This window comes from Trifolium pratense, linkage group LG2 (assembly GCF_020283565.1).
Source record: "Trifolium pratense cultivar HEN17-A07 linkage group LG2, ARS_RC_1.1, whole genome shotgun sequence".
Lineage (NCBI taxonomy): Eukaryota > Viridiplantae > Streptophyta > Magnoliopsida > Fabales > Fabaceae > Trifolium > Trifolium pratense.
In genome coordinates, this window is record NC_060060.1 from 55,879,897 (window position 1) to 55,951,357 (window position 71,461).

Genomic DNA, 71,461 nt, shown 5'->3' on the forward strand with positions numbered 1-71,461 from the left:
CTCTTATATTATCTAAACGTTTTTGAGTTGTCTATTGTAATTATAATTTTGAAATTTAATCTTTATTGAATTTTTTTACATGTAAGCACAAGCTTGTTATTTATATTTTGGAAACGTAGATCATGGAAAGAAAGAAGCAATATTGAATCAACTTAACTAGATGTCTTGGGTTCGAATTCATCTCTGAAAATACAGTTGTGTTAAATCTCTCTCACTCTCGAGAGAGCTCATACAATTAGTTTTTGTAGTAATGCGCAAAGGATACTCAATCCATATAAAAAGAAGCAGTATTAAAAGGGAGCTTCTATAGTACATTGATGAATTGAAATATATCGGTACATTTAACTTCTAATTCAATAAATAGAGTTGGTGATTTCTTTCGAGAAATGAAGAGTATCCAATACTGAAGAGAACGCGGTGAGAGAGATGTGTCATACTCATACCCTAGCTAGATCACAATGAATGAGTGATGTGTAGGTGAGAATGCCAGCCAGCCAGCAACAAACCTGAAAAAGGCTATACTACTACCAATACCAATTACCAACTACTAATGGTCCATGCTATGCTCTGTAGGGAATAGTAGTAATGAAATGCATGTTATCGTCAAAAACAATGTTTAGTTCATTCATGGCTCCTTCTTTGCTTTTGTGTCATATAGTATCAAATTGAATTGAATGAATGCAGGTTTGGTTCGGTCACCTTGGTAGTTGTAAATAAATCTCAAGTTTATTACTCCTCCGGTCCTTTTTATAAGGAAGATATTGGAAGAAAAAAAATTGGTCATTTTTATAAAAAACTTTGACCAATTTTCAAATGGTTTAAATGCTCAATTTCACTTATGCCATTATTTATTATGAGTGAGAATTTAAAAATAAGTAAGTTAGTTGAATAAAAAGTAATTAAATAAGGGAATACATGGAATAAATTTAAATTACACATACATGGAATAAACGTGTTTCCTTGGTATGTGTAATTTTTTCAAAATATTTCTTATAAAAAAGACCGGAGTGAGTATTTCTCTTCTTTCCCCTGTTTTGCCTTTAATGTTAACAAGTTTTTAATTTTAGGCTTCGAAATAACACATGTCGCACTGAACCAAAATAGTATAAATAACAACCGGATAGTTTTATTTAATTGCTTGCTGGTTATGAATCATTGATTTATTCATTCACCGATAGGTGAAACTCCCACACATTCACCACCGGTATCCGGCCCACCGGCCTACTGAATTGTATAATCTGATTCAGAGGTCAATTCATACATCAAGTTTCAGCGTCAATCACCACCGGATTAACTAACGATCGGTAGAAATATTGTAGGTTTGAACCAAATATCTGTTGTTTTTTTTATTTATTTTTTATTTTTTTATATCATATAATCTATTTAAATTTTAAAATTTAAATTGCTAATTTGAGAAAATTTTGTTTTACAGAATTCCTGTGGTTGTGGTTCTAATTAACAGGAATGATATAGCTAATCAAATTAAACGAAATTGGGTTAATTTCCAATTAAGTCTGCTGTGTGATCCCGGGGATTGTCTTCAACGCTAATGATTTTTAGAGGTGGCTTTTTCTTGTCAATTTGCATGGCTTGTGTAGGGGACTAGTTTTTTTTTCCTTTTCTTTTCATGCTTCTAGCTAGTTGTTGTTCCTTTGTTAGTGGGGTGTTTTCTTTCTTTTGGATCTTTGTAGCAGTCCTTGTTGGATGTGCTAGTGGATTCTTTTGTTTTTGTACTGCTTTGGCTCCTCATGTACTTCTTGTTATTGAGGAAGCTTTAATAAATTTTGCCGATTCAAAAAAAAAAAAAAAGTCTCCTCTGTTCTGTAAAAGATGATTAGGAGAAGAAGTGACACTGCCACATTCTAAAGCCAGAACGTACTATCCTATTCCTAGTCATGCAAAGTACTACTGAAATACAAAGAGAATCGTACTGTTCACAATCATCATATTGCAACTGCAGTACAGCTGATCTTGTAATAACTTCAGTCTTCAAAGTGGTAGATAGATTTTATAATTCATTCATGACTTTATATGAAGGTAGGTTGGACTTTGATGTTGTGATAGTTGATATATACTAGCTTGATAATTAACAATATCGTTGGCTAAATTATATGTTTCGTGTCATACATAATCTAGAAATACGAAGAGATCAACGAAGTCGTTCTATTTGCATTGTGTCCAAATAAGAGTCATAACTTCATTTTCATTGGTTGTTTACACTATTAATTAGAATTCAGTGAAACTAGTATCTACTATCTAGTATTTCACGTGTTCAACCAACATTCAAGTTCAGGCTAATAGATGTATTAACAAAGACGAGAGCTATTGATCCCCAGATTAGACAGTATAAATGGCCGGATACCGGTGGTGGAAAAAAAAATGAGAGCTCAAACTACTACGGCCTCTTTGGTGCAACTGTTGTCTCTGCTTCTCAATGGTAATGCATTGCACGGGGAGTAATTCCCTCTCTTTTTTTCTTTGTTCTTATAGTTTCTCTTTTGTTATTAAAAAAACTTTGGCCAGTGTTACCTCACCCATCATTTTTCTATATACACCCTCTTCTAATTTGTATTTATCCAAGCACCCTATTTCATTTCCCACTTTTGTTGTTTTTCTTTCCCTTTCCGACACCACTCCCCTTCCTCTGTCCCTAGCGTTTATTGCCTCCCCTCCTCCCCCAACCACCAACCATACACCATTACACTTACTCACGCCACTCTTGAAATGTTTTTTATTTTTGTTTTTCTTCTCTGATAACTACTTTTCATAGGGTATTTTTGGCGATTTCAATCAAATAAAGAAAAGGGAAAGGGTGTGTAAAGCAAAAGGAAAGTGTAGTTAGCATTGCCCTCAATTCACACTTGCACAAAGTAGAGGAAGGAAGGATTCATGTTTCGTCGCCCTTTTTAAGTTCAGTGGTGTATGGTCATTTTCCAATTCAAAGACAGACTAATACGCCGTTTCGTCACTTTGAAGACCAAATGATTGCATTTGTGGTATAACTCACCAGTTCAAATAAAATATCAACCTAAACATTTCTATTCGGAAAAAACCTAATTACAGGTATATAATTATCAAATTATCCTCATTCCTGCAAAGAAATTTTGTATGCAACTTTTCATGTCGAATAAACTAAATATATCCTGTCAAAAAAATTTCTAAATATATAAGCCTGTCTTCACAGTTTGAGCGGGCTGACTGAAATATAAGTAGGTGTGTCTAAACTGTTAGGAGCATTTTAAATTTGTAAATTAATACTTACAAACGTACTGTACCATGATATTGAAACCAAAAAAATACTGTACGATGATAACTTACATTACAGCATTCAACATCGCTAGGACAAAGAATCTGCCACCAAATGACACCATATATATGCAGAGTAATAAACTTCAACTGCACAAAGTGAAACCGTGCACGTCGTTGATGGATCCATTGACTCGTAAAGACCTCAAGAGATCGATTTAGGAAAGCTCTTCCGCATTGAACTTGGTCCAAGCTTCCTGTTTTAAGATCAGAAAGAATAAAACTATGTAAAAGAAGCACCCAATTGATCACATTTGAAAAAAATAATTGATCGAGCAGTAGAAGGGGAGATTTACATGTTCAGATTAATTTTGGTGATTAGTGTAAATCTAGCTAGCAGTAGTGCAAAAGAATTATGTATATTACATAGCAATGGCAGAATTGTGACATTTAGAGTCCGTTTAATTTGAAAAATGTAAGTAAATACAAGACAAATTTTTAAGGTATTGAACAAACCTTTTGTCTTGTACAATGTTTGGTGGAAAAAAAAAGGTTATTTTTGTATTTTAGACAACTTGTACTTGACAAAAAGTTGTCATGTGGTTTAGTGAGGGACAAGAATTTCAATTTTTTTTCCAGTCCCGTGCCCCCAATGTGTCCGGTCCCTTATTTTTTAGCAAATCAAACGCAAGAATAGAAAAAGGCTATGGATTTCTAGCTATAAGCATAGCAATTTTTCGAAATTACTACCGTATTTGACAAGGTACCTTAAGGATGTCAAAAACCTTCTCTGCGGTATATTTCTGTTCAAGATTAGCACCTTTCTGCTGGACTTTATCTGGGTGAAGACATAATGTCGCTTTTCTATACACTTTTTTCACAGAAGCTGAAGTGATCATATCTGTCAGAGATACTGGTTGCCACCCATAATCTGGCGAAAGAACCTGCATATAAATTTGAAGATAAGAACCATTGAACAAAACAAATGTTTCAGGATACGGAAAATAAAATTATTATTTATCACAGAGGAAATAAAGGACCGGTGAGAAGGTACGCCATTTTCCTCTTAAATGAGATCTTAATAACAACTGAGGAGTGTTTTGTTAAGGAAAAAGCATCCAGTTAACCATAAATAAATTGCACAACAGCACAATGAATGCTACGTTTATTTTCAGGTAGTTATTTATAATTCTCGCTCCCTTAACAAAAGAAATGTATGGTAGGAATTGACACGCATGAATAAAAATTTATGTAGCTTTCAGTCAATAACTCAATCAACATATTCCATTTATTCTACCATGTTGGTTCACACAATTGCATACAACTTCAATTTTAAACACAAATACGAGTAACAACTCTCAACACATGAATTGAAAATAAAGTTTCTTCTAAATAATTCCATTTAGATATGGTAGAGTATTATTTCTCCATTTTTCCATTTCTTTAATATTTTATACTGGATTCAGTTTAATCCTTCTGCCCAAGCATTGAAAGTGAGAGCTATTCTGAACCCTAGGTTTTCAATCCCTATCTGGCACGTAGAAAGCCAAACAACCTGATTTTCCATTTCCTTTTCAATAATACCTTATTACACTAATCACCAAAAAAGAAAAAAAACCTTATTACACTAAGATAGTAAGAATCCAAATCAGAATACAGGGTTATATCAGTCAATTCAAGAGCCTAAAGTGAAATTAATCATTAATAATTAACAACAATAATGGTAAGAAACCATACATTTTGCAATGATGACAGCAATGCCCGCATATTGCCTTCTTTCCCTGCAGCCCACCTCTTTATCTGAATGTCAACACTGTCGGCTATTCGCTGCCAAATTAAAAAGAAATGCCACACTAAGAAAATCTGACAAATATACAAAATTTAATAAAGAACAGGGGAGAATTATAGCAGGATTATCCTTGGAAATACAAAAGCTTACACGTCTCTCTTCTTGCTCCATCTTAGATTGAAGGTCACGCTGGTTCATATCAGCCACTGCTTTCAACTGAAATCAAGACATACAAAAGAGCAAAACCGTCCCATGAGAAATAATGTCAATATAAATCTGTAATGCCAGTGTTCAGAACAAACTATTAAGATATCATATCTAGCAAAAATGTCAATATAAAGATGAATTAGCAAAAATGTCCTATGCCAAGTCTTAGTATAGATCATCAAGCTTAAATTTGTCAATTAAATATGACAAAAAAAATCGAGATAAAAATATGACATTCAATTTGCAATGATGAGCCCCCCCATCCCTCATTAAAAGATATTAGGAAAAACGAGCAAGATAATAATACACACCGCTCTCTCTTGTGTTCTCTGATGACGTCCCAATCTTGCTCTTCTCCTTTCTTCAGTTTCACCTTCCACTTCCTCGAATTCAGATGACGGGGAAGCTTTTGCAATAAAAAGAAGATAAAATGATAAGTTGGCAATAAAATCACTTCACTGTAATAGAAATCAATAAATTTAAACAACTTACCACCAAACATCAATGACAAATCATCAAAAGATGTTGCGGGTGAAGATTTCTTCGCGTTGGCTTGGGATCCCGACGGCACACTTTGTGACCCTTCATGTTTTCCATTATTGTTTACTTGGCGATCAAACATATGATCCTATGCAATGCATCAGCAAAAAATACTGAATAATCTTTCAGTGTAGCAACATCATTTGATATTATTATATGGAGAATGTTAACAAGTGCCCTTAGGGAATTGTTTAAAGAATCAAAAGAGGCAAGTTTATATGGGAAATGGTGTATTTATTAGATTGACAAATGTTCAATTTGTACTTTCAAGTTAAACTTTCCTTTTAGTGATTTTTTAACCAATGCTCATAGGGCACTCGTCAACAAGACAATTTAATAATTTCTACCATAGTTGCAGTCCTTGACTTTGGTACACTGTTTGATCGAAAGCCCGCGCTGAAAAAGGATTCAAGATCATCCGCACCATTTAATTGATTCACTCTTGTAGCTGGAGCTCCTTTATCTTTGTTTGTCTTAGCCGCTGAGTTTTGCTTAATCTCACCAGTGTTGGTATTTGCCTTTCTAGTAGCATTACTCTGCACCTGCCCCATGGCAAAGTTCTCAAGCTCATCTATTGATGACATACGCGAGTTGCTAACTGCATCAAAAAATGATATCAGAAAACTGCAGAGTCAATAAAAAAAAGATTATTATTCATGTCTTCTAGCTCAAGTAATTGAAAGAATCTTTACTTGCACTCCCTGACTTCGGTGGAGGTCTCAATAATGGGGAGGGACTGGAGCTGCCACTTGGACTTTTAGAACTATTCTTACTCATTTGCTCTAATGAGTCCAGGAATGATTCTGAAGATGCTGTGCTTGAAGATGTTTCAAATACTAGAAATGGATCATTGTGAGATGCCGCGGTTGGTTTCTGGGCATTCTTCGTCTCAATGCTTGCTTTCCTTAAAGAAAGGAAAAAAGATATTAAGATACAGCGAGACAATATAGAAGGATAAAAAGGTCAGAAAATGTACGCCATTATTTTTAACTCAAGAGATAAACAACTTAAAGCACTTGTAGATAGAAAATGTGTCTTACATTGCACTTCAAAATAAAAGTAGAAAGAATAGCCAAAGATACTCCCAAATAATATTGACATCAACAAGCATGCATTGATAGCTTCAAATATACCAAACTAGTAACAATGACTTGGTCCAAATTCCAGGATCTTCCAATGCAATGCATATGTCAAGAAATGTAGGTCATGCATCCAAATTTCTCTACAAAGCATGGCTGGTAATATGGAAAAAAACTAACCCTGAATTCATAATTAACCTAACGAAGTATGACCATCCCAGAAATACGATCCACACAAGATCAATTTCAATTTATCTTTCTATAACATCATCTTGAAAGCCAGAGTGCCTCTCATGAATCTCAAATATTTCCTTCCAAAACATGAGAATACAGACAAGGCCAGAATATTTGTGGCATCTATGATGCATGTTCAATATATCAATAATAAGCTTTACTTAAGAGGTTAATGCTCAACGCTCATATCCTACTTACACAATGGTTTTGTTTTTCTCTAACACCATCCAAAGCTTGTTAGGACAATGTAAAATACTAAATAGTACAGCAGATAAGTTAACCACTAAAAATCATCATAATCACTTGCTTTACCGACAGGCAGATATACTTCGCGCCATTTTTAAAAACAATCGGGTAAAACCATTATGACGAAATTAGTCGAGTAAAATGGACAATTTACTTCCACATTAATTCCTGATTGTATGCACGTGTACTAGTTAGTTAGTCCTTAAATCCATAAAACAGATATAGGCCCTGTTTGTTTCAGATTTTTCAGCAAAAAAATCACTTTTTTTTATTTTACTTGTGAATTACCATAAATTTTAGGATTTGGATCAATTATCTGCAGCATCAATTCTCAACAAAGAAAAGAAAAACAGAAAGTGAAGACAAAAATCCATACATACCCATTATTGGAAATGGTGTTACCAGCAAACCCAGCCATCAAGTCATCAAAATCAGGCGATTTTTGCTGCATCGAACTTTTACCATTTGTTGCATGCAAACCCCCAATCTTACCAAGTAAATCATCAACACCGACAGTTTTTTCATTGACACCACCGAATATATCATCTACATAAACCTGCGACGAGGGTGAAACCGATTGACTGAAGCCACCGAAAATGGGATCGTTCTGAATTGAATTGGATTTAGGAATTCCAGCAGCGAAGATCTGGTCAATGCCATCGGAAAAATCCCCTGAAGTCGTGGGCGTTTTGTTATTGGCGGTAGCGAAAACGCCGTAATCGAATTGGAAAGGTGAATGTTGGGGAGATCTGGATCCTCCGTTTTGGGGAGAAACGGAAGTAGTTTTTGGCGATGATCGTTTAGTGGAAGCCATTGGAGCGGATTTACCTTGAGGTTTCAATCCGAATCGTTCGGTTAATACACCAAACTCGTCCATGGTTGTTAGTTGAATTGAGGAAACAAAATCAAAAAATTGGAAATGGATGAATGAATAGAATAATATAATTTGAGAAAAGGAAAGAGATGAAATAAATGTGTGGGGTTTAGTGTTGGCGGGAATCGTGTGGAAAAGAAAGAAAGTTAGTTAATTAAGGGAAGGGAAGGGAAATGATATGTAAGGTTAAGGATTCTTTCCTATTTGTGTAAGGGAAGATAGAAAAGGGATAGTGGTTTCTTCTTCTTCTTTGTTCACTATTTTCTCTTTCTTTCTTCGCTATTTACTTACTCCGCTGGCTGGCTGGCTCGGGGCTGCTGATTGTTTTCTTTCCTGCCTGCCTACCTGTCAGTGCCTTTCTGAGAAGGAATCCAGTAGTGACCAGCATGCACAATCCCACGCGGTTCATCATTTCACACATTTTATTTTATTTTTATTTTTAGGGTGTCGTTAACCTGTGCATGTATGGCACATGTTAAGATATCTTAATATAGAAATTTAACATTTAATTATACAAAAATTTAATGCTTAAAAAGTTAAAATTTAATGTTATTTAATACTTTCTATTTTTGTTTCCTTAACATGTGCCCTCAGTGCACATGTTAACATTCTCCTTATTTTTATTATAGACGAAATCACAAAGCCTATAAATTGGAGTGATCGGAGTTTGAACTCCAGTCTTGATATTCGATACTATCAATTTCGACATTTTTATGAATTAGGATTTATTATTAAACAACACTTGTGAAACATAAAATATTAATAATATTAATTATGACATTAGTTAATCACCACTGAACCAACTAACGCCGATCACCACTAAACCAACTAACGATTCGTTTATTTCTTTGAATATTTTTTTCACCACCAGTTTAATCTGATTCGAGGATCAGTTCTAGCATCAAGTGATTTCAGTATCCTTCCGATCGCAGTTGCAGAAGATCGACTAATGGTCATTCCTATCAAGTTTAACACTAATCACTACTGAACCATTTAACGATGAACTATTTCTTTGAATTTTAATCATACGATCATTAACTCAAAACAAATTCTATAAATATTAAATAGTAATAATTAGGATGTCTTTAATGTTTACCACAAATCATGGCAGTCCATCTTCCCTTTTTAGCCTGATTATTTGAAAGGGAAAGAAAAAAAAGAAGTAAAACTCGTCCTATTTCAAAACACCTATTTTGGGATCGCTGTTGTCTAACTTTATGGCGCCAAAGGCACCATGCCTTTCAAATTTCTCATCCGCCAGATGAATCATATGTTTGATAAGACGCCACGTGTTATTTATTCTAAAATACTCAAACTACACAATCGTTTTCATCTCTTCTTCAAACCACCGTCATCCAATTCTGCCGTTCAGTTGCTTCGACCAACTGCCGTCCTGTCCGCCGCGCCGTCGTGCAGTTTGCTCGGATCGTCGTCGTCTTCTCTCAGTGTATGTAATCACTCATCTCTTCTCAACAACCTCCAAATAATAGCTTTCCGATATCTCAATACCAATCACAACCCCTCTCATTTCGCAATGATTAACATTTCCAACCATAGACAAAATTTACTACTCAAATGCGTGTCTTTCTCCAAAACATTATGCACAAACGAACCTATTCATGACATTGAAGAATTAACTGAAACAGTGTCTAAGGTTATGATGTCTAATCCTGCAATCACACTTGACACTGCTCTTAATCAAACAGGGATTAGGGTTTCACCTGAATTAGTCGAAACCGTCCTCAAAAGGTTCGAAAATGCCGGTATGTCCGCATATCGGTTCTTCGAATGGGCTGATAAGCAGCGGAATTATTCACACACTGTAAAAGCATATCACTTGATGATTGAGTCTTTGGCAAAGATTAGACAGTATCAGATTGTGTGGGATCTTGTTAATTCAATGAGGAAAAAGGGTATGGTAAATGTTGAAACTTTTTGTATTATCATGAGAAAATATGCTAGGGCTCATAAGGTAGATGAAGCTGTTTATACTTTTAATGTTATGGATAAATATGATACACCGCAGAATCTAGCTGCTTTTAATGGTTTGTTGAGTGCTTTGTGTAAGTCTAGGAATATTAGGAAGGCTCAGGAGATTTTTGATAGTATGAAGGGTCGGTTTGAGCCGGATTCAAAAACTTATAGTATATTGCTTGACGGGTGGGGAAGGGAACCGAATCTTCCCAAAGCAAGAGAGGTTTTTGGTGAGATGATTTGTGCAGGGTGTGATCCTGATATTGTTACTTATGGTATAATGGTTGATATTCTTTGTAAGGCTGGAAGGGTTGATGAAGCTGTTGAGGTTGTCAAGGAAATGGACGATAACAATTGCAGGCCCACGACGTTTATTTATAGCGTACTTGTTCATGCTTATGGAGTGGAGAATCGGATTGAGGATGCTATTGATACATTCATGGAAATGGAAAGGAATGGAATTGATGCAGATGTTGTGGTGTATAATGCCTTGATTGGTGCTTTTTGTAAGGCAAACAAATTGAAAAATGTTTATCGGGTTTTGAAAGAGATGGAAAGCAATGGTATTGCTCCCAATTCAAGGACCTGCAATGTTATCATGAGCAGTTTGATTAGTCAGGGAGAGACTGATAAAGCTTTTAGTGTCTTCCGCCGGATGATCAAGCTGTGTCAACCGGATGCTGACACCTATACAATGCTGATAAAGATGTTCTGTGAGAAAAATGAAGTGGAGATGGCTCTAAAAATATGGAAGTATATGAAGTCAAAACGGTTTGTCCCAAGCTTGCACACCTTTTCTGCTCTTATCAATGGATTGTGTGCAAAGGGTAATGTTATGAAAGCTTGTATTTTACTCGAAGAGATGATAGAGAAGGGAATTCGACCATCACGTATTACATTTGGGAAGTTAAGACAATTACTTATAAAGGAAGGGAGAGAGGATGTGCTCAAATTTCTGCATGAGAAAATAAATATTCTTGTTAAGGAACCTTTGTACGATTAAAAGCCGGGGAAGGCAACTAGCAATTAGAAACATCTAAAGAATGATATATGTAGTGTTGACTGATTTTGCAGTCAATCGACAGTTGCAGTTTTAACCATCAGTGTAAGTAATCTTACTCTGTTTCACATGTTTTTGAACTTCTATTTTTAATTTGAATGACTTATTTTTCAAATTCAAGACTTGATGTATTTTCTTTATGGGTTCCGCTAACATGTGCCCTAAGGGCACATTTTAAGGTGCATTTAATTAACTAATATCTTATTTACTTTACTTTAAAAATAGCAATAATCAACTTTATTAATTAAAAGATATGGTACACTATATTTATTACTAATTTTTAAAAATTGCATAGGCAAAATATGATACTTGCCAAATACTTGATTTATGATCACGCGATTGGTCAAATTTTTTTTTCAAACTTTTTTTAAGATGGAAAAAAAATTAAATTATAGTAAGTATTATAAAATTCTAAAACATATTAGCAATTCAAAAGCTAAAATAGTACTAACAATCGTTACCATTACAACATAATACTATAATACTCAGTCTTGTTCACCGAAAAAAAAACAAAAATCACAAGTTGGCATAAATCAAGTATTACCAGGAGTACTGTAAGTCTGATTGTTAACAAACCAAAAAAAAAAAATGGATGCATATAATTATGGTCGTATTACCAATCGCGTGATCATAAATCAAATTTGGCAGCATATCATATTTTGTCTTTCCAATTTTCTTAAATAGATAATAAATATAGTGGACTATATCTTTTAATTAATAAAATTAATTATTACTATTTTTGAAGTAAATTAAATAAGATATTAGTTAATTAAATGCACCTTAATATATGCCCTTGGGGCACATGTTAGCATTTGCCTTTCTTTATTTATTTCACGAGTAACTAAGTTCTATTGGAAGAGTGCGGGTAAGAAAAATTTGTCATCTTTAGTGCAGTTTGACATGCAATTTTATTCCATATTTTGTCATTGATCATATATTCCATGCATTTTAGGTATCTTTCATTCCCTTTTTAGGTATCTTTTGTGAGATTCCAATTGATAGCTTGTATCCAGACTTTCTATGTTCATATGCATTTTTCCTTTTTTGTCTACAATTCCAAACATAGTGGAATTTAGAGTTGCAAAGACAAGAATGTTATGGTGGATGAATGATATCAATTAGATAGAAATTTAGGGTAGCTACCATTGTATAAAAGATGGTAAAGTTTTGCTTTAGATGGTTTGGGTATGTGTAGAGAAGACCTACAGAATCACCTTAAACATGGATAAGATTAAGGATAGTGCAATGTTGGGAGAGGGGGGATCTATTTTGGGATCAACAAAAACTATAGATCTAACCGTTAAGATAAATGTATTTAAATGGTTTATTAATAGACAACAAGACCTGTTAAGATTGTTCACATACACCGTGAAGGTAATAGAGTAACTGATTGTCTAGCATCTGATGGTTGCTCTTTGGTTGGTGGTTTGAGTTATTTCGATCACCCTCCTCCTCCTCCTCCTCCTCAGGTTTTGCATTTGGTTGATACTAATGTTATGGGGAGTTTCTACTCCTCATTTAGTCTCTGTAATATCTTTTAGTCTTTTGGGCTTTTTGCTCCTCTATATTAGACCTGTTATCAGATTTAATGTCATCATTTGATTTATGTAGTTGACCTCACGTTGTGAAATATATTGACCGTTGTTCTATGATGCTGGAGGAGAAGTTTTGAAAATTTGAATGAAGAGTTCAACAATTGATATATTTACTTCTGTTAGCTTGATGGTACTGCTTAAAATATGGAAAAAGTAATGATTAGGTCTTCATACATCTTCCTAGTATATTAATCTAGGTAAAAACAAAGTACACATTATAATTCTTGACATCTTCATGACTATTCATTCTTTTTTGTTGATTTCTTTAGAGAAACTTTAAACTTCCCCAGAAATCTCAATGCTATGGGCGATGTTTTTGTATTTGAGTTTAGATCTGCTAAAAATCTGGAAATGGAATTCTGGTTTGTATATACATTATTATATGTTACATGCATGCTGTTTTTCCTAAATATTATGAATATTTTTATCTACTGGAATTTTATTTGGAAAAATTAACTATGGAGGTCAATGTTATGTAGTGTTTTTGTTAATAATTTTAGTTGTTAGAATCATGTCATTGTCTATCTGTGTGTTATTGTTTTGGTCTCTTTGTTTTTCCTAGATTCAGTATTGTGTACATCCCAAATCACTGATAGTTATTTCTTTCCATAAAATTTATTTATTATTTAAGAATATTGTCAGAAACCTATACGCTAATACTGAAACTATAAACCTTCAATCTCAGATACAAAAATTATCAACCCTAAACTCTCAATACTAAACATTAAGTCCATTTTATTGTATCATTTTGTTTCCAAAATGAATTATTTCTGTTTTAATTTTTTTAACCATTTTGGTTATAATAATTTACTAGAAACCCAATTGTTATCTCCCCTGAATCCGAAGGCGACGATGACAGCAATGGATCTGAGTATCACTGTGAACTTTGTTCTTCTGTCATTACTGATGTGATGATATCTCTGGTGATGCGGAAATGGTGGACTACCAATGGGAGCTGGAAGTTACTCGAGCTTTGGCTTCAAGGAAAAAAAAAAACCAAGTCATGGTATCTATGTTAAACATATATATTTAATTTTCTATGATCGTCTCATTACATAGTACATATTTACTGATAGTTGATATATGAATTTGTGTAGCATTTTCCGCGCCTTATTTCAAAGTTTGCTTTAGTTAATGGACAAACTCATATTGAACTTGAAATATTATGTAGTATACTTACAGTTACATGATTGGTTTTTTATGTAGCAATGAAGCATTGTGAAGACAGCACAGATATGGTTTTTATTTATCAAGAGTTTTTGCAAAAGAAGGAGGTGCTAAATGTCAATTGAAATTTACATTATACCACCAAAATTAAGTATCTATTAAGAGTTTTTGCAAAAGGAAGGAGGTACTAAATGTCCGTCATTGCTAAGAAAATATGTGAAGGTTCAATTGTCTAACATAGAGGACTCTATGTCCATGGTGTTGATCAAGAGGAGGATGATTTTGTGGTAGAGCCACCAACATACACAGCCAAAATAACTGTGAGACTGATTTGTTATCAGTTCTATTGGAAGAGCGCAGGTAGGAAAAATTTCTCATCTTTAGTGCAGTTGGAATGGAAATGTCTGATTATCTTGGAGTTGGAGTACAGAAAAATCTACAGGCACTAGTTGTGTCTATTTAGGAACTGCATCTTTGGAAGGATATTGGATTTTTAAAAGCATGCGCCGGCGAAGACATATGCAGAGGCCGTGCAATGAGAGAGCCAGTGGTATAGAGGCTGTTGGGGGTAGCAACTAGCAACAAGATGCATGTGCAACTTTTCCAAAAAACAAGGAAAAAATCGTTGAATTTTTGCAATCCACAACTACAAGGAATTCATGATAACACTCCAATTAAATGCATGCTCAGATTCCTTTTGTAATTTATAATCACATCAACTAGCAGCTGTTTGATTTTCATCTTTTTGTTGTTCGTCTCGGTAGGAGCCAAGCTCCATACATAACATTGTCATATTTCTTTTACTTGGATACATTACATATTGAAAGGAAGAGGAATTATAAACTACACATTGTAAGAAGGGGAAACAACCCTTTGTTTTATAATGAATTCAATACAATTTATGTCCATTATTTTCTTAGTTGTGTTGTGTTCCTATCAAATTGGCATCGACGTGACACAATTCCACAACTATTGCTGTAGACTTAAACAAGCATGAAGATAGCATAATTAAGAAAAGTTATAGAAGAGAAATTGCATAATTGATGTTTAATATGCGACTCATGTTCAAGTCTGAAATTCTACGGTTAGTAGATTATATGTAAATTCAATCGTAAGTTTTTAATAAGGTAGTGATGTCTTCTTGATCTAAATTTATAAGTAAATTGCACAAACCCAGAAAAATCATTTTAAATGGAAGTTGGATCATTAGTAGGTCAGATCCCCTTGTAACCCATTTTAACATTCACTATTTGGTGCAGTATACAATTTCGCCTGTAAAATGATTGATTGGATTTCAGTTTAATGCACATGTTCAAATCACGCCATTGTTAAAATTGTTAAATAGAAGTGTCAGATAAATCATAAATCACTCTTCTTGTAATAGGCCTGTGAAACTATTGCAACTATGGAAAATTCTCTATCGATGCTTTGACAGCAAGCATACAAAATGATTAAGCTCTCCCACTTTGCTTTTTAGTTCTGGAGTCCCTTGTTGAAACTGCTGATCCAGAGAGCTTGTTGACCTCATAAGAGCAATACAGCTGAGAACAAGAAATTACATTCATGCAACAAACAGTAGAACATCAACAATGGTTTCGTAAAAAATGTCAATTGATACATTTTATGGTTTTTAAATAATAAACTATCCACAGTTATCCCATGTTTCGATCTTTCAAAATAGTAAACCCATTTTTCGGGTGAAGAATACAAACAATATCTTAATAAGAATTGGCTATCCATATAAAGATAACGAATGCTTTCTCCTCGTTCATATTCTTTTCTTGCTCTTAAAAACTTGCACCAGCTTGGCATGATTATATATGAATAGTAAAAGTGATCTGCTTTGCTTTCTTTTCGCAAAGACTAGGGATAAATTAGGAAAAACCCAAAAAATTATGAACAGATTTCTAGAAAGAAAAGAAATGCCAATATTTTTACTTTCACTATTTGGTGAAGGGAACAATTTCGCCTGTAAAATGACTGATTGGATTTCAGTTTAATGCACATGTTCGAATCATGCCATTGTTGAAAATTTAAATAGAATCATAAATCACTCTTTTTGTAAGTTACAATACTAGGCCTGTAAAACTATTGCGACTAGGAAAAATTCTCTATCAATGCTTTGACAGTAAGCATACAAAATGATTAAGCTCTCCCACTTTGCTTTTTAGTTCTGGAGTCGCTTGTGGAGACTGCTGATCCAGAGAGCTTGTTGACCTCATAGAGCAATACAGCTGAGAACAGGAAACTGCATTCATGCAACAAACATTAGAATAACATCAATAATGGTTTCGTAAAAAATATCAATTGATACATTTTATGGTTTTAAAATAGGAGAAAACTTAGCCACAGTTCTCTAGGTGCTTATCAAACTGTTCACCAATAAAATAATGTCAAGTGGACTACTAACCCACGTCAGCCTTGTTATGAATATGAACTAACCTCCTGTTATCTCTCACTACTTCCGTTAACCCTCACAGTCACAAACATTGAAAGTATGTCACTCTCATCATCGCTTGAAACAAACGCCAACATCAATGTTAACTTATCAATATAGTAGATCTTTAGTGGTATCTTCTACAATTAGATTTTACATCAATTATTTCAAATTAATAAAAACAACTCTAATTTATTCTCTCAACACTTCAGAATGTGTCTCAGGTGCTGATTCCTCTATATGTGACACTTACAAAACTTTAGAATATTTGATTCTCAAATTGAGAGAACCAGAAGATTAATGATGTGGAACTTCCCCATTCCAAGTGATTGTTCTTGTTTTTTTCTTAAAAAGTGACTATTGTTCTAAGAAGTAAGAACTGTAATTAGTTCATAAAAGGTGTAGAAAGGACTATTTGGGTGTTTGTTGGAGGTGGCAAAGACACAGTTGTTCTTTGTGGCTATTCCGGCAAGGTGGTTGGTTCATGAACTATCAACTATGGCAGAAGTGTCGATCAGAAACATTGGGGGTAGTTGTGCCAGGAAGATAAATAATTGTGTGGGTTAATCGTGTGATAGAGAAGTAACGGAAGATAAATACTTGACTATTTTGATTTTTACTTTACAAGACCCTTTTGATTCCATTGAAAAATTATGCTCTCCGAAACGGAAACATCCATCTAATTTTTTGCAATTAGCAAGTTCAGAATTAGGCTGCTAAAACCAATTTGGATTATGCTACTTACGAAAGCTTTAGGTCATCTATTACTTTATTTACCTAAAAGCAGATTATCACATGATGCTGCCAGCTCTTTAACAATGTAATGTACTATTGGTTATATGACTTATATCACAACAGCAAATCTAGAAATCTAAGTTATTATTTACCTAAAAGTGCATGATATCTTGGTGTTACCAGTTCTTCTTTAACAATGTAATGTACTTATATCACAACGGAAAATCTAGAATTCAATGTTATCATATAGCTTATGATGGTAAAGGGATAAAAATCTACATTCATATTGATATATGAGGGGAGGTGAAACAAGAATGCCAGAATCAATAAGAACTTATACCAAAGGGTAATCAACCTACTTAATTATTGTCACTTTGCACTACTTAGACAAGAGGGGTTATTGGCATTTGAGATGCGCTTCTTCTCCTTCCCATTTTCTCCTTTTTTAGAAAGAAATACTACAGATACTACACTTCCCGTTGAATCTCTTCCTATTGTTCATTATTAAGGGAGAGAGTGGGGTATTGCAGAGAGCATACCATGTAGTGATGCATACTCGGTGGACAGTGCTTGCAGCAATCAAAGCAACGACTTCTGCTATTATGACTGCAAAGTAAAGACACCATCTTCAATTTTTGAAAATATAAAACACAATACTGGAAGTTAAGGCATGCATGAATGAATTGTACATGTGACACCAGAAAGAATTGAATGCCTAATCCCATGTTTCGTGCAATTCTCAAGTATAAAAATGTAGATGTTCTTAAAAGTTACACTTCCACTTAGTATTCATTCTGTTTTACTTGAATTTTGAATTCGATTAATACAGTTTGTCATCAACTTCCATCAGCAACATGTACTTACCAGCACCCCAGCCAGATTTTGCACCGGTTGTCTCCTGAAAATTTCCAATGAACTGCAACCAAAATGTAAATGTGAATAACTTAAAATACGAAATCCTGGAAGAATATACGTAAAAGAAGATAATTTAAAGCAGACTATACAGGTAAAAATAGCATTCACATATATCTTGTTAACATAAAAGTGTACAACAGTCCACTTAGTACTATGATGAATAAAAATCCTCTGTAACTGTTAAAGTAGGACTACATCGACCAGTGACCAGGGAACCACTGTATACAGGAACATCAACCTATGAACTATGAAGTGATAAAAGTAGGAATTATCTTGGTTGTCTTAAAATCTTGACTTCAATTTAGAAAATAGAACTTCTCATAGGAACTAGAAAGAATAATGCAGTACACATTTTGATACCTTTTAGAGGCAAACCTTTACACATATACAAATAGATTATAATATTTTAAAGGTAAATCTTTACACAAATACAAATAGGTTATAATATAGGCGATGACTATGGTGGACCACTTACTTAGGTCTTGCACCGTGCAAGACTGTTTATAACCAATACATCAAAATATTCCATCAAATGTTATGATATACTATCCGCACCAAATCTCTTTTGATCTCTTCCCCATTCTTTGTTCTTCGTCAACAGGTGCAGATATGGAAACGACAACCCTTCTTCATCTCCACTGATTGGCCATTGGGCAACGGATCTCGATGAATAACTATTTAGATTGATGTGGTGAAGGGAGGAGACTGCTTTCCACCCTTGGGCAAAGCCCAGTTACCGACAGGAGTTGTGGTGGTTGGGTAGTTGGCGGGAGGTGCAGCAACGGCAGTGAGAGGACGTGTGTTCAGTAGATGGCGTGATGATTGGACGAGGTGCGTCGGACAGTCATCGATCAGAGGCGGCGGCGGTTGTGCGGGAGTCTTCTCCATCTTCTCTTTAATTTCATTTTCTAATTTTTATTTTTTTTGAACAATCATTTTCTAATTTTTTATTTTATATTTTTGATCGATGGTGTTTTATTTTTCTGAGAAAAATGGGGAAGGTGGGTGAGAGATGTTTTACAAAGGAAGGAAGAGGCATGGTTATGGTCTTATGAAGATGTGATGTTTGAAGGTGGTGCAGACAAAACTCAGGGGACTATGGATGTGAGAGAGAAAAGGAAAACGATTCACTATGAAAGATACAACATAAGCTATAATAAGACTTCAAAATCTAATGCTAAATAAAGTTTGTGCACAATACGCCACCTAATGTGGTATTTCATGTTAGACAAAGCCTATATATACCGAGAAAACCAAACACTAATGATAGTATTGAAATCGAGTTAAGTGATACATATTTTTCATTTCTGATGTCACAAACATATTTTTTCTTTCGTCGATCTTACTACTCCAAAGATAAGTAAAACTACAAAGATAAGAAAGTGGGCATGCAAGATATGGATTCAGAACTCACAGTTAGGAGCACAAGAAATAGGAGAGAGCTGATGAACCCTCCAAGTATTGTGTATAATTCCGAGGATGCAAGTTTGCCACGGTACATTTCTTGAAGCGAGAGGATGACAATGAATAGAAGAAAGGAATACGTCATGGAACTCCCAGACCCTGCCATAGTCTTCTCATAGCAAGTATAGCAACAGAAAACAAAGAAACAATTATTAAAACAGCCAAAACCCAAAATTATAGCTCAAAAATGAGTTTTTTTTTTTTTTTTTTTTATCAAACTCAAAAATGAGTTGTAAGCAGAAATAGAGCAAGTACATGAACTATAAAGTCTCTTATACCAAAATTACACAGGCTATAATCTAGTGTGAAAATCATATACTATAATCTACACAAACATTTTTCATTCAAAAAATCTACTAAAATTTTCTAGTCAAATTGAAAACTGGCTAATCAATGTATTCAAAAATTCCTCGCAAACATCACAGAGCATAAACACCGGATTTCGCTCTGGAGCTAAAAAAATACAAAATTCAACAACTACATCTCAATGGATCTATCAATGTTACCAAGGCACATCGATCTGAAGCTCTCAAATGTAAAATACCCAAAGAGAAAACCTAATTACAAGTTACGAGATCAGAATTTCATCAAATTGAAAAACCAATTCATTATTCAAAGTAGCAAACAGAATCAGCAACGAAATGAAGATCCAGTAATTTCACGATTCCATTGGAATGGAATCTCGCATTTTCTCAACAAAAGAAAAAGAAGAATTACGTACCTCACTCAGATCAGAAGATACAGATTCAGTTCAGATCTCTCTGCCACACGCGATCGTGGTGTTTTAATAAACGCGCCCCTTACATTCTACGACGAAAACCCAAGGGTAATCTCGGTATTAAAAAAATAATTAAAGGACAAAATCGTCTTATCATATAAATGTTCTTGTACCATTTCGGTATTAAGAAACGACGCCGTGTAAAGTGTAAACCATTTCGGTATCACCGGCGGTGTTTGAATGGAGGAGTTACCGGAGTGTCCGGTGTGTCTCCAAAGCTACGACGACGGAACCGCGATTCCACGAGTTCTATCATGCGGCCACACCGTTTGTGAAGTTTGTCTTGTTGAGCTTCATCAGCGATTTCCGAACACAATTCGTTGCCCAGCGTGTACACAGCTTGTTAAATACTCTCCCAAACAAGGTCCTTCTTCTCTTCCAAAAAATATTGATCTTCTTCGACTCTGCCTTCAACAACAAGACTCTTCAGATGAAAACCAGTTGCGGAAATTGAATCAACAGTCCTCGATCAACGATGAATATTCAGCTCGATTTTGGTCTGATGAGTTTTATGTTGCTTGGAAGGATTGGATTCTTCCGCACGACGCCGTTTCGGTTGGCGAGGATGGTTTTGGTTTGTTCAGTTCGAGTTCTAAGGGTAGGGTTTGCTTTGGAGTTAACCATACGGTGAGTCTTGTTCCGGTTGTTACTTTGCATACTGTTAGTGATTTGAAGTTTAAGTTTAGTTATGTTGCTTGGGTTATTAAGTGTTTGGAGGGATTGACTGAGGCTGCGAGGGACGCTTTATGTTTGATTCTAGAAGCTTCCGTGAGGCAGAGTAGGATTTGCAGGGTTTATGGGCTGTGGAGTGAGGTTAGTGATGGTTCTCTGTATTTGGTGTGTGAGAGGCATTGTGGTAGGCTTTTGGACAAGTTTGGTGGATTGTGGAATGGGGATGGTTTTGAATTGGATAAAGGCGGGGTTTGTAGTTTTGCAATGATGGCTAAGGGTGTCGTTGAAGCGGTGATTGCTTTGAATTTGGAAGGTTTGGTTGCTGGATGTTTGGGACTTTCGTGTTTTTCTTTTGATGAGCTTGGTGGCATTTGTATTGATTTGAATGAGGTGTTGTTGATGGGAAGGAAGATTTGGGATGAGGTTTCTGGTGGTGCGGGTGATGAACATGAAGCAATGTGTTTAGTTTGTTTGGACAATGAGATTTTTGTTAGCGTGGAGGTTTCGTCCAAGTTATTGAACAAGGGGGTTATTAGTCCAGAGAGTGGGGATTCACGATATCCAGTTGGGTATGGCTCAGATGTGTGGCCATTGGCTTGTGTGTTGCTGCGGCTTCTTGTTGGAAATGCTTTCCCTCGGATTACCTTGGAAGTGAGTGAAGAGAATGGCCTTGACGTTTCGGCTAGTTACACTTCTTGGGTGGAGAAAGTTAGTTCTGTTGTGGAAGAAAAATTTGGGTCTGAGTATCTGTCACTTAAGCAGACTCTCTGCAAATGTTTAGACATCAATCCGGGAAGTCGTCCAAATGTGGTGGATGTAAGGAAATGCATTCAGGATGTGCTAGTCAAACATCAATTTGGTATTTTGGGAAATACAGAGATTACAGTAAATAGGAACAACATAGACCACCCTATGATTCTTGCCATGTTGTTCCAGTTGGTTGAGGAAAGTTCTAAGGAGCTGAGAGAACATGAGGTGAAAGAAAATGGTAGTCAACCTGATTTTCTTCAAGGTGCGGAAAACAAACCCGATGAAGACCTTGTTGCTAGCTTATCTAATGGAATGACTGAGCTTAAAGATCTGCAAGGCCATCTTGGTTGTATCACTGGATTAGCTGTAGGAGGTATGAAATCTGAGTTTATATTCAAACGCTGTAATATCTATCAATCATATTTCATGATATAATTTGTTGCATGTCTGGATGACAAGATACATAACACTATTTTCGAGGTATAAAATAAATTATATTTGCATTTTGTTATCAAAGGGGTGAAGTGGTAAGGTTTTCAATCGAGTGATAAATAGGTTATCCGATGATTGATATTTGTCACGGATCTGGACAGAAGATGAACTTGAGGCTTTTGAGTTTGGTTTGGTCACAGTTCGTAATACCTTCCATGCTTTTCCTTAAAATGTTATTACTAATGTGCAATTTGGTGTGGTACTGTTTAAGAAACCTATATGCTAGGCACTTAATTAGCATATGCGTTGAGGTTGCTTCACCTGTTTCACTTGTGATGTTGTGATTTGTTAGTATATGTGACGATCATGCAATGGAGAATTATATTTCACTCTAACAATCATTTCTTTAGTTTTGCAGGGGGGTATCTGTTTAGCTCCTCTTTTGATAAAACTGTTCGTGTATGGTCCTTGCAGGTAACACTTCTAAATCACAATTACTTGATAACATTCTATTGGGTGCTTTCCAAATAGCATAATCTCATTAATAATCTTTGCATGAGGATGTCATCATTAATTTTAAAGTAAATGTAATGAAATTAGAAATTTATTTTGATACTTTCCGGTAAATAAATACTCCGGTGTTTTTTCCTGCATGACACCGGGTAGCAGATAGCCAGATACCTTTTGACATATGCTTAGCACTGATACACACAGAAATGTTAATAATAACCCACTCTCTAATACTCTCTTTTTAGGACGCTTTGCTATTGATTGAAATTCACGTGGATTCTACAAAATTTAATTGGTTCCACATAATTTGGTGGGACCCATTCCCAAAATAGTTGGATCCACTTTTCAATCAATAGAAGAACATGTGTTTAAAAGAGAGTGTGTTGCTAGCACTTCCCAGTTCTCATATACAAATAAATGAAAGGAAGTAAGAGAAAAATAGATGGATGGGATAATTTCTCATTTGCATTCGTGATACACATGCTTCCCTTTTTCTTTAAAAAAATTTAGATTTCCTTTTAAAAATAAATGCAAACAAGTGTGTTTGCTCTAGAGTTTGTTGAATTGTAGAGATGACTTCCTAAATTATAATTCTATGGCAAATTGCGATCAATATATTTCCTTCAAATGCATGTGTAATTTAGCTATGTAGGATTATTACACTTTTTTCTTTACATGAAACTGGAAAATAGCATCTTGAATGCTGGATTGTTATGCAACCTCAAAGCATGATCCATAATAATTGTTTTTTGAAGGTACAGTCTTTTGCTACAGAGTAGTATAGTTGTTATAATGATACAAGCTCTTCCTCTGTTATTCTGTTGACCGAGTTTCATCCATGCAAATTGTATGTAGGACTTTTCTCATTTGCACACATTTAGAGGTCATGAGAATAAAGTCATGGCTCTAGTTTATGTTGATGACGAAGAACCATTATGTATAAGTGGTGATGGTGGTGGGGGAATATTTGTCTGGGGGATTACTGTACCTCTTAGGCAAGATCCCTTGAGGAAATGGTACGAGCAGAAGGATTGGCGTTTTAGTGGTATCCATTCCTTGACTGCTTTCGGAAATCTTCTCTACACTGGAAGTGGAGATCGAACAATAAAAGCTTGGTCATTAAAGGTGAGTGTCGTTGTCATTGTATACACATGTTGCAGCCTTAGACAAAAGCTTCAATGCAAAGTGCATTCTTTGGGTTGCTGTACTTACTACATTTTTCCAGGATGGAACTTTGATGTGCGCAATGAATGGCCACCAATCTGTAGTTTCCACACTTTCAGTATGTGATGGTATTCTTTACAGTGGTAGTTGGGATGGAACCATCCGATTGTGGAGTCTTAATGATCACAGCCCGTTGGCGATACTAGGGGAAAATTTGCCTGGAGAGATGAAGTCTATCCTGGCTATTACTGCTAATAGGGATTTTCTGGTTGCAGCATATGAGAATGGATGCATAAAGGTTTTTTTGCTTTTCTATAACTGTGTTCCTTCCCTTTAAAAGATCAAAGAATTGTAGCCCATTTAAAATGAAATATACACTCAATCTTCATATAATCATCTCCTGGCATTGTTAGGTAACATCTCTTTTATTTTTTGCTTGTTTAGGTCTGGAGAAATGACGTGTTCATGAATTCCAAAACATTGCATAGTGGTGCCATTTTTGCTATGAGTATGCATGGAAAATGGCTTTATACAGGAGGTTGGGACAAAAATGTTAATATACAGGTAGAAATGAACTTAGTGAAGTCAGCTTTCTAGGTTAATTATCTAATCTTGTGCTATGTATTTGGGAGTAATACGGACAGCTTTCTATGTTAATTATTTAATCATGTGCTATGTGAAAATTCAATTGAGATTGTTGAAGTTATAGGGTTTTACATTAATTGAGAAGAGATGGTTATAGGGTTTTACACAAACATAGAGAAAACTTGAGGGAGAAGATATAAGATATGAATGTGTACAGCTGACAAGAAGAATAGAGTTTAAGATTTTGGGGAACTAGTTAGCAGAATAGTGAGACACAACCTATCAGGCAGGATGGTACCGCCCCATGTTGGAGTTATCAGGTTTTGCATAAATAGGAAAGGAAAAGAATAAATATTTTAAATTATGAATATGGTTTGATATGATTGATGATTTGATACAAAAAGACTATTACACTAACCCTAATCTACACAAATATTTATTAAATAGTTAAACATATCATGATAATAACCAACAAATATGAAACTAATCTTAAGAGATAGTATGAGATACAAGATACTAATTCTATGAGATAATCTAATATACCTCAAGATAATTTATAATATTAAATATTGTTGTATCTTCGAACTACAGATATTATTTGTTCAATTATCATAGAAAATCATTAAATAGAGTATTGAATTGTAGGAATTATCGGGAGATGAGTTTGAACTGAATGTCAACGCATTTGGATCCATTCCTTCCAGTTCTGTTGTGACAGCTATATTATGCAGCCAAGAAAAACTTTATGTTGGATATGGTGACAAGTCTATCAAGGTATCCTTCTTCTTTCAATGATATTAGCTATTAACTGTGGGTTCAACTAATATTTTTGTATTTCAACAATAGAGAGCATGCTTTGTGTTGCACAAATGAAATATTGACATAATTGAAATCACATGTTTTGGTTGCACAAACTTTCCCATTACACTTGATTCAAAAAAAAAAAACTTTCCCATTACACTTATTTACATGTCTCGGTCAATGGAAACTTGAAAGAGAAGATAACTCAACCTAGAGAAGAAAATGCATTTTTAAAACTAGACAAATTGGAGGCATCCTATATGTGGATGATCAATCAGGAAATATTACATGGTTTATGTAGTGTAACATCTGACCTATTTAACAATGAAAATGTAAAATGATAAATTTCTGCTCACTCCCTAAATGCTTTACTGAAAAAAAGAAATATTTGAAACTTTGAAATTGTATGTTCAGCTTTATAGGGATACCACATAAATTATTCTACCGATGGTGTAAAGTAAACACTATTGTTGAAACATGTTGCTAGATTTAAATATATACACCCTGACGGAGAGTTGATTTAAAGTTTATTATGCAACCTTTTATCTCTTTTGTGAATGCCTATGATATCCTCAAAGACTAAACAGCTATTACTAATTTGATTCCTGCAGGTTTATCGTGCTAAATAGTTTGATTGCTCAATTCAGTTGAATGCTCGGCTTCCAGAGTGCTTGTTAATTAACAATTTTCAGCCATATGTAGATAAGACAATCCAATTTTACTTGCAGGGTGTTATGTACATATTTATCAACTAATATTTTCTTTTTGGAGCATTGGTTCTTGGGGTTTGTATATAAGTTGACAAGAAATGATTATATTGTAATGTATTTAGTTAATATAATCAAATTATATCCCGCCTTGTGGTGCTGCTGGGTTATCATCCATCATGACAGATACTTTTGGTTTGTTAACCGTTTCTTTCAGGCTTGAACAATAAATGTTACTCAAACCACTCGGGAGTTCATTGATAGAAATTAGGTATTTGAAACTCAGAAAATTGGGAAAACAAATTATTGGAAAGGGAGAATTAGAGCAACTGCAGGAGAAAAGTGAAATTATTGAGAGAATATTTGAACAGCGGGTATCTTTGTGATTTCCTTTAACAAATAATTAACAACGTTATGTTGCAAAGGGAATTAAAGGTGGATTGATCACGCTTGAGGAGATCCAGTGAAAAGTTCAATGGAGACAACCCTCACCCGTTGCAAAGGGAAGCTTGCGTAGCTTTGAAAATTAATTAAGTGAGGTTAGTGTAAGTTTTAAAATTAGAAAGGAGGTGAGTGTTATTTGAGGAGAACTTGGGGAGGTGAGTGTAATTTTCTTATTTTTTTTAAATATGAAATAGGAAATAATTTGGTATAGTCCGTGTACCATAATATCACATAGACCTCTTTGATCCAACAGTGAAAAATTAGTTGTGCATTATGCACAGTTTACTTCACTCTTGCACATTAGAAAAAGCCTCATAAGGCCAAAAAAAAAAAAACTAATTTTTAGGTAAAAAAAGAATCCCTAATTTTTTTGGTAAAAAAAGAATCCCATATAAGTATGAATTTGTTGGATGCAACTTGATCCCATATAAGTATGAATTTGTTGGATGCGGGCATTGATAATTTCAATTTGTTAGGTTATGGTTTATTAGGCGTGCAGGAAGATGTTGTAATTATTTGTATTCTAATTTGTGTGTGAATCCCTTAAAATGTCTCTTTAGTATATAAGGGATATTGTTGTATCTTAAGGATTTGAGTACTACTTGTTCTTATTAATACAATGTTTGCTTATGAAAAAAAATAAAATATGTGTGCAAGTGTTGTTCACAATCCAACAAATTCAAATTTGAAAAATTGGCTTAAGATAATTTTAATTTCTATCTTATTTTTCAAATCTCGACATAATTTTTTATCAACAATTACCAAAAAAAATGGTTTGTCGAGATAATTTATAAAAAAATAACTTATAAAAATATAGTTTTCGTTAACGTGAACTTATAAATTAACATAAAACGTTATTTTTTTGCATAAACTGTTTTGCATAAGTAGGGATGGCAAAAAAACCCAAACCCGAGAGACCCAACCGAACCCAAACCCAAGTCAACGGGCGAAACCCGATTTGACTGGGTTTGGGTGACACCCGATAATATGGGTGTGGGTTTGGTATCAGTCAAACCCACACCCGAAACCCATACACCCACCCGAAATATTTTATAATTACCTAATTACCCCCATAGTCTCCCTCAATTTCCTTGGAATACCTTAATTTTAGTTGTAATTTAATTTCTTAAAAGTCTATGTTGTAATTTCTTGAAAGTCTATGTTTGAATTTCCTTGGAAGACCTTAATTTTAGTTGTAGTTTAATTCAAAGTCTATGTTGGAATTTAATTTCTTAAATTTGCAAATTATTTTCAAATGTGCTGCGGGTTTGGGTGGAAAAAACCCGAACCCAATGGGTGTGGGCGTGGGTGTTGTTTTTCCACCCGAAAAACCTTTGGGTTTGGGTTTGGGTGATGATTTCGGGTGTGAGTTTGGTAAGTGTCAAACCCACACCCATGGGCGCCCGTTGCCATCCCTATGCATAAGTTAAAAAATAAGTCAATCCAAACAAGTCATTAGGGCTCGTTTGACCCAGCTTTTTTTAGAGCTTATGCAAACAACTTATACAATATAAATTAGGTTTTATGCTATTTTATAAGTTTACACTAGTGAAAATTGTAATTTTATTAGCTATTTTATCATAAACTACCTCGACAAACTTATAATAATATATAAAAATTGTATAAGCCGTTTGGATAATCTCTAGAGAAACTCCGTCAAACTAGCCCTTTATATCGTAATCAACTTTTTTTTTTTTAATCAAACGTAATCAACTTTCTTAGTCATTGTATTATAATAATCAACTTTTTTTTAATCTCTGTAAATTATTGATTTGTTTTTTAAGATGTAAAATTTTGATGTTAATAATTTTTGCGGTGTTTATCATTTTCTTGTTTTGCGGTTTTGGAGACAACAAACCGTTTTTTTCTTCTTCGGTTGAAGGACTCTGAGACTAGCATCAACTCTTCTCCTTCGTCACGCAACATCATCTTAACCCCACTTTTATTCATTCTTCACAACTTCAAAGCACAACATAACCACACCTCTTCTCATGGCCACACTCTCACTCTCACACCCATTCCCACCTTTCTTCACCGTTCAGAGAACCACTTCTACAACCCACCACCCTAATGCCTTCTTCATTCGACCTCCTCCTTCCTTCACACGCCTCCCACATCGTCGTTTCGCACCCGCATTCGTTGCTACAGCCTCCATTAAGGTCCGTTCTCTCCGTGCCCATCAACTGTTCGATAAAATGCCAATAACTTACTGTGTGTTTGACTTCGCAGGAAAATCTTGGTCGCATTCATAAGACTTTCACTGACTTCACTAGCTTGAACCACTGGGTAGTTAATGACTATTTCCGATTAGTGAACTCTGTCAATGCCTTTGAGCGTCGGATTCAGGCACTATCCGATGACCAGTTGGCTGCCAAAACTGAGGAGTTTCGTCTCCGGCTCAAGCGTGGGGAGACGCTTGCGGATATCCAAGCTGGTTCACTATTCTTTTACTCTGTTTTTCATTGCTTTGTTTGATAATTAATCTTTTTACTGCTGGTTTTGATGGAATTTTGGTGAAAATGCTTGTTTCAGAGGCGTTCGCTGTTGTTCGTGAGGCTGCGAGAAGAAAACTTGGAATGCGCCATTTTGATGTTCAGGTCTCACTCTCTTGCATCTTTGTATTTGTTGTATTAAAAAATAATAAAAATAAAGTACGGAGTTCATTGTGTCCGTTGTATTAAAAAATAATAAACACAAAGTACGGAGTTCAAAATGTGAAAATCAACTATCCAGATTTTGACAATCTTATAGTTTGTTATAGTTTCGAATACATTTTTATTACAATATCAATTGTTAAAGTGCACTTCTAGTCACAGAATGGCCAAATCCATTAATGTCTAATTCTATGCATATTTAGTTCATAGAAGACGAAGTAGGTATTTGTTCTTGATGAAAATTTCATGTTATTAGATTATTGGTGGAGCTGTGCTGCATGATGGGTCCATTGCCGAGATGAAAACTGGAGAGGGGAAAACCTTAGTCTCCACCCTGGCAGCATATCTTAATGCTCTGACCGCTGAGGGTGTCCATGGTATGTCTTAATGCTATCACTTTAAAGCTTTGATTGTTTGTTGGGCAATTTCTTCAGGTACTGCAGGCACTTAGCTTTACAAAATGACATGCTCTGACCTTGATTTCTTTGCAGTTGTAACTGTGAATGATTATTTAGCTAAACGTGATGCTGAATGGATGGGGCGTGTTCATCGTTTCTTAGGTCTTTCTGTTGGTCTTATTCAGGTAAATTTTCTCTGCCAGTAATAAAATTTGTTTTTATCTATGATTTTTTGGTGGTGGGATAGATATGAGCATGTGTTTCGACGACATAATGTACAAATGGACTGGGTCTGGTTTTCAATAATTTTTGTAACAGTAAATGCATAATATAAAGATTTTTATATATTAATTAATAAAATCTCACAGTAGCACCTACTGTTAAACTTATTATTTAATGTTTGCATGCGCAGAAGGGGATGAAATCCGAAGAACGGAGATTCAACTATAGATGTGATATAACATATACCAATAATTCGGTAATTACAATTTTCAGTTACTATTGTTATCTTCTTAGTTTTGCATTTATTTATTGACGGTGCATGTTTTCTTGTGTTCCTTTTCTTTCCCGTCTTACATTAGGAGCTTGGCTTTGATTACTTGAGAGATAATCTTGCTGGAAATAGCGAACAGCTTGTTATGAGATGGTAATGTGTAATACTTAACTAAAACTTAGATGTTGTGCTTTTTTCTTTTTGGTATGGAATATGATTGGATTACTGGCGACTCTTCTGCATGAGTACAGGCCAAAGCCATTTCATTTTGCTATTGTTGATGAGGTGGATTCAGTCTTGATTGACGAGGGAAGAAATCCGTTGTTGATCAGTGGTGAGGTAAGCTAAAGAGTCATTTTTATTGTGGTCGACTCTTATTCAATTTTTTTCTCTTTCTTTTTGCAGTCTAGTCTGTCATCATTTTGAACTTTGAAGTTCAAAGTCTACTTAGCCTGTGTTTTTTAACTGCATGAACTCAATGGTATACTGTTTATTGCTTCTCCTTATGAATCACAGGCCAGTCAAGAGGCTGCACGGTACCCTGTTGCTGCAAAAGTGGCCGAATTGCTTACACAGGGCATTGTGAGTAAATTTTCTTTCATTACATCATATCATTTGCTCCTTTTCTCTCTCTTCAGCCATTCTGTGAACTTCATTTTATTGGATAATTGAAGAAAATAGTTTTATGTACATATTTTATTTTGTTAACAGCATTACACCGTGGAACTCAAAAATAATTCGGTGGAGTTGACCGAGGAAGGAATTACTCTTGCTGAAATGGCTCTAGAAACAAATGATCTTTGGGATGAAAATGATCCCTGGGCTAGGTGAATTTTCTTCTGCTTTGAATATTTATCGAATGAAAAACTTTACCTTTCACTTTGGTTTCTGTTTACTTGTTTTTTTAATCCAATGGTTGCTCGAGAAAAAGTAGGTGGGAATTAACATAAACATATATTTATAGATTTTTTCCATTGTGTTTTTTTTTGTTGAACAAATGGTATAACAATAACATCGCAGTGCAGGGTTACATTTTTTTTATTCCGTTAAAATAAGAAGATGAAACAAATATAACTCGACTTTGTAAAGGGCACTCCTTGAAAAGGCCACACGAGATTCATTTTTCTCTATTGGACACTTCATCTGGAATCATGACTTCGATGTAGACTTACAAGTTACATTAGTTATCACAATCATTATTATGCTTATACTTACAGAATACTAGCTACTTTATGGGGAATTCGGGCTAACACGTGATTGGAATGTTTATGTTCAATCAGTTATACATGAGTACTAAGATTTGAGTTACTGCAGATTTGTGATGAATGCTTTAAAAGCTAAAGAATTCTATCGCCGAGATGTGCAATACATTGTCAGAGATGGAAAGGCTTTAATTATAAATGAGGTAATATATTCAAGGTTTCGTTATGTTTTTAATATTAAGCATTTCTTATTTATCTCAGCATACCATTGACGTGAGCATGCAATATGACACTTATCCAAATTAAAAAAACTGCAGGACACAAAACCCTTGTGCGTGCACACACACACGCGCACACACATAAAATAAAAAAGGGTATACAGAAGGGTTAGATTCAATGTGAGTCTATTATAGGCTGCCTTACCTAAATATATAACAGAGAAAATTTAAGGTAAAGAATTCATAATTGATAAAATCATATTATATAAGTTTCAAGGATTACTATGTTGGGTCAATGAGGGGAGCCTATGAGTCTGGGGGATCATCACATTAGACTTTGAGCAATCTGTTGGAAAATATTTAGTTTCCTAGTTTGTTATTTCTAGGAGATTCTAAGCTTATCTATTATTTCCTTTTATGTTTGTACTCTTCCTATTTAAACCAGCCTTGAGCTGAGGAATAATACACAACAGTATTTACTTATTATTTTCTACATGGTATCGAGAGCTCCAGATTTTGGGGGTCTCGCTTCCGCAAAACCCTAGCCGCCGTCGTGTTTACAATCTGACCACGACGACTGATTTTGTGTGCGGCACTGTTCACACGTGGTACTGTTCACACGCCACTGTTCATTTAAAATACTGTTCATCGGAGGTACTGTTCACGAGTACTGTTCACCGGCGTTACTTTTCTTTGCTGCTTCCGGTACTCCTTGGCTAAGATTATTAATTATGACGTTTTTTAATTCTCGACGACGATCATCCACTTTCAAATACCGTCGTGAATGCAAATATTGTCATCGTTTGGGACATACTATTTTTCAATGTTGGAAATTACATGGTCTTCCGCGACCTTCAAATCAGAAGAACAAAGGTGGAGGTGAGGGTCATACATTCCAAGCCAGTAATTCTGATCAAGAGCATCAGTCTTCTTCAATTCAGCTTTCATTCACGATGGAACAACTAGACAGACTGAACAAAATTCTTGAATCTAACACTCTTTCTGGCTCTGTTGCCCCCAAAGGTACTTCTGCCCTTTTTAGTGTCAGTCCCAGTCGTGCTTGGATAGTAGATTCGGGTGCAAGTGATCACATGACTGGTGATTCTACTCTGTTTTCTTCTTATAGTCCATGTGCAGGTAACCATAAAATAAAAATTGCGGATGGATCCTTTTCAGCCATTGCGGGTAAAGGTTCGGTTGTGTTGTCTCCAAGTCTAACCCTTAAAGATGTTCTTCATGTCCCAAATCTATCTTGTAGTCTCATGTCTGTCAGTAAATTAGCCCAAGATAGAAATTGTCAAACTAATTTTTTCCGTACTCATTGTGTTTTTCAGGATTTGAACTCGGGGAAGATGATTGGTAGTGCTAAGGAGAGTGGAGGACTCTACTACTTCGACATTGAACCTGAATCACAACTACCTTCCAAACCAATAAGTTCATGCTTTGAATCTTTTTTAGTTTTGAATAATAATAATGATGATGTTATGTTATGGCATTCACGATTAGGTCATCCTAGTTTTCCTTATTTAAAACACTTATTTCCTGAGTTATTTCGTAATAAGGATTTATCTTTGTTTAAATGTGAAGCATGTGAATTTGCAAAACATCATCGTTCTCATTTTCCATTACAGCCCTACAAACCATCAAAACCTTTTTCTGTTATTCACAGTGATGTTTGGGGCCCTAACCGAACGAGTACACTTTCTCATAAAAAATGGTTTATCACATTTATAGATGATCACTCAAGAGTTAGTTGGGTGTACTTGTTAAAAGGGAAATCTGACGTTTGTCAGGCCGTAAAAGATTTTGTTAAAATGGTGCAAAATCAATTTCAAACAAATATTCAAGTATTTAGAAGTGATAACGGCAAAGAATATTTTAACACAATGTTGAGTGATTTTTTTCGTGAAAATGGAATTGTGCATCAAAGTTCATGTCCTAACACTCCCCAACAAAATGGAGTTGCAGAAAGAAAAAATAGGCACTTGTTGGAGGTGGCTAGAGCTTTACTTTTCGCAAGTAAAGTACCAAATTATTTGTGGGGTGAAGCAGTTTTAACTGCTGCATACTTAATTAACAGAGTGCCCTCCAAAGTTCTTAATTTTAAAACTCCAATTCATATTTTCAAAGAATGTTTTCCTAATGATCGTGTTTCAAACGATTTGACCTTAAAAATCTTTGGTTGCACTGCATTTGTTCATGAACATAAGAATATTAGCAAACTCGAACCGCGTGCTATAAAATGTGTTTTTGTTGGGTATTCTCCAACCCAGAAGGGATATAAATGTTTTGATCCAAAAAACCAGAAAATGTTTGTCACCATGGATGTTATATTCTTTGAAAACAAACCTTTTTTTGACACGCATCTTCAGGGTGGAAATTTAAATGAAGATTCGTCTCAAATTGAGGACATGAGTTTTTTTAACTCGTTTCAAACTGAGGACATGAGTTTTTTTAATAATTTATCTTTGCCGGTATCACAAAGTTCTAAGACTTATACTTCTGCACCAACGAAAAATGACCATGATTTTTTATCTAATCCTACTCCTGTTATGAGTAGTGAGCTTGGTGAATCCGAGCCTACATTTTCTCATGAAGAAAACAATGAGAATCTTGAAAACAATGATAATGATGATCTAATTGAAATGCCACAAAATAATGAGTCATATAAAGATAATAGGTTTGAAGCAGGAAACAAGACTTGGAAAGGAAAGGTTTTTGTGAGAAAGAATCACAAAGAAAGTGATGAGTCCACATCTCAACACTGTCATGAATCTGAACTGGGGGATGATCAACTTCCTAAAAAAAGAAAAGGTAAGTCTATCTCTGTTTCTGAGAGTCGTATTTTGTATCCTGATATCGATGATCCTGTGGCTGTTAGAAAACCTGTTAGATCTTGCACTAAATACCCATTGTCCAATTTTATATCATATTCAAATTTGTCTTCATCTTTTTCTGCCTTTACCTCAAAATTGTCTAGTGTAGAGATTCCAAAAAATGTACAGGTTGCTCTAGAAGTTCCAAAGTGGAGGGAAGCTGTACTTGAGGAGATGAAAGCTCTTGAAAAGAACAAAACCTGGAGTGTTATGACACTACCGGATGGCAAGAAGACGGTTGGATGCAAATGGGTGTTTACTGTGAAGTATAATTCAGATGGGTCAATCGAAAGGTACAAGGCTCGATTGGTGGCTAAGGGTTTTACTCAAACCTATGGTATAGACTACTCAGAGACTTTTGCTCCTGTTGCAAAATTGAACACTGTCAGAATTCTCTTGTCTCTTGCTGCTAACTTAGATTGGCCCCTACATCAGTTGGATGTTAAGAATGCTTTTCTCAATGGTGATTTAGAAGAAGAAGTATATATGGACATTCCTCCTGGCTTTGAAGACAAGTTTGGATCAAATGTATGCAAGCTAAATAAGTCTTTGTATGGATTAAAGCAGTCTCCTAGAGCTTGGTTTGAAAAGTTCACTTATTCCATGAAGAAACAAGGATACATTCAAGGACAAGCTGACCACACCTTGTTCACAAAGTTCTCCCAAGATGGAAAAATTGCTGTCCTAATTGTTTATGTTGATGATATCGTCCTTACTGGAGATGATATAGTTGAAATGGCAAGAGTAAAGGAGAAATTAGCATTAGACTTTGAAATCAAGGACTTGGGATCCATGAGATATTTTCTTGGTATGGAGGTTGCTCGATCAAAAGATGGTATTGTAGTTTCCCAGCAAAAATACATTCTAGATTTATTGAAAGAAACAGGAATGAGTGGATGTCGACCAGCAGATACTCCCATGGATCCTAATGCAAAACTTTGGGAAGAAGGTAGTGTTCCTGTTGATACTGGAAGGTACCAGAGATTGGTTGGGAAACTGATTTATTTGTCACACACTAGACCTGACATTGCTTTCTCGGTTAGTGTAGTAAGTCAGTTTATGCATTCTCCTTTTGAGGAACATCTTGAGGCAGTCTATAGGATACTGCGATATTTGAAAGCAAATCCCGGAAAGGGATTATTTTTTAAGAAGACTAATGAAAGAAATGTGTCTATCTTTACCGATGCTGATTGGGCAGGTTCAGTCACTGACAGAAGATCAACCTCCGGATATTGTACCTATATTTGGGGTAATCTTGTGACATGGAGGAGCAAGAAACAAGGAGTTGTAGCAAGAAGTAGTGCAGAAGCTGAGTTTAGAGCTATGGCTCAAGGTATTTGTGAAGGATTATGGATCCACAGAGTCCTAGAAGAGCTTAAGATGAAAATTGAGCTTCCATTGAAATTATACTCTGACAGTAAAGCCGCTATTAGCATAGCTCATAACCCAGTTCAACATGACAGAACCAAGCATATTGAGATCGATCAACATTTCATAAAAGAGAAGTTAGATGCCGGAATCATATGTCTACCTTTTGTAACTTCGAGTCAGCAAACTGCAGATATCTTGACCAAAAGCTTAGCAAGACCCACCTTTGAGCATTTGATCGGCAAGTTGGGCATGATAGATATCTATGCACCAACTTGAGGGGGGGTGTTGGAAAATATTTAGTTTCCTAGTTTGTTATTTCTAGGAGATTCTAAGCTTATCTATTATTTCCTTTTATGTTTGTACTCTTCCTATTTAAACCAGCCTTGAGCTGAGGAATAATACACAACAGTATTTACTTATTATTTTCTACACAATCACATAGTTGATTGAACACCACATTTTCACCCTAAACCTCAAGGCATTAGGTATATGGGTCTTGTCACTTATATGTTGCTCAACATCCACTTTCCATCCAATGTGAGACTTCTAAGTTCTAACACTTGACACACCAACAATCTCCCCCTCAATGTGAGTCCGTCCATTCATTTGGGTATGCTCCTCTCAAGCGAAAGATTTTTCATCAACATACACTTGCACCGTTATCGGCACAACATCAACAGGACACGCCACCTGTCCACTACATTGCCAGGAAGACTTTTGATACAAGGAGCCGATTACATCTAGTAAACCATCGACTCTGCAATTTCCTCCTAAAACCAGAGAGCACTGTTAACAAACATATCCTACCTAGTAGAATTAACCATGTACAAGTGCACTACAGCCATAAAAAATAGTATCTAATTATTATTGATAATTTTCTCGGCACCCTTTTTATATCGCCTTCATCGATGAAGATGACACACCTACTCTGGTTTAGATGAGGGAAAAATGAAATGACAAAATTGTGGTAAATATAATTGATACGTTACGAGAGTACTCTGGTTTATTTTGCTGTTTACTTTTTTTTTTATCTCATACTATCTGCCCTTTTCGGATCCAGGCAGAGTAATAATTAGAGGAAAGAGGCAGGAAATAAATTTTAGATGAGTAATCTACTACCCTTGGCATCACTCTCAGAGTTTGATTGCATCATACTATGAAGGAAAGAGCAATCTGGCTGGCATATTATCGTTGATATTGTAGAGCTTATAAGTCATTCTTCTTTGATAGCTAGATACAGAACTTATGTTGGACTATTCAAAGCATGGGAACTAATATGCACGAGTGGTTTTATATCTCTAAAATTACCGTTTTCCAGTAATTCCTGCAGCATTCTATGGCTTTCATTTTCATTTAATAAATACACAAATACCTTTTGCTGATACTTCTTTAAGAATATGATTATATGTATGATAAACAAAATTTGTCAGCTGACAGGAAGAGTTGAAGAGAAAAGGAGATGGTCTGAGGGGATTCACCAGGCTGTGGAGGCAAAGGAAGGTTTGAAGATTCAGGTATATATATGGAGGTTCTCTGATTCTTTTATTTTGTTGTTGACATTAATTTGATCTCAATTATTTGATTCTAAGTTTCAATGTTTTAAATATGCACAGGCAGATTCTGTTGTCGTGGCACAAATTACGTACCAATCATTATTCAAGCTTTATCCAAAATTGTCAGGAATGACTGGAACTGCAAAAACAGAAGTGAAGATTAAATAGATTAGACAAATTTGATTTGTCATTACTAGTACAAGTTGTGCATTTATGAGTTCTTGATAATCATTTATCTCATCATTGTAGGAGAAAGAGTTCTTAAAAATGTTCCAGACGCCAGTAATTGAAGTGCCCACAAATCTTCCTAATATTCGCAAAGACTTGCCTGTTCAAGCATTTGCTGTAGGACATCTAATATCTATTATTGATTCTTAATTCTCATTAGTTGTTACAACCTTGATAGTAAATTGGTATTTTTTCCATGTATATGATTTTCGACTTCAAGACTGCTCGTGGGAAATGGGAGCAAGTTCGCCGAGAAGTTGAAGATATGTTTAGACAAGGGCGTCCGGTCTTGGTTGGGACAACTAGGTAAAATTGTGGCTGTTTTATGAATGTTTTCTATTACTTCATTTATGTTTAGCATTCTTTTTTCAGAACAAGTGATGGTTACAATTACTTCTTTCCGCGTCCGAAGGACCTATACATATTGCTCACCATTTCTTCACTGAAATGTTGTGGACAGATATGCATAGGTATTGAAGAGTTTTATTGTGTTTTGGACTTGCTTCTTATGTATTGTATTTTACACCTTTTTAATGGGATGCATTTTAGTTTGTACTTTTAATTTTTTTAATAGTTATTTATCGTAAGCAAGTAATTAAGTACAATAATCTGTCAGTGTTGGCTATTTCATGTTATACATTAGCTCTAGGTTTTTAGTTTCCATATTTTCTAGGAGATACCATGAAGAAAAAAACCTTGCTCTAATCCCTTGCTGGAAATTTGTTTTTTAATTGAGGCTGATAGCAATTCCATCAATTAGAAGAAAGCATGGTTGTTGTTGTTGTGTGTCTGTATCACATTATCTGTGAATGAATATTTAGTAGGTTAAAATTTATATTTCTATGGTCTATGAATTTCAAGTTACCAATAATCAATTGAAAGAAAGTTGAATTTTGAAATTATTAATGAGGGCACTGTCTTGCAAGAAATTATTATTTCGAGGACTATAAACCATTACTAGGTCTACGATCTACTGCTGACACCTTAAGCTTTTTTAGGGATTTTCGGTGTTGAAACGGGACCCATTTTAAGTAAAAAATTGAACTTTGTCCATGTTTCAAGTTTCTACATAAATGGGCTTTTACTTTGAGGAAGCAAGCCCAAAAAGCCTTCATCACATTTTTAGTGTCCTATAGGTGAACTTTTGGGATAGTTGGTTTGTGACAATTATCTTATGTTTTGTTACCATATTATTGAAAGAATGAAATTTAGTTTTTGGCATTAATGCTTTGCACCTGCAGTGTTGAAATCACTGTGTTTGGGATAAAATATGCTCTTTGAAAACCACCTTTTTTACATCAAACCACCTTTCTGTTTTCATTGTCATAATTGTTGGTTGTATGATAATGGAGAATAATTATTTTCACTCTTTCCCTATGCAGTGTAGAGAATTCTGAACTTTTAGCTGGTCTGCTTAGGGAGTGGAATATTCCCCATAATGTTCTGAATGCTCGACCCAAGGTTTGTGAAAATTTAACGCACTGTACCCCGTCTTTCTTACACATAACTTAGATAGCCCCTCAATCTCTCCTCCAAGTTTTGCCTTTCTCACCAATTCTCCTTACTGCCCCTCATTTAACTCCCTCAGTATGCTGCGAGAGAAGCTGAAATTGTTGCACAGGCAGGACGGAAACATGCCATTACAATATCTACAAATATGGCAGGCAGGGGCACAGATATAATCCTTGGAGGAAATCCAAAAGTAGGTAATCAAATATGGATCCTAGAGTGTTTTTTTATGACGTATTGAATGTCTGGAAAAATAATCATTTACACCTCTTCTATAATTTATATGGTGTTTTTAATTACACATGTCCCTTCAGCATGAGTTGGTCGTAGATAAAAATTTATTCATTTTTTATGGGTATAGATGCTTGCCAGAGAAATTATAGAGGATAGCGTGGTTCCTTTTTTGACACAGGAGGATCCAAATAGTGAACTTGCCGGTGAGGCCATTTCAGAAAAGGTAATTTTTTGGAACTGGTAAATATTTTGAAACTTCTTTCTTTTAATTTTATTTGTTAAAAAATACAGTTTCTGGATGAATCTTTTGATATAGATGCTTCCAAAGATAAAGGTGGGATCATCATCATTAGCCTTACTGGCTAAGACAGCCTTAATGGGTATGTGATTTTAGTTGAGAATTATTTTTCATTTCAGATCAAATTTGCTTGTTTTATTTTGTTACTGTTACATGCTTTTAACCTGAAGGTGTTATATTCTTTGCAACATGAATTTTTTTAGCAAAATATGTATCGAAAAGTGAGGGTAAAAGTTGGACATATCAGAAGACTATATCTTTTATCTTGGGGTCTGTTGAATTGAGTCTTTCGTATAGTTTGAAAGAGCTGGAGGAGCTTGCCAATGAAGAATCTGAGTTCTACCCACTTGGTCCAACGGTAGCACTTGCTTATCTGGCAGTTTTAAAGGATTGTGAAGAACACTGTTTGTGTGAAGGGTCTGAGGTAAAAAGGCTGGGGGGTCTTCATGTGATTGGTACATCTCTACACGAGTCCCGAAGAATAGACAATCAGGTGGGTATTAAGCATTGCAACAGTTAAAGTGATAGTAGTATGTTAGATCTTGCGATTATCTCTTTTACGGTTTTACCATTCCCCTTGGATGATCAATAGCTAGAGAAAGATGTTAACCAACATTCATTTAGTTAGGTAGAATAATATTAAATTGTTATGAAAATAAGGACAGAAAGATGTTAACAATCATTCCAATTATTTAGGGAACAATTTTAATTTGTTAAAAGATAAAGGGAGAAAGGGGGAACTATTCCAGTTCTTCATGTCATAAAGTCAAAGATATTTAACTTTATAGCTAACAGCTTAAATTGTGAAGCAAAAACACTTGAATGGTTTTATATCTAACAATTATTATCGATATCCGAGACCAATGTTTTGCTCATATTTCATTTTTAATATTCTTTTTGTCTAGCTTCGCGGCAGAGCTGGAAGGCAGGGTGATCCAGGGTCAACAAGGTTTATGGTCAGGTAGAAATAGTATATTGCTGCTGCTCTAACTACATGTTTTTTATATACATAAACCAAAAAGGGTGATTCTCCGTCTTATAGAAAAACTGTTTTTTTTATTATTGGGTGCTATCTTTCATCTTTGTATTAGGATGGTGTTTACTCAATATCAAAAATAGAAGACAGAATTAAATAATTGTCTTGGTATTTGTGGATCCATGCTAGGTTTCAGTTTTCATGCTTTTACACTGGCATGCTAACGAACCTTCAACTCATGGATAAGAGAAGAAAAATAGAGAGTGGGCTGGAGAGTGTTAGGTCAAGGGAAATAATATACTGTGGAAGGAGAAACAGGAACGGGAGTAAAGGGGTAACGGCAGTGGGAATGTAAGTAATAGAATGTACACAGTACAAGTGGCAGCAACGTATGGCAGAAGAGATTTGTGCAGTGATGAACAAGGAAAGAGGATGTGAGGGGTGGGAAATAGTGGTGATGATAACATACCTCTTTGGAGAATGATCTGATTGTTTAGGCCACGGAGGGCCAAGGTTTTGTATCAGTTTTGATTGTTTTCTCTTTCACTGCATTTTTTTCCTCTCGGTATTCGTATTGAGTAGTGTTCCAATAACTGTATCCTATAAATGTGCATCAAGGGTCAACTTTGAGTCCATATCTTTTACTTTTGGTTTTAGACGTGCTGGCCAAAAATATCCAAGAATTGGTCTCCCAACAGATGTTTTTGCAGAGGATATAGCCTATAGCCTACATTTGCCTGCGTGTTGAAAAGTAAGTAAACATATGTCTAAACAAAAGCATTGCTTCTCACACAATGTGGGTTTGGGACGTACGCCCAACCATGGGAACACCTATCCAAACATACTTGGTCTTAGTTGATAAGAGAGAAACACATCTTAAGTTTAAAGGAAAATTTTATCGCATAAGATTTTTAATCTACAGAGCTAAATGTTGGGTGATGAAAAAGCCAAGAAGAATGTAAACTTATTTTCGCGAAGATGAAAATATTACGATGGGTTAGTGGTTAAATAAGACAAGATAGGATAAGAAACACAGTCATTAGAGATTTGGTATAGGCCCTTACTAGACAAAGTGATAGAATCTCATCTTGAGTGGTTTGGGCATGTGTGAAAAAGACTTGTTGGAACACTGGTATGGAGAGCAAACGAAACTAAACGAATGATAGCCCCATAGTTAGAGGGGATTAAGGAAAACTATAAGGTAAATGATGACCACTTAATGCATGACAGAACGTTGTAATGTCGATCGATCCATGTAGCCGATCTGCCCAATGGGAAAAACTTGGTTTTCGGCTGTTGTTGTTGTTACTTTTGTGATTAATCTAATTTTTCGTTGAAGTATAAATTTGGATTGCTGTCCTGCATTTTTCCTTAAAAACTAAAGAATGAGTTTAACAGCTGAACGTTTTTAATACTGTTTGCTTCTTTGATATTTGTTTACTTCCGTGTTTTCTTAGGTTAGCAAGATGACTGAGTGTGTAGTATACTAATACGGACTGTTAATCATTTCTCACACTATCCTATGATGTTATAGCTTGCAGGATGAGATGTTTCAAAAGTTCAATTTTGACACTCAATGGGCTGTTAGAATTATATCAAAGATTACAAACGGAGAGGATCTGCCAATTGAAGGTGGTGCCATTGTGAAACAGGTTATATTCTACTTATTTATATATGATTGGTTTGGTCTTGTCATCTGCTTTTCTTCTCTTTCTCTTCCGTAACTAAATTTCTTCTTTTATAACAAATACAGTAAACTGTTTTGGTTTGTATCTTCTATTTATATTTATCTTTTCTATGTGATTCTTTCTTTTTTCTTCTTAATTTTATTCATTTATAAATATTTCTGATGATTTTTTGATGAAACCTTCCCACTACTAACTGGAATGATCACATATTTGTAGCTCTTGGCATTGCAAATCAATGCAGAAAAGTTCTTCTTTGGCATAAGAAAGAACCTCGTTGAGTTTGATGAAGTATTGGAGGTATGGTTCCTTTATGAGATGATGATATTTCCAAAGTAAATTCCAGCATTGCTATGCAATTGGTTTGATATTGTCTACCAAAACCGCACCTTTTTGTAATGATATTATAGATTGATCCAACTGTGTAAAACTTGCTACATTGCTGAACAATGTTTATAGGTTTTTATTCTTTAATGAACTTTGTTCCGTTATTAAGAATATCTTGCAACAACGTGCATTCAAATCTCTATAACCAAAAAAAGTCGCAACCGATGTGGGACTTCTTAAACAAGACCGGTCAGTTTAAGTGAGTTATCTAGTCGCTTTCCGTGTCTGAAAGACTGATTTTCTCTAACAGAGCTTGAGCCGAACTCCAAAGACGAATCATGAAAACAGTATTACCCCATAATAAAAATAGAGGAGCATGGTGCTATCTGCTTCATTAACTTGTTGGATCCTCAAGCTATAACGAGAATTCCTGCCTCCCTAATGAACTTCGTGCATGGGGCGGTGCCATAACCTTGACTTCTGACTATGTCATGATACATGACCAGAGTACATGGTAAACGATTGGAGCCTGATCGGTATCTTATTGTCTCTACTCTCTTCTACCTTCAGCCATCTACTTCCACTATATGTGTTGATATTGAGTTTTCTAGTCTTCATTGCTTTCTGGATAGTCTGAGTCCCAATAAGTTGAAGAAAATGGTGAATTATCTCTCACATTTGGAATCTTTAGATGCGAGTCGTGTTGGCTTGGAAAGCATGTTAGCGTCCGTTAAGAAGTCCCATGTCGGATGTGAGTTGCCCTGTACATGGGTTTTATTTGAACAAGTCTTGTACATGGGTTTATAAGTAAGAGGCAATCATCACCTTAAAAGCTGGTTTTGTAGGGTTGAGTTGGGCCAAACTCCCAATTCTAAGATGGTATCAGAGCCTCTCCAAGATTCGTTGGGACACCCACCATTTATATCCACGCACCAAGCCCAATAGTGTTGGGCGGGAGGGAGTGTGTTAAGAAGTTCCACATCAGATATGAGTTGATCTAATAGCTGATATTTATATTAGTAGCATAAGCTATGTATGTGATTCTTTTTTATCATTGTTTGTGAAAACTGAATATATTATTATATTTCAAGTTATGAATAATTTACAATCACTAATGTGTTTATATAGGCTATTCTAACCTAATGGGCTCATGGGCCAAATACAAATTACTAATAGAAGATTACTCGTAATAATAGAATATTTACTATTTATTTACAACACTCCCCCTCAAGCTGGTGAATGAATATTTATCATTCCCAACTTGGAAACAATTCTTTCAAAGTTATTGCCGTTAAGCCCCTTAGTTAGAAGATCTGCAAGGTTGCCTTGGGAAGAGACATATGGAGTGCAAATTAGACCACTATCTAATTTTTCTTTGATGAAGTGTCGGTCAACTTCAATATGTTTGGTCCTATCATGTTGCACTGGATTATGAGCTATGCTAATAGCAGATTTATTATCACAATAGAGTTTCATTGGTTCATCACTCTTTATCCTCAAGTCTTCCAAGATGCTTTTCAGCCATAGTAATTCACATATACCTTGTGCCATTGCCCTGAACTCTGCTTCAGCACTAGATCTGGATACCACACTTTGTTTTTTACTCTTCCAAGTCACAAGATTTCCACCTAAAAAAGTGCAATATCCTGTAGTTGATCTCCTATCCACAATTGACCCTGCATAGTCAGCATCAGTATATGCTTCAAGTCCCACACTTCCATTTCGTTCGAACAAAATTCCTCTACCTGGATTTCCTTTCAAATATTGAACAATTCGGAGTGCAGCTTGTAGATGAATCTCCTTTGGTTGGTGCATGAATTGGCTGACCAAGCTTACAGCAAAAGCAACATCAGGTCTAGTATGTGATAAATATATTAGTTTGCCGACCAATCTTTGATACCTTTCCTTATTAACCGCAACATCTTCTTCTGCATTCCCCAACTTTATATTTGGATCAATTGGTGTACATGCAGGCTTGCATGCTGTCTTGCCAGTCTCTTGCAAAAGGTCGGTAATGTATTTTTGTTGGGATATGAAAATTCCTTTCTTAGAGTGAGCCACTTCTATTCCCAAAAAATACTTCAATTTTCCCAAGGTCTTAATCTCAAATTCCTTGGCTAAGTGTTGACTTAACATTTGCTGCTCCTCTTCATCATCGCCTGTTACGATAATGTCGTCCACATACACCAATAACACTGTGACTCCCCCTGACTTAGAGTGTTTAACAAATAAAGTATGGTCTCCTTGACTTTGTTTGAAGCCCAAACCAACCATAACTTTAGTGAATCTTCCAAACCAAGCTCGTGGTGATTGCTTTAGTCCATATAAAGCCTTTTTAACTTACACACGGTGTTGGCAGTAATATCTTCACAATATCCAGGGGTACATCCATGTAGATCTCTTCTTCAAGTTCTCCATGAAGGAAAGCATTTTTTACATCGAATTGCTGCAAGTTCCAATTGTAATTAGCTGCTAAAGATAATATCACCCTAACAATATTCATTTTTGCAACTGGAGCAAATGTCTCAGAGTAATCTATTCCATAAGTCTGAGTGAACCCTTTGGCTACCAATCTTGCCTTGTACCTCTCAATAGATCCATCAGCCTTGTATTTTACAGTGTATACCCATTTGCACCCTACAGGTTTCTTTCCATTTGGTAGAGAGACCAATTCCCAAGTATTGTTCTTATCAAGTGCCTCCATTTCCAAATCCATGGCTTGTTTCCATTTCCTGTCAGACAATGCCTCAGACAAGGAAGTAGGTATTGTGGTAGTGTTTAGACTTGTGAGGAAGGCTTTATGGGTAGTTGATAATTGTTCAAAGCATAAGTAATTGGATAGAGGGTAAAGTGGCTTGTTGGTGTAGGTTCTAGTTTCTTTCCTATGGGCAATTGGGAGATGCGAGTCTTTAGAGTGTATTGGTGTTACTTCTCTTGATTTTGGTTTTTTATGTTTTATCGGGTTGGGTTCTTGTAAGGTTGAGCTAGATTCTGGTACCTGAACAGGAGAAAATTCGGAAATTGAATCACTAGATTTTGAAGGGTCAAGGAAAGTTTCTTCATGTAATGTTGGATTGGATTCATGGATATGAGTAGATTCAGGAATGATATTCTTTTTCCTTGTGTATACTAAATTCTTCCCATATCTTACATCAACACCAACCTATGTTGCCTAGGTACGGGTACGGTACCGGTATCCGGTACGCGGTACGACATTTTTAGAAAATTTAAGGTACGGGTACGTTAGTATAAAATGTTAGAAAAATTATTTTTAAGTGAATTATTATCATCATGCTTTGAAGATTTAATTTTTTTTGTCTACCGTCTCAACTATTTTCATAAAAAATGAGAGATAATTGAAATATAATAAAAAATTATAATAGTTTAAGAGATTTTTCAACAGCCAATATGTTTTTTCCCTATTCATCATCATAAATCAACCAAATAAAAATGGGTACGGAATCGGTGCGTACCATACGAGTACCATGGAGTATCCGGTACTGATACGTACCCGGTACGGGTACTTCACCATTTTAGGAGTACCCATGCTACATAGACACCAACATTTCCATCTTTTTCGGAATCAATTTCAGTCTCAACATTGTCACCTCTAGTTTCAACATTTTTAGGATCAATTTCAGTCTCAACATTGTCACTTTTAGTTTCAGCCTCAACTTCTGGTCCGAGATTAAGGTCAGGAAGTATAAGAGACTCATCTTCCTTACTTGTGTTCTCCCCGTGAAGATGAGTTTGAGCGAAGTAACTTTCTTGTTCATGAAAGGTGACATCTCGAGAGACAAAGAATTTATTAGACGGTGGATGATAACATTTGTAACCCTTTTGGGTGGAAGAATACCCTATAAAGACACACTTTAAGGCTCTAGGATCAAGTTTCCCTCTACCATCACTATGGATATGGACGAACGACTTACACCCAAATATTCTAGGAATGAGATTACAAGAGGTGGACACATCAGGATAAAATGAGGATAGAACCTCCATAGGAGTTTTAGAGGCAAGGACACTCTAAGGTAAACGATTTATGAGATACGATGCGGTTAAAACCGCCTCTCCCCAATACTTCTTGGGAACCTTATTTTGGAATAATATAACACGTGTTTGATCTAACAAATGCCTGTTTTTTCTCTCAGCAATCCCATTTTGTTGGGGTGTTTTGACACAAGAGGACTCATGAATAATACCCTCTTTTTGACAAAAGGAATTAAGTCCTTGATTGAAGTAATCTTTTGTTAAAAATATGTGAGAATGCTTTATATTTATTCCTCAGCTCAAGGCTGGTATTTATAATAAAAGTACAACTGGCTATCTCCTTGATTTTAGGAGAAATAAAAGGAAATAATGATATGTTTAGAATCTTCTAGAAATAACAAATTAGGAAACTAAATATATTCCAACACCCCCCCTCAAGTTGGTGCATAGATATCTGTCATGCCCAACTTGCCTATCAAATGCTCAAAGGTGGGTCTTGCCAAACTTTTGGTTAAGATATCTGCAGTTTGTTGACTTGAAGTTACAAAAGGTAAACATATGATTCCAGCATCTAACTTCTCTTTTATGAAATGTCGATCAATCTCAATATGCTTGGTTCTGTCATGTTGAACAGGGTTATGAGTTATGCTAATGGCAGCTTTACTGTCAGAGTACAATTTCAACGGAAGCTCAATTTTCATCTTAAGTTCTTCTAAGACTCTATGGATCCATAATCCTTCACATATACCTTGAGCCATAGCTCTAAACTCAGCTTATGCACTACTTCTTGCTACAACTCCTTGTTTCTTGCTCCTCCATGTCACAAGATTACCCCAAACATAGGCACAATATCCAGAAGTTGATCTTCTATCAGTAATCGAACCTGCCCAATCAGCATCGGTGAAGATAGACACATTTCTTTCATTAGTCTTCCTGAAAAATAATCCTTTTCCGGGAGTTGCCTTTAAATATCTCAATATCCTATAGACTGCCTCAAGATGTTCCTCAAAAGGAGAATGCATAAACTGGCTTACTACACTAACTGAGAAAGCAATGTCTGGTCTGGTGTGTGACAGATAAATCAATTTCCCAACCAATCTCTGGTATCTTCCGGTATCAACAGGAACATTACCTTTTTTCCCAAAGTTTTGCATTAGGATCCATGGGGTATCTGCCGGTCGACATCCACTCATTCCCGTTTCTTTCAATAAATCTATGATGTATTTCTGCTGGGAAACAACAATACCATCTTTTGATCGAGCAACCTCCATACCAAGAAAATATCTCATGGATCCCAAGTCCTTGATTTCAAAGTCTGCTGCTAATTTCTCTTTTACTCTTCCCATTTCAACTGTATCATTTCCGGTAAGAACAATATCATCGACATAAACAATCAGGACAGCTACTTTCCCATCTTGGGAGAACTTTGTGAACAAGGTGTGGTCAGCCTGCCCTTGAACGTACCCTTGTTTCTTCATGGACTGAGTGAATTTTTCAAACCAAGCTCTAGGAGATTGCTTTAATCCATACAAAGACTTATTTAGTTTGCATACATTTGATCCAAACCTGTCTTCAAAACCAGGAGGAATGTCCATATATACTTCTTCTTCTAAATCACCATTGAGAAAGGCATTCTTAACATCTAACTGATGTAGGGGCCAATCCAGGTTAGCTGCAACAGATAAGAGAATTCTAACAGTATTCAATTTAGCAACAGGAGCAAATGTCTCTGAGTAGTCTATACCATAGGTCTGAGTAAACCCCTTAGCTACCAATCGAGCCTTATACCTTTCAATTGACCCATTTGAATTATACTTCACAGTAAACACCCATTTGCATCCAACCGTCTTCTTCCCATCTGGTAGTGTCATAACACTCCAAGTTTTGTTCTTTTCAAGGGCTTTCATCTCCTCAAGTACAACTTCCCTCCACTTTGGAACTTCTAGAGCAACCTGTACATTTTTTGGAATTTCTACACTAGACAATTTTGAGGTGAAAACAGAAAATGATGAAGACAATTTTGAATATGATATGAAATTAGACAAGGGATGTTTAGTGCAAGATCTAACAGGTTTTCTAACAGCAACTGGATCATCTATATCGGGATACAAGATACGACTCTCAGAAACAGAGATAGACTTACCTTTTCGGTTTTTAGGAGGTTGATCATTCCCCGGTTCAGATTCATGACACTGTTGAGATGTGGACTCATCACTTCCTTTGTGATTCTTTCTCACAAAAACATTTCCTTTCCAAATGTTGTTTTCTGCTTCAAACCTATTCTCTTTAGATGACTCACTACTTTGTGGCATTTCAATTAGATCATCATTATTACTTTGAAAATTCTCATGGTTTTCTTCATGAGAAAATGTAGGCTCAGATTCACCAAGTTCCTTACTCATAACAGGAGTAGGCTCGGATAAAGAATCATGGCCATTTTCTGTTGGTGCAAAACTGTAAGTCTTGGAACTTTCTGATTCAGGCAAAGATAAATTATTAAAAAAACTCATGTCCTCGGTTTGAAACGAGTCTTGCTTTAAATTCCCCCCTGAAGATGAGTATCATAAAAAAAATATTTGTTTTCAAAAAATGTAACGTCCATAGTGACATACATTTTCTTGTTTTTTGGATCAAAACATTTATATCCCTTCTGGGTTGGGGAGTATCCAACAAAAACACATTTTATAGCACGTGGTTCGAGTTTTCCAACATTCTTATGTTCATGTACAAAGATTGTGCAACCAAAAAATTTTAATGTCAAATCATTTGAAACACGAGTACTAGGAAAACATTCTTTGAAAGTATCAATTGGAGTTTGAAAATTGAGAACTTTTGAAGGCATTCTGTTAATTAAATAGGCAGCAGTCAAAACCGCTTCACCCCACAAATAGTTTGGTACTTTACTTGAGAAAAGTAAAGCTCTAGCTACCTCCAATAAATGTCTATTTTTTCTTTCTGCAACTCCATTTTGTTGGGGAGTATTAGGACATGAACTTTGATGTATAATTCCATTTTTAAGAAAAAAATCACTCAAATTAGTGTTAAAGTATTCTTTGCCATTATCACTTCTAAAGACTTGAATATTAGTTTGATATTGGTTTTGCACCATTGTACAAAAATCTTTTACAGCCTGACAAACATCAGATTTCCCCTTTAACAAGTACACCCAACATACCCTTGAATGGTCATCGATAAAGGTGATAAACCATTTCTTAAGAGATAGTGTACTTGTACGGTTAGGGCCCCAAACATCACTGTGAATAATTGAAAAAGGTTTTGATGGTTTGTAAGGCTGTATTGCAAAATGGGAACGATGATGTTTCGCAAATTCACATGCTTCACATTTAAACAAAGAAATATCCTTATTACGAAATAACTTTGGAAACAAGTGTTTTAAATAGGGAAAACTAGGATGACCTAATCGTAAATGCCATAACATAATATTGTCATCATGATTATTCAAAACAGAAAAAGACTCAAAGCAGGAACTTATTGTTTCAGAAGGTAGTTGTGATGCAGATCCAATGTCAAAGTAGTAGAGTCCTCCACTCTCCTCAGTGCTGCCAATCATCTTTCCCGAGTTCAAATCCTGAAAGACACAATGAGATCGGAAAAAATTAGTTTGACAATTTATATCTTGGGCTAACTTACTAACGGACATTAGACTACAGGACAAGTTGGGAACATGAAGGACATTTTTAAGAGTTAACATTGGAGACAACACAACTGACCCTTTGCCGGCAATGGGTGAAAAAGAGCCATCTGCGACTTTTATTTTTTGATTACCTGCACATGGACTATATGAAGAGAACAAAGTGGATTCACCTGTCATGTGATCAGAGGCACCTGAATCTACTATCCAAGTATGATTGGGACTGACACTAAGAAAAACAGAGTTACCTTTTGTTGCTACAGAGCAAGAGGGAGTTTGAAACTCGAGGAGTTTGAACAGTTTCTCTAGTTGTTCCGTAGTGAATGGACCCCGAGTTTAAATAGATTGTTGTCTTTGATCAGAATTACTTGCTTGGAATGCATGACCACCTTTCTTCTTCTTCCAATTAGGAGTCCAGTTAGGAGGTTTGCCTTTGAGCTTCCAACAATCTTCACGCGTATGCCATTCGCGGTTGCAGTAATCACATCGAGGAACTTCGTCTGGTTTTTTTCCTTCGTAGGGGTTTCTAGTTACCAAAGCTGAGCCTTCAGATTCAGAGCTGCGAGGTGTCTTGCCCATCATAATTCCTTGGCGTGCCTCCTCCCTTTTTATTTCTGCAAAAGTCTCACGAAGAGTTGGCAATGGAACCTTTCCCAAAACTCGACCTCTTACCTCATCAAGGTCTTTATTCAGCCCAGCGAGAAACATGAACACACGATCATTTTCTTGCCTCTTTAGAAATAAAACACTATCTTCTGCGCATTTCCAATTGTCATCATAACAAAGATCCAACTTTTGCCACAAGGTCAGCAACTCATTGTAATAAGTAGTTACATTCCGGTCACCTTGCTTAGCATGCCATAATCGTGACTTTAAACCAAAGATTTGAGAGGCGTTTTGGATATCAGAGTATGTTTCCTTAACAGCTTCCCACACATCCTTTGCTGAAGGCAAAAACATGTAAGGCTTGCCTATGCCAGTTTCCATAGTGCTTACTAACCAAGCAATAATCATGGAGTTTTCAGACTTCCATTGTTGGTGAAGTGGGTCTCCTTGTGCCGGTTCAGCGAATGCTCCCGTCAAAAAACCAAGTTTTCCTTTGCCATCCAATACCAAGCGAACAGTTTGGGCCCATTGATTATAGTTATTCCCGTTCATCTTAGGAATATCGACCTTAAGGGAGGAACCCTCCTTGTCTTTGAAGCCTGTGTTGAAATCTCTGTCACCATAAACAGTTTTATTCCTGTTTTCGTTGTATCCGCCATTACCGCTACTGTTAGCGATAAAGTCTGGTATCTTTCCGAAGTCTGGTATCCCACCACCACGGCCACCACCGTCTCCGCGGCCAGCTCCGTCTACGCGGCCACCTCCTCTGTTTCCGCGGCCAGCACTTGCAGGTTGGCCATCGTTATTGACCGAGGATCCGGTATAGGCCTGGCCTAGGGAAGGCCACTTGTTGTAGTCGGCCATGAGAGGCTAAACGGGTATGGGAATGGGTCGGGTAAAAGAACGGGCACTCTAGTTGTGGAAAGCTTTACAGTAGCACTCTAACCCTAACCTAGGTCTCGTGATACCATGTTAAAAATATGTGAGAATGCTTTATATTTATTCCTCAGCTCAAGGCTGGTATTTATAATAAAAGTACAACTGGCTATCTCCTTGATTTTAGGAGAAATAAAAGGAAATAATGATATGTTTAGAATCTTCTAGAAATAACAAATTAGGAAACTAAATATATTCCAACATCTTTGGCATTATCAGACCTGACCCTCTTAATACTCACTCCAAACTGGTTTTTTACCAATGAGAAGAAATGTAGAAACACAGAGGTAACCTCGGACTTTTGTCTTAGTAAGTAGACCCATGTAACCCGAGTGCAATCATCGATGAAGGTTACAAACCATCGAGCACCCGATATATTTGGAACATTAGAAGGACCCCACACATCAGTATGAATTAAATAAAATGGAGAAGTACTCACTTTGTTACTGACCGGGAAAGAGGCACATAGCAAGTTCACACACCTCACAACAAAGACTCTCAACATCTAAATTTTTAAAAAAAGGAAGGAAATATTTGTTTCATGACTCTAAATGAAGGATGACCAAGGCGACGGTGGTATAGAAAGACCTTCTCCTTGTTGGTCTTAATTGATTCCGAAAAAAGTGAGTTGTTGTTGTTGAGTGGATTTGGGGGGAGATTTTGGTTATCCAAGTAATAAAGACTATTCCATTCTCTCGCATTTCCAATTGTCCTCCCCGAATGCTTATCTTGAAAAACACAAGCATTGTCATAAAAAATAGCATTACATGATAGATTTTTGGTGAGTTTTTGTATGGAAATTAGGCTAGTAGACAATTTGGGAATGTGAAGGACATTTCGTAGGATTATAGATGGACTTATTTGGATATCTCCTTCACCTGCTACAGTTAAAAGGGTACCATCTGCTGTGGATATTTTCTTGTTACTGAGACAAGGTGAATAAGTGGAAAATTGTGTGGGTAAGGGTGTCATGTGGTCGGTGGCTCCAGAATCCAGTATCCAATATTGGTTATAGGGTTTATCCGAAGCATTAAAATTGAGTATTGGGCCTAACTCATCCTTACAAAACCGGCTTGGTGCGTGGATATAAACGGTAGGTGGTCTGATAACGGAAACCTGATAACAGGTGGCCCAAAGGATCGTGGAGAGGCTCTGGTACCATATTAGAATTTTAGAGGCCTATACTCAACCACAAAAGCTAGCTTGAGAGTTGAGGTTTGCACTACACTTATAAAGGCTATCTTGACCATATCTCTAGCCAATGTGGGACTTCTAACAGTATTAATAATCGAGCTATTTTCTTATTGTGGTCGTTCAATTTGATGCTTGGAGTCCTAGTTGTGTTCCTTCTATCTTAGGATATAAGTATTATAATTTATAATACCTTTTTGAGGATTTCTCAAGATGTACTTGGATGTTTTTTAATGAAAATTCAGTTGAAGCTGTTCAATATCTTCTAGAACTTCTGTTCAAAAATAAGAAATCAATTCAGAGAACAATTCCCCACATTTTGCATAGTGACTAAAGAATATTTTCATTGTTTTGGTTCTTCCATGACTTACAATGGCATTATCCCTCAATCTAGTTGCCTTTGTATATATAGAAAAATGGTATAGGAAAACATAGGCATATTGTCTTTTAATAATTGAACTCTTGGACTTTATCTTCAATTCTGCAAATAATCTCTATAAACTAATTGCTTGACTTTTTTATATTTAATCAGGTGCAACGAAAACATGTTTATGATCTAAGGCAGTTAATCTTAACAGGAGATGACGAAAGCTGTTCCCAACATATATTGCAGTGAGTGCCATTGAATTCCGTGCCTGTTAGAATTAATTGCTAAATTTTTGCATATGTATAGTCAATAATATTACCTGTTACCGCTTCACAGGCGATTAGTATCAATTAAGTCTAATTTAGGAGAATTTTCCTCCCATAATTAATACTGTACGTTGTATAAATTTTAACTTGTGTGGATTGATTAGACACTGTTATAATGAGCTGCACCATATGTGGATTTATCTAGAAATGTGCACTGAATAGCCGGGTTTTTCAAGTCACGGATTTTTTACTGTCAATAAGTAGCCCAAAAGGTGTGCGGTTATACAATGAAGTCCATATGGATAAAAAATTTCAAGACATGCAAGTAAAAAATGTCTTTGTTGCCAAATATTATATTCTTGTGGAGGCTTGAGGATAAAATTTGATGTGCCTAACATGTAGTCACGTAAATGCTTCATTTAATGTCAGGCATTTTTCTTTACATGGGTCGGCCTTTAGTGGTTTATATTTAGCATGAAAGATTGCACACCCAGTATAAATATTTTTTTTTTATAGATGTATATTATATATATGCTGAAAATCCTACCTCTCAATCACACCAGAGACTTGAGATTCATCTAATGAATGTAATAATACAAAGAAACATGTTCCTATTATTACATTTACATGATATAAGACGAGTCTTAGCATATCAGTTGAAACTTTTATCTATAAGAGGAGCCTTAGCACATCAGTTGAAACTTTTGTCATGAGAATAGGAGCTCTTAGGTTCAAACTGTGGAACAAGCCTGTTGCAAATGCGTGCAAAACAAGGCTTGCCTACAACACATATACAATGATCCAACCCTTTCTTGGACCCCACCACGGCAGGAGCTTTATGGCACTGGGTTTCCATTTGTACTATATTTACATTTACACGTTACACTGGACCTAGATACAGATTTCTAACATAATATTTGCCCTTACCTGTATGCAATTTCAGTTAGAGTAATTGGTTTTCGTCCATTTTTCATGATCCAGGTGTATTATTTTATAGTTATATGTCCTCTTCTACTTCTGTTTGTTTGTTTATATATCTCTTATATATTTACTTGTACTGCTCATAGGTACATGCAAGCAGTGGTGGATGAGATTGTCTTTAGTAACATTGATCCATTGAAGGTGGTTCATTCCCTCCAGAAATGTTTTTTTTTTTTCTATCACCAAATCCTCTTATTTATTGCTTTGTATGGGTTTTGTAGCATCCTCGTAGTTGGAGTTTGAGTAACCTCTTGAAAGAGTTCAAGACAATTGGTGGAAAGCTGTTGCATGGTAGTCCTTCAATTCCATCTGTGCAAATATGTTATTCTCTTCATTTTCTCGTTTTGGCTACTCAGCTTATACTATCATTATTAATATGCTCATATGGATTTTAGCAGAATCATTAGGAGGGATTAATGATGACGCTTTACTAAATTCACTAGGGCAACTGAATGAAGTGAATTCAGTTGATGTTGTCAACTTTTGCCTTCCAAATTTGCCAGCACCTCCAAATGCTTTCAGGGGTATTCGCAGGAAGAGCTCTTCATTAAAACGATGGCTTGCAATTTGCACCGATGATTTAATTGAGTTAGTTGACTGAGTTCATTGTTTTACTATATATATATATATATATATAGACACATACACATATATAATTTGATAGCATTTGAAAACTTATTGACTGTATGTGTAATGTAGGAACGGGAAGTATCGGACGACTTCTAATCTCCTTCGCAAGTATCTTGGAGATTTTCTAATTGCTTCGTATTTAGATGTTGTTGAAGAGTCTGGTTATGATGAGAGACATGTAAAAGAGATTGAGGTCCGACATTCTATTCAACTGCTTTTTTCTTAATGACTGCCTTTTCTATATTTACAAATGTCAAGAATAGCTTCAAATCTGCAAAACTAGTGTTAGTATCAGATGATAATAATTTCACTTCACATTATAATTGCATCCAAGAATTCAAATCAAGTACAAACATAAAAGTGTGTTTCCATGTCTGGAACTAAGAGATATTGACCATATTTCATCTGAAGATAAGAGGAAATGAACTGGGCGTGCTTAAGGTTTTACACCATTTGTGGCTTCAATATGATATACAGATTTTCCAGTTCCACAGAACATCCACACTCGAACACAATGAAATCATGCTAGTTAACAATCACTGGGTAATAGTAATGTACAAAATTATGATCGAATTTTTTTACTGTGGCAAAATGATTATATGATGCATTTCTTCTGTCTTACATAGTAATGAGTATAGTTATCCTTATCCCAATTTTTGGGAAATTCCCCTCTCCCTCTCTATTGATTTAAGGGGATTAGGATATGAATATGGTGCTCCTTTTTACTGTGGAGAACCTTTGATTTATAGTGTCCAAATGGTAAATTATGCTTTGATACCAAGCATGTGCATTGGTTTTTTATGATTTGTTTTTGCTTATTGTATTCTAATTGTTTCTTGTTTACTCATTTCTTCAGAGTTTTCGGTTTCTCTTTCTTTTATAAAATTGAGTATTTATTATTTTTAATATTTTGTTAACAACAGAGAGCTGTTCTTTTGAAAAGTCTTGACTGTTTCTGGAGAGATCATCTTGTAAACATGAATAGGCTTAGCTCTGCGGTAATTTTTCCTTTTGCTCTGATGAATCTTTTTGGCTTTGTTAACCACCAAAGGCTTATCTGAGTTCTGGCAGGTGAATGTTAGGAGCTTCGGCCATAGAAATCCTCTGGAAGAATACAAAATTGATGGCTGTCGGTTTTTCATCTCAATGCTCAGTGCAACTCGAAGGTTAACTGTAGAAGCACTTTTACGACATTGGACATCTCCAATGGAATCCCAAGAATTATTGTTATAATAATCATTTGAATGCATTGTGCATTAAAAGTAGATAATTCTCTCAAGAGTTTTCAACTTAGACCACATCTATTTTTCCTCCAAGGATTTCTATGAAGGTAAATTTAGCAAGGCCAAATTTTTGTACAATGTTATTGATGTTTCACTTAGTCGGTGTGCATGGTCTAGATAACATAAAAGGGGGTCTGTAGAATAATTTCAAGATTCAGGGTTACTTCATCTATAAGTAATGTTTATCCTTTTTCCTGGTCTGTCAAAGTTATGGAGAAGATACATAGAGATGCTCACAAAAATGATTTGTATATTTGCATCCTATTACAGGTAATGCATGACAAATTTTGCACCGTCTCCTGTGATTGAGGCTTGGAAAATGGTTCTAACTTGTGGTTTTTTCTTTATAACAGGGCAATCAAAGGAGCTGATCCTATTTATTCAGAGGTTTTGTGTAGATTACATGAGTTTTGCTGATTAATTGTATTTCAGGCCCACATTGATGGTGCCTAGTGCCTAGTAGCTAGAACGGGTTTAGTATCTACGCCAAACACATCCAAGTAAATATCTTTTCCGTCCTCTTTGTTCTACCGGAAAAATATGTAGCCAATTTAGATGTTCATTGATCTTTCAAGAGAGTCAAGGGCTATAATGAAAGCCACAGTCCCTCATGTTTCTCATGCTTGTATGTATTTTTTATCGCTTTGTATGTTATAACAAACAAATGTAAAATATGAAACATATTTAAGTAATATATCATGAGATGTGATTGCTATCTTCCTCTTTCAAAATTAATTGCTATTCTAAGAGAGTATAGTACATCTTGAACTCCTTTGTATGATTGTAATTTGTGTCCATGTGTGTCGAGTCGTTCTTTGGATTGTTTGATCAAAGTGGAGTAATAAGTAAGGCTAATGCCTTTTCTGGTTCACTCTACATTAAGATTAGACAATAGTGATGCATTTCTCAATTCAGGATCAAACACTAGTGTGTGATTCTACAACAAATATTAACATTTGTGCACTGGTCAACGAAATCGTTCCTTTGTTATAAAATGAATGATGAGGGTGGGACTGAGACTCAATCTCTGATTTACTGACCCACCAAATATAACAACTTTGAAATTAAATTCATGCCAAAAGAAACTGAATTGAAGTGAAAATATATTTTATGCAAGTTTCAAGTTTTGGCTTTTGTAGTGAGAAAGATATATTGTTCATGTCACTATAGTATTAACTAGTTGAAGAAGCAATCATAAGCCGTAACCTCTTTTGTCTTAATCTACTCACAGTCAATATTTTCCTTTAACACATTAATGTCATGTCATGCTTAAATTTAATAATATTCACGACTTGATTTAAATTTTATATCTATCTCTACATTAATAATTATAGCTTTTATTTGGTAGTTGGGATTATATTCTTAACTTAAATTATAGTTTCTTAGTGTTAATGTTGTTGATACGTTGTTGTTTGTTGTCACTGTATTGTAATACTATTGACTAATCAGAATGATTGAGACATGTTTGGTTCATGAACAAAGACTTGAAAAAAGTTGTGGAGGAAAAATGGAAGAATTACATGTTGGTGTGGATATATTTTATGCCAAGAGTGGGATCAAACTTTTGATTTCTTTAACTTCCTTAACCCCAATCACCAAATCATTCTCATATCCCATATAGTCAAGTCATATTAATTGTCTAAATTCATTCTCAATTCATTTCCCTTCTAGTGACTTTTACACGTAGAAACCAAAGTTTTTTTTTTTCTTGAAAATAAATTTCGGTTTCTAAAAACCGAAATTTACTCTAAATTTACACTAGTAAAAATTCGGTTTCTGCAAACCGAATTTTTTTGCAAGAGCAAAATTGAAATATTAGGAGGTATAAAAGATTCACGGGAGGTGGGAAGAAATAACATCGAAAAAAAATTCCTACAATTAAACATAAATCCTTATCCATCTACAATATAAAGGAACACACAGAAAGAGAACATGGCATGAAATATATTTTATTTTTAATGCATCTTTTTTTGGTCAAAAATAATGAAAATTTATAATTTATTTCATTTCGTTTAAAAATTGTGGAAAAAATCAGAACAAGAACGTGATGTGTCAATTTATTACACAGAAGAGATGTACTTTTCTTGCAAGGACATTATTACTTTTAACTTAATTTGGTTAGCAAGGACAACTTGTGCTTAAAATAATCTATAAATGAATTTTATTTGGCTTTACAAGTAGTACTGCTGCATTACTGCTTCTGTTGTTAACCGGTATAGCCCGTTAGCAAATAGTACTGCTTCTGTCACTAAAGGACTCATTCTTAAAAAAATTAGTACTATTTGTTAACTTATATTTTTCAATTACTATATTAGTGCTATAAAGTTTTCACTATCCTCTAACAGTAATTAATCTCTATCGTCCCGGTAAGCATAGCTCAACTGATAAGGACATCGTAAATTATTATAAAGATCGGAGTTCGAATCCTAGTGCTCCCTCTTGTTCTCCTTTAAAAGGTGAAATTCTAGACACTAGACTACTTGACAAAAAAAAAGTAATTAATCTCTATCGAAAAATATATATGATACACAAGGTGAATTTTTCTCTTCTAATTAAATTTTCTCCATACGTAAAAATTAGAAATGACTATTTGATTAAAAAGTTTAAGACTCTTACTTCTTAAACCAATTTATTATTTTTTTCTTAAAAAGGGACCAGTTGATTGTTGGTAGGAGAGTATGAGATGAATTTGTTGGCGCGGATGACTGAAAAACAAATAACCGGAGGCGTGTAATCACTGAACTAAGGAATTATCCGCAAATATTGCGCAACTCCCCCAGAATACAACCGGTTCTTCTCGACGATAAATATGCCGAGGCTATCAAGACACGAGAATATCAACAAGATTGGTAACTCAGACACTTCACATAATGAAAAAGGCTAAAGCATCGAAACTTATAATAATATACAATATTTTTCTCAAAACCTTTTGTTTTCACGATCAAGTATTTTGATACTTGATATAATCTTGAATGTATCACACATGAAAAACCCCACTTTCATTCTGATGTTGTTTTCTTTCTTATAAGCAATTAACTAAAATATTTTAACTTGCAAAACCACAAATGCTAATAATTAGGATTGTGTAACCGTCCAATAGCAAGTAAATAGGTACAATTACTTTGAGTTAAAATAGCAATAAAAGAAAAACATGTGAAAATAAGTTGCATTGCCCCATTAATTTTTAATCATTTAAAATAGAGTTCCTCAAATAAAAATTAATTAATTGGATCACAATAAAATGCAAAATATTTTACTTTTGAAATATCCAAAATATCCAACAATCCCCCACATATTTCAAAAGTTTAAATTAAAGAATGACAAATTAAAATTGTTTTAAAACATTGTCTGAGTTACTTTTGAGTGTGACGCATCAAACTGGTGTAGCAAGCTATATGAACCAGTGCTAGAATGATAGACTTAACACACAGTGAAATTGGTGTAGCAAGCTATATGAACCAAAGACATTTGACGTGTGTTAGCGGTCTACCACCCGCATCACACCCCCACAATTCTCGTGTTACGCGGTGTTGCGCATTTAGGCCGTGCGCGTGTCTGGTTTTCATGAGTGCTCTAGAGACCCGCCACGGTCTCATGCAAGAGGTCCCACCTGACACTCATATAGGTGATTCCATCTAGCGTATGCTACAACCATACACCACCCAGAAGGGCTTATGGTAATCATTAAAAGCCTTAAGCTTACCCCTCAAATTAATTTTAATTTAGCACTTCTCATAGCCATTATCATAACACATAGGAAATAGACAAAATTTTAGTGCTAACATAACTAACAAATAACTTGTTTTTCCCATATGAACCTTCTTCATGGGATCTCCAATCACAAAGGTTGGGTTCCCATTACTTGTCGTTTTTCAGTGGCATAGTCCATTCCTATCAATTTTCTTCCTAGGGGTTTAGTATCCGGATCCGCTAAATTCACAAATATTGACTAAGACGTCTCAAAGTCAATTAATCTCATATTTTCTTGAGTCTAAAAAGTAAACTCAATTTTCACAATAAGTTTATACAAGTCTACTTAGATGGCCACTAAGCGACAACTTATTCATCAACAAAATAAATCTACATATAGATTTATCTCATTGGCTAATATCCAATTATAAATTTGTTATACAAGTCTACTTAAAATATTTTCAAACGACAAACCTTCACATCGAATAAATATAACTCTATGCAGAGATTTATCACACAAGTCTACTTGGATAATATTCAAGTGACCACACTCTACATTGGATAAATTAAATCAACTTAAATATTTAATTTCATATAACTAAATTTATAAAACATTGTTGTATTATTTTAATGCAATGGTTAATTCACAATATACCATATAATATTTTATGATATCTCTCAAATATCTTTACTCAAGTATAGCATTATGATCATAAGTGTTCTGGACTAGACTAATGACTAGTCCACCTAGACCCTCACAAAGTCCACATGGCTTGCCCAACCACCTCCATGTCAGCATGGCACAACCTCTCCACCAAGATAGGGTAAAATTACTACTCTACCCACTATCTAAGGGTAATATCTTGGCAGTCCCTCTTAATGAGCCTTGGCTAGTCCAGCCCACTAAGAGGACCTTTGGCCCAGAGCTGGGGGCTATAAATACTCTCCCTCCTGGGAGAGCAAGGTAGACACTATTCATTATTGCAATTACTCTCTCTCTCTAACTTCTCTCTAGTATCTCTTTTGCTCTCTACCCTTACTGACTTAGGCATCGGAGCACCTGCAGGTACAACCCCCCCTCCGTGGATCATCTGCTCGGACCTGCTGCCTACCACCTGCTCAACGGACTTCCAGCTGGCCTTCTACCTGTTCTGATCAACAGTTAAGATCAGTGGCGCCGACTGTGGGGAGCTGAGTTCTCCCCTTCTTTATTTCGAACAAGAAAACTAAAGAACAAAACCAATCAATCGCTTCTTCGTCATCGCCAGTTCATCTCATTTCAACAATGACGTTGAGGACGCTGCTCCTCCACCTTCTCCCCGCCTGTCTCCTGCTCTCATCACTGACCTCCAGGCCCTCCCCGAGTCAGACCCTAGAGACGGGCAGGAAACTTCCTGGACTTCTGAGGATGGCGACTTGGTCGTCTTGACTGAGAAGCAGGCAGGGAAGCGTCCCCAATCCGAGCAGGGCAAATCAGCAGAGACCGACTTGTCCGCTGCTTCAGTTACCAATGCTGAACTAGCAACACTCATAGCTGCCCTGAAACAAACCACCGAAGCTCTCCAAGGCCAGAATCGCCGAATGGACGAGCAGAATCTGAGACTCGATCGCTTGGAAAGGAATCAGCGATTCTCAAGGAACAACTCTCCCCCGAGGAGAACTCCTACTTCTCAATCCCCTCCTCGTCAAGAAACTGTCAGACAACGACGACCTGCCCTCGAGAGGATTGAGCAACCTGGCAAGAAAAGAGACTATGTCTCCCCTCCCCGCGAGGGTATATCTTCTCCAAATGTGAAAAAAGGAAAAATTGTGGACCGAACACCTCCTCGTCATCATTCTCCCCAGGGACTCAGCTTGATTACCAAACAAGGGCAGCCAGTAAGCCGCAGCCATCACACTGACCAATTCTCCAGGAGCCCTACTCCTAATCGTGAGGGCTCACCTCCCCTAAACTCACAAGAGAGCGACGAGGAGGATCCCCGCTGCCCTTTATCTCACGACATCCTTCAAGCACCCGTTCCAAAGGGATGTGAGCGACCACCTGCTCTCCCAGCTTATGATGGACTTACTGACCCAGATGAACACATCGCATCAGTCAATGCTACCCTGAACTTCTTAAGGGTCAGCGGAGCAATTAGATGCAGAATCTTCCCAACTACACTAAGAAAGGGAGCTATGGCCTGGTACCACAGCCTAGCTCCTCGCTCCGTTATCTCATGGATGGATCTGACCGACCAATTCTGCAGGCACTTCACTGCTTCCCGCAAGCAACCAAAGACTGAGGCAGTCCTGGACGCCATCTTCCAAGCTGATAATGAATCTCTCCGCAGTTTCATAGAGAGGTTCAACAGAGAAGCCGTCCAGGTAGAAACAACTGATGACATGAAGAAATACCTGCTACAAAGGGGCCTTAGGCCAAACAGTGACTTTGCAAGGGCCGTGGGAATTGAAAAACCGCGCACCTTTAGCGACCTCCTCCTTAAATCTCAAGCCTACATCCAATATGAGGAGCAACAAGCTGCAGATGCTGCCCGTTATGGGCGAGCAGGAAACAACCAGCCCGCTCCTCGTTCAAATGCTGAGCAGATCTACCAGCCCGCTCCTCGTTCAAATGCTGAACAGTCTAGCCGAGGAGGAGGAAGACGAAGAGGCGAAAGGCCTAGAGAACCCCGTGGACCTCCCAGCACATTCAGCAACTATACTCCCCTTAGTAAAACTCGGGAAGAAATTTGGAAAGAGTGCAACTCAGCTGAGTTCACTAAAGCAGGAATTAAATTTCCAAGACAACAACCCTTAAAGCCTGGCCAAGACAAGAGCAAATACTGCAAGTACCACAAAGGCTACGGCCATCTGACTGACGACTGCATCCAATTGAAAGACGCCATTGAAATTTTGATTAGAAATGGGCAAATCAAACAATACGTGAAGAGGGGCAATGCTCCCCGGGCAGAAGCTGCTGAGACCAGCAACACTGAAGAAGCTGCACCAGAAAAATCCGGGCACAAGCCAGTTGCCCTTGCCATCTCCAGACCTGAAGACTTCTTTGTCCCAGACTACTTGGACGACACCTATGTTGCTCCCACACTGAACAAATGGGACGCACTTGCCCAAGCTATGGTTATCTCTGGTGGAGGTTTTGACAAACAAACTGTGGGATCCATCAAGAGAAAATTTGAAGAATTAATAGATGGCTCCTCCAACCTGAATGCAACTTTGGATAAACCGAAAGGGCAATCAAAGCCCTTAGCCTTCTATATGGAAGAGCTGCCCGGTGGAACTGCAAACTCCCAGATACCCCTGCTCATCAGAGTGGACATGGCAAATATGGACGTCCGCAGGGTACTGGTCGACCAAGGAAGCTCCTGTGATATCATGTATTCCCAACTTTTCAAGACTCTGCAACTAGATGAGACCTACCTCACTCCTTACTTTGGATCTGATCTCTCCGGATTTAATGGAGCAACAACTAAGCCATGGGGCTATGTAGACCTGCTAGTCACCGTTGGCTCTGAAGAAACTTCAAAAACCATCAAAGTGAAATTCCTGGTAGTAGACTGCCCTTCTCTCTACCAGTGCATCCTGGGCCGGACAGCTATTGCTGACTTAATGGCTGTCCCTTCAACTGCCCACCTCAAGATGAAGTACTATACTCATAAAGGCCAAGTTGCGACACTGCATGGAGACATTGAAGCTGCAAGGAGAGTCTTCAATGCCTCCTCCAAAGGAAATGAATATATCGGGCAGCTCCCCGAGTCCAAGAAGTCCAAGGCAACAACTTCCCTGCCCTTGCCAGAAATCAGCTCCATCGACCTCGACAGCCGCTTTTCCAAACAGGAAAACAAGGATGAGAAGAAGCTCCGCAAAGAGAAGAAGGAAGACGACGAGGCAAGCCAAGAGCACCGTCGTCCAGTTCCAGACGGGGAGTTCGAGCTGATGCCCTTCGGAGAAGACCCGAGCAGGGCAGTGAAGATTGGGACTGGGCTCCCCGAACTTGCTAGGAAGCAGCTTGAAGCCTGCTTGAAGGAAAATGCTGATCTGTTTGCCTGGCACGCTTCCGAGATGCCCGGCTTGGACCCCAACGTAGCATGTCACCAGCTGACTATTGATCCTACTGCACTTCCCATTGTACAACGTAGGCGTAGGCAGTCTCCTGAGAAATCGGAGGCTGCAGAAAAATGTGTAAAAGACCTCTTAGAGGCAAATTTCATTTCGGAGGCCAGGTATACAACCTGGCTGTCCAACGTTGTACTCGTCAAAAAATCTAATGGAAAGTGGAGGATGTGTTGTGACTATACCGATCTTAACAGGGCTTGCCCTAAAGACTCTTATCCCTTGCCTTGCATTGATAGACTTGTTGATAATTCTTCTGGCTTTAAATTATTGTCTTTTATGGATGCTTATTCAGGTTATAACCAAATTCCAATGGCAGTGGCAGATAGAGAAAAAACAGCTTTCATGACTGAGTCGGGCAACTATTACTACAACGTAATGCCCTTCGGTCTCAAAAATGCAGGAGCCACATACCAGCGAATGATGAACAAAGTCTTCCGAGGACAAATAGGAGACATGCTCGAGGTATACATGGACGACATGATCGTAAAATCCCCCGAGGAACTCGACCATGTCGTGCACCTTCGAAAAGTGTTCGAGCAGGCCAGGAAATACAACATGAGATTTAATCCAGAGAAGTGCACCTTCGGGGTCCGAGCAGGGAAATTCCTGGGGTTTTACCTAACCGAGCGAGGAATTGAAGCCAACCCTGACAAGTGCAGAGCTTTTGCCGAGCTCCCCACTCCGAGCGATAAGAAGTCCATACAAACTCTTAATGGAATGCTGACATCGCTTTCCAGATTTGTATCCAAATCAGCACAACATGCACTTCCCTTTTTCAAATTACTAAAGAAAGAAGCAGTCTTCGAATGGACAGAGGAGTGCGAGCAAGCTCTCCAACATTTGAAAAAGGCCTTATCAGAGCCACCTGTCCTCTCACGACCAAATGACGAGGAGGTATTATACCTGTACCTTTCCGTCGCCTCAGAGGCTGTAAGTGCAGCTCTTATTCGTGAGACAAACGAAGGGCAGAAACCAGTATATTTTACGAGCAAAGCCTTGCAGGGTCCTGAACTAAGATACCAACAAATTGAAAAAATAGCCCTTGCACTAGTTTATGCTGCGAGGAGACTAAGACATTATTTCTTGGCTCATACAATTGTGGTCCGAACAGACCAACCAATCAAATCTTTGCTTGGCCGACCAGATATGGCGGGCAGGATGCTCAAATGGTCCCTCGAACTCTCAGAATTCGACATTCGTTACGAAAGCAGAAAAGCTCTAAAAGCCCAAGTCCTAGCTGACTTCGTCGCAGAGATGACGAGCTCCTCCCCTACAGTGGACGGAGCAGATAAATGGACAATCTTTGTGGACGAAGCATCAAGCGCCACAGGAGCAGGTGCAGGCATCATTCTTGAAAATGAGAATGGCGTACTAATCGAGGTGTCCTTAGCACTATCCTTCCCAACTTCAAACAACCAAGCAGAATATGAAGCATTCCTCGCTGGACTACGTTTGGCCGAGGACGTACAAGCCAAGGAGATAAAAATCTACACAGATTCGCAACTGGTCGCCTCACAGGTACTAGGAGAGTACCAGACCAAGAATGATAACCTCTCTGAATATCTAGTGTTAGTAAAGGAAAAGATCACCAAATTCAACTCTGTTGAAATATTACATGTTCCCCGCGAGCATAACAAAAGGGCAGATATCCTGTCCAAGCTGGCAAGCACAAAAAGGAAGGGCGGAAACAAATCTGTCATCCAAGAGATACTCCCTCGTCCAAGCATAGAAAAACCAAGCAAGGTTGTGGACATAAACGTCATTGGCGACAAAGACTGTTGGATGACTCCAGTTTACAACTTCCTCGAGCACGGAACTCTCCCTGACGACCAGAAACAAGCAGCTATAGTCAGACGAAGAGCCTGCACCTATGTCATCCTTGATGGAAAATTATACAGGAGAGGATTTTCCATTCCTCTCCTAAAATGTGTGGACGAGGACACAACAGATTACATCCTGCGCGAAGTCCACGAGGGCATTAACGCCCAACACCTAGGAGGAAGGTCACTTGCCAGGAAAGCTCTACGAGCAGGGTACTATTGGCCTACTATGCAACAGGACGCCAAAGACCACGTAAAAAAATGTGACAAATGCCAAAGGCATGGGGATATGCACTCAGCTCCCCCTCGAGAACTAAAATCTTTGTCTTCCCCCTGGCCCTTCGCCTGGTAGGGCATGGACTTACTTGGTCCTTTTACCAAAAGACTTTATCAAAATCGCTACCTAATAGTAGCAGTGGACTACTTCACAAAGTGGGTGGAAGCCGAACCCCTCTCCGACATCACATCACTCAGAATCCTGCGCTTCTTCAAAAGAAATGTGCTAGCTAGATTCGGAATACCACAGGTGGTAGTCACAGACAACGGAACATAGTTTACAGACAAAGATTTTCAAGCATTCCTTGTTGCCCTGGGCACCAAGCAGCACTTCACATCGGTCGAGCACCCCCAAACCAACGGGCAAGCTGAAGCAGCCAACAGAGTAATCCTGAGAGGGTTACGAAGAAGACTCGACCAAAACAAAAAGAAATGGGTCGAAGAGCTTGACAATGTACTCTGGGCCTATCGAACAACCCCACACTCCACAACCGGAGAGACCCCCTTCCGAATGGTATATGGAACGGAGGCAGTTATCCCCGTAGAGATTGGGGAACCATCTCGTCGGACTGAGCAACCTCTAGACGAGGAGCAAAATGACGAAGCACTTCGAGAGGAGCTTGACCTCGTCGAAGAAATTCGAACGGGAGCTTCCTTAAAAGAGGCCACCCTGAAGCAGAAAATAGCTGCCCGTCATGACACCAAAGTCATCAAAAGAGAATTCGAGGTGGGCAGCCTCGTCCTAAGACGCAATGCAGACTCCCAGGATGGCAAACTTGCACCCAATTGGGAAGGACCATACCGCGTCATTGACAAAACAGAAAATGGTGCATACTATCTCGAGGACCTTCGAGGAAAGAAACTTCCTCGACCTTGGAATGCCCAGAAATTGAAACAATATTACAGCTAAGTTATTGCCACACCAAAAAAGGCTGCTCGCACTTCAGAACACAACGAATCGAGCACCTTAAACAACGGAGGGCACCATGGCACACGTGCTCATCTAAAACCATAGAAGGGGAACTAATTCACCATAAGGGAAATGGAACTCCTGCTAGACGAGGATAACTCTCGAAACGAGCCCATCGTCCCCGTGCCACGACCTAGCACCCAGCTCGCGATGGGAGGTTCAGGTTGCGAAGAAAGGTACACTAGCGTGCTCGTATTCGCGTAACTTAGAAACAACTCTAAGTGCTTATACAGTTCCCTAAACTGTTTAAGTCAAAACAGAGGAGACTACCCTCAATAAAACATGCTCAGTATCAAGCAGGGGAAACCTCCCCGGCAAAATAACAACGAGCGCAGCATTCATACATGCAAAAATATGATAAGTATACAAAACAGGCATAAAAATAAACAGGCAAAACTTAGCACACCAACTTGCTCGAATGAGCATACCAGCATGCCCAGACGAGCACCTCAATAACGGGGAGAGAAACTCCCCGTCACGAAGTTTAAACACCAACTTGCTCGAATGAGCATACCAGCATGCCCAGACGAGCACCTCAATAACGGGGAGAGAAACTCCCCGTCACGAAGTTTAAACAGCAAATTTCGTTAAGTTTAAAATGGGGACAAGCTCCCCGGCTCAGATTTTGAGCAAAAAATTAGCATAAAATTTCGCTAAGTTAAAAGTAGGGACCAGACCTCCCCGGTTGAAATTTTAAAACAACGAAATTTCGCAAAATTTTCTAAGTTATTAGACGGGGAGGCTCCCCGGTTGAAATTTTAAACAACGAAATTTCCTCAAAATTTTCTAAGTTATTAGACGGGGAGGCTCCCCGGTTGAAATTTTAAACAACGAAATTTCCTCAAAATTTTCTAAGTTATTAGACGGGGAGGCTCCCCGGTTGAAATTTTAAAAACAACGAAATTTCGTGCAAAATTCTCTAAGTCAAAAGACGAGGAAACATACATGCGAGCAGGTATAGACGAGCAGTTATAAACAAGCATAGATAAATAAACGGGCACCTGCCCGGAATTGTCATAAAAATAAAAGACGGGGACAAAAGCCCACTTGTTCCAATATTACAAACCATGGCTCAAAGGCCCCAAAATTCAAAAAGACAAAACAAATTACAAATAGAAAAACCAGGGACATCTACTCCTCGCACCTATCTTCCTGCTCGTCTTCATGATCCTCCTCGTGCACCACTTCAGCATCAACCTCCTCGTCATCAGAGACGTCTAGGCCAGCAGGGATAACAATCTGGCCATCTTTGACTTCCCCGTTCACATGCATTCCCCGGGTCACCAATTCCACATCAGGATTAAGGCACTTAATCTGCTGCACGGCATTCTCAAAGGCATACTCAGTGCCCTCTACAAAGTCATGGGACAACTGAGCAATCACCTTGACCAAGTCTGCTCGGGTAGTCAAGCCCTCGGCAGCCTTGTGCTCGTTCTCGCCCGGCGCCATAGCAGCAGTAAGCCTTTCAATCTCAGCCCGAGCAGCATCCAACTCCTCTCTCCTTTTACGGTGCTCCTCCACCTGGTCACCCCAGCGTTTCTGCTTCTCCTTGAGATCATCCACATCAATCTTGAGCTGGTTGATCCGACTTTTGGCCCGCTCGTGCCTGGCCTGGGCATTGTTCAGCTGCTCGAGTAAAGATTCCCGCTCGTCACCAAGGACAAGGGAGCTCGAGATCATTCGCACCACAGCAGCCATGTCACGAGCATGCTGCTGCTTACGGACCTCTGGCTCCTGGTCAAGAATTGCTGACCGCTCGGCATCAAAGACTTCAGGAGGATATTTTTCAAAAAAATTTTCCACCGTATAGCACCGGGGAACTGGAAACTTGCTGCATCCTCCCATGCCCGTCTCCTCAACCGGGGGATCTTCTTCTCTCATCCTCTTCACTAGAGGAGGCCGGGCAGCTGAGGTAGGAGTGCCCGAACCACCCACCGAGCTCCCAACAATCTGCAAGGAAGGGGTCCCCGGCCTCACTTGCACGGAAGGGCTCCCAACAATCTTCTTCTTTCCTCGGCCAGATCTGCTCGCCTTCTCATCCTGCTTGGCCTTCAACATTCGCTCAGCAATGGTTTCCATTTCGTCTGCAAACAAACGACGAGCAAGTTAATAAGGGACGAGGAATACATACAACAATAACAGAAATTTTTCTAAGTTAAAAAGAAAGGAAACAATACCCAAACACAATTTAACCTCCCCGGCATTTTTGCACTTGAGGAGGGTCCTAGTATTAATATAGCGAGGAGAGACCCTCGGCTCCCCGTGTTCGTCCCTTATTATAACTCCCTTACGAGTCGTCCAGACCCCTGGAGTAAAACCGGCCACAAAGGCCTTCAAACTCTCGAAGGCAGCCCTGTCCTCGGGAGACAAATCTGCGTCCCCGGTTGTATACTCCTTAGGCTCCTTCTGGAAGTGGGTGTACGACCAGCTCAACGGGAACTTAGGAACTGCTCGAAGTCTGACTTGCCCGCTGGCATCCTTACGAGCAATACCTTGCTCGTCTATATCTTCCTCAAGTTCCAGTAAACTCTCCCGGGCAGAAGGAGACTCTAGCCGGACGATATAATACCTCTCCTTAAAATCCTTAATGGAGTCCACGAACATCTTAAAAAGTTTGACATCCTCGTGATGCTTCAACGAAACCCAGTTTTGACGAGGTGCCCGTCCTACTTCCTTCGTCGGCTTGCGTTGAATTTTGAAGAACCTAAAAAAGAGGGGAAGGCTGGGACGAACACCTTTATACACGCAGAGATGCTCGAACGCCATTATAAACGACCAGGAGTTAGGGTGCAGCTGTGACGGAGCCACTTGCAAGGCTTTGAGAACACTTGCAGCAAAAGGGCTGAACGGCAGTCTAAGCCCCATCTCTTTAAAGACGAACTCGTACATAGCAAAATCATGCCCGTCAAAAGACGAGCACACCCGTTCATCCTTCCCGGGTAGACGGGTCGACCAGTGTTTGGGCTCGTTTGCTCTCCTCTGCTCGACAGTGGTATGCAATTTAGAATCCTCGGGAGTAAGCGCCGAAGCTATTCCCCGGGGCTCAGGAGCAACCCAATCCAGTGCAGGATCAGTTATACAGTCGACCAGCGTATATTTCTCCGCACCCTGCACTTCCACAACCTCCTCGGATTCTGACATTTTAAAACCTGAAATGCAGTAAAAACAAAGTGAATTCGATGATCAAATCCACCCTTTCACCGCAATTCAAGTGAAAGGGCGCAAGATAGGACGAGGACGCTGTCCCCGACCAAAGCCCTTTTCAAATGGCAATCAAAATCAAACCGAGGAGGGTAAGGCAGGCAAAACGGGGAGGTAAGCTCCCCGGCACTAAAGTTTTACAACGAAATTTCGTGCAAAATTCTCTAAGTCAAAGACGGGGAGGTAAGCTCCCCGGCATGAAATTTAAACAACAAATTTTCAGCAAAATTCTCTAAGTTAAAAAGGGGAGGAAAGCTCCCCGGCATGTAAACTATCTAAAGTTTGAAACGGGGAGATAGGCTCCCCGTCACTTAATAAACTATCCAAAGTTTGAAACGAGGAGATAGGCTCCCCGTCACTAGTTGTCTAACCTAGAGTTTCAAAAGGGAGGAAAGCTCCCCGGCACTAAATTCATACGGTGCCCGGCACATTCATCCTAATGTTCATAAATTCATAACATTCTCCATATAAAAACGCCCAAAACTGGGCAGGAACAACAAAAAATGGATCTAAGTAACAAAATTTGGAAGAATTACCTTGAATATGAAGAAAATCTGAAGAACGATCTGACAAGCAAGTTGAAACTTCAGAGAGAATATCCAGAATCACAATTGAAGAGAGAGAGTGAAAAGTGAAAATGAAATTCACTCTCCTCTATTATATAGATCAAGCCAGGAAAGTGAAGAGACGCTTTGATCCAATGGTCCTTACACTCCCTCGTAAAAATCAAAGCAGTAAATGCGCCCTTTCACATTCCCAACAAACAGTCCTCCTCGTTACTAACCTCCTCGTCATAGTAACGAGCAATAAAGCCGCCTCGTTGCTAGCCTCTTCGTCATAGCAACGAGCGATAAAACTTCCTCGCTGCTACCTCTTCGCCAGAGCAACGAGCAACATATCAACAAGTAACAATTCTTTCTTGAAAATCATCTCCTCGTCATCGTCGCGAGCAACAATACTTCTCGTTGTTATCTCTTCGCTATAGCAACGAGCAACTATTCCATCTTGTGCAATATCTCCTCGCAGGAGATACGAGCAACACATACTTCCTCGTAACCATAA

The 71,461-nt window shown here is 37.2% G+C and overlaps 4 protein-coding genes across 15 annotated transcripts; 2 read left to right on the top strand and 2 right to left on the bottom strand.

The window, feature by feature from the left end:
* Nucleotides 1-3,141: 3,141 nt before the first annotated feature.
* Nucleotides 3,142-8,610, bottom strand: LOC123906957 (auxilin-like protein 1). The gene is made up of 9 exons (XM_045956989.1): nt 7,722-8,610; nt 6,475-6,686; nt 6,130-6,380; nt 5,735-5,870; nt 5,554-5,648; nt 5,186-5,251; nt 4,984-5,073; nt 4,014-4,190; nt 3,142-3,503 (listed from the first exon to the last, which is right to left on the bottom strand). The coding sequence occupies exons 1-9, from the start codon at nt 8,216-8,218 to the stop codon at nt 3,465-3,467; spliced, it is 1,563 nt and encodes a 520-aa protein (XP_045812945.1). The 5' UTR covers nt 8,219-8,610; the 3' UTR covers nt 3,142-3,464.
* Nucleotides 8,611-9,563: 953 nt separating this feature from the next.
* Nucleotides 9,564-14,922, top strand: LOC123908982 (pentatricopeptide repeat-containing protein At1g77360, mitochondrial). Of its 4 annotated transcripts, XM_045959745.1 has the most exons (4): nt 9,564-11,294; nt 12,861-13,041; nt 13,659-13,850; nt 14,051-14,922. In XM_045959745.1, the coding sequence occupies exon 1, from the start codon at nt 9,750-9,752 to the stop codon at nt 11,190-11,192; it is 1,443 nt and encodes a 480-aa protein (XP_045815701.1). In that variant the 5' UTR covers nt 9,564-9,749; the 3' UTR covers nt 11,193-11,294; nt 12,861-13,041; nt 13,659-13,850; nt 14,051-14,922. The 4 variants fall into 4 exon arrangements, with proteins under 4 accessions (XP_045815701.1, XP_045815700.1, XP_045815702.1 ...); XM_045959744.1 differs by lacking the exon at nt 12,861-13,041; XM_045959743.1 differs by having other exon boundaries at nt 9,570-11,294; nt 12,861-13,850.
* A 495-nt stretch (nt 14,923-15,417) lies between these two features.
* On the bottom strand, nt 15,418-20,425 carry LOC123911049 (protein KRTCAP2 homolog). 3 transcript variants are annotated; one of them, XM_045962375.1, is made up of 6 exons: nt 20,284-20,425; nt 19,513-19,671; nt 18,048-18,099; nt 17,723-17,789; nt 16,229-16,259; nt 15,418-15,534 (listed from the first exon to the last, which is right to left on the bottom strand). In XM_045962375.1, exons 2-6 carry the CDS (start codon nt 19,666-19,668, stop codon nt 15,463-15,465), a joined length of 378 nt encoding a protein of 125 aa, XP_045818331.1. In that variant the 5' UTR covers nt 19,669-19,671; nt 20,284-20,425; the 3' UTR covers nt 15,418-15,462. The 3 variants fall into 3 exon arrangements, with proteins under 3 accessions (XP_045818331.1, XP_045818329.1, XP_045818332.1); XM_045962373.1 differs by lacking the exon at nt 15,418-15,534 and having other exon boundaries at nt 15,916-16,259; nt 20,284-20,421; XM_045962376.1 differs by lacking the exons at nt 15,418-15,534; nt 20,284-20,425 and adding an exon at nt 20,069-20,226 and having other exon boundaries at nt 15,916-16,259.
* Nucleotides 20,426-20,462: 37 nt separating this feature from the next.
* On the top strand, nt 20,463-57,044 carry LOC123911047 (protein translocase subunit SECA2, chloroplastic). Of its 7 annotated transcripts, XM_045962372.1 has the most exons (36): nt 20,463-22,135; nt 22,613-22,668; nt 23,560-23,829; nt 23,930-24,166; nt 24,313-24,432; nt 25,099-25,227; nt 28,635-28,839; nt 28,938-29,002; nt 29,316-29,436; nt 29,551-29,642; nt 29,870-29,935; nt 30,039-30,103; nt 30,202-30,289; nt 30,467-30,532; nt 30,662-30,777; nt 31,265-31,355; nt 37,048-37,131; nt 37,231-37,323; nt 37,420-37,515; nt 37,619-37,704; nt 38,781-38,859; nt 38,987-39,100; nt 39,269-39,364; nt 39,458-39,521; nt 39,643-39,932; nt 40,345-40,400; nt 41,950-42,067; nt 42,320-42,400; nt 53,335-53,414; nt 54,503-54,557; nt 54,638-54,707; nt 54,815-55,004; nt 55,116-55,239; nt 55,970-56,044; nt 56,118-56,599; nt 56,683-57,044. In XM_045962372.1, exons 1-35 carry the CDS (start codon nt 20,521-20,523, stop codon nt 56,277-56,279), a joined length of 5,415 nt encoding a protein of 1,804 aa, XP_045818328.1. In that variant the 5' UTR covers nt 20,463-20,520; the 3' UTR covers nt 56,280-56,599; nt 56,683-57,044. The 7 variants fall into 7 exon arrangements, with proteins under 7 accessions (XP_045818328.1, XP_045818322.1, XP_045818325.1 ...); XM_045962367.1 differs by lacking the exons at nt 20,463-22,135; nt 22,613-22,668; nt 23,560-23,829; ... (1 more) ...; nt 24,313-24,432; nt 25,099-25,227 and adding an exon at nt 28,212-28,564 and having other exon boundaries at nt 54,812-55,004; nt 56,118-56,376; nt 56,538-56,599; XM_045962370.1 differs by lacking the exons at nt 20,463-22,135; nt 22,613-22,668; nt 23,560-23,829; ... (1 more) ...; nt 24,313-24,432; nt 25,099-25,227 and adding an exon at nt 28,213-28,564 and having other exon boundaries at nt 56,118-56,376; nt 56,538-56,599.
* The last annotated feature ends 14,417 nt before the right edge of the window (nt 57,045-71,461 follow it).

Coding starts and splice junctions, on each gene's coding strand:
- LOC123906957 (XM_045956989.1), bottom strand. CDS start 8,218: ATGGACGAGTTTGGTGTATTAACCGAACGATTCGGATTGAAACCTCAA. Junction 6,381..6,474: donor ACCGAAGTCAGGGAGTGCAA/GTAAAGATTCTT, acceptor TTTTTGATGCAG/TTAGCAACTCGCGTATGTCA. Junction 5,649..5,734: donor TTTGTCATTGATGTTTGGTG/GTAAGTTGTTTA, acceptor TTATTGCAAAAG/CTTCCCCGTCATCTGAATTC.
- LOC123908982 (XM_045959745.1), top strand. CDS start 9,750: ATGATTAACATTTCCAACCATAGACAAAATTTACTACTCAAATGCGTG.
- LOC123911049 (XM_045962375.1), bottom strand. CDS start 19,668: ATGGCAGGGTCTGGGAGTTCCATGACGTATTCCTTTCTTCTATTCATT. Junction 18,100..19,512: donor TATTTCTTGTGCTCCTAACT/GTGAGTTCTGAA, acceptor TTTTGGTTGCAG/TTCATTGGAAATTTTCAGGA. Junction 15,535..16,228: donor CAGCTGTATTGCTCTATGAG/GTCAACAAGCTC, acceptor TGCTCTTATGAG/GTCAACAAGCTCTCTGGATC.
- LOC123911047 (XM_045962372.1), top strand. CDS start 20,521: ATGGAGGAGTTACCGGAGTGTCCGGTGTGTCTCCAAAGCTACGACGAC. Junction 22,669..23,559: donor TTCGTGTATGGTCCTTGCAG/GTAACACTTCTA, acceptor AATTGTATGTAG/GACTTTTCTCATTTGCACAC. Junction 40,401..41,949: donor TCAACAAGGTTTATGGTCAG/GTAGAAATAGTA, acceptor ATGATGTTATAG/CTTGCAGGATGAGATGTTTC.